Here is a 72,089-nt window from a genome sequence, read left to right on the forward strand (position 1 = left end):
GCGGAATTCTAGTTAACAAACATTGAAAAGAAACAATCACATCACATATATATATATATATATATATCTAATTTCTCATCGATCTGGAGACATTATCGAAAATCATAAATGAATTACCTTTTGGATTGAAGCGAAAGAGAGATCTGGAAATAGAAGCAAAAAATCTGAGAAAACAACAAGTAGAAAATCACGAGACGTTGGATACAAAATTGAAGAAGGATATACATACCTGGGGGAGATATGGAGAATTATCGCCAAGCAAAGTGAATAGAAGTAGTAACGATAGAGGAAGTGTGGTTTTAGAGAAGATACCTGCTGGTGGTGGTGGCGTGTTTCTTGTGTAGAGGGAAAAATGAAAGTGTAAATTAAAATTGTTCAAATTGAAATTACAAAAACTAAAATAAAAAAAGACATGTAGTTTACCCATTATTTTTTATTATTAAATTATCATAATTCTACACCTATTTAACCATTATTTCTTCTATTAAATTCAAGTGCTCCCATTATTGTTATAGTGATAACATTACATGATTTTTTCATTTTACATTCTTATTAGTAGCAATGACAATATGTGAGTAATAGTATGGGTGAAGGACCCTACTCCACTCCCATCTCACCCCCTAGTCTATTTAGCTTTACAAGTTAACATTTTTAGCAATAAATTCCAATAATTCGGTTTTATATGTAGCCCAATTGAGTAGAGAGAGAACGAAAATGAAAAATAGAAATATATATATATATATATATAAAAGATTACATCCTAAACTGCAAGATCTAACAAATATTTGAGAGAGAGAGAGATCTAAAAATGTTTACGGCATTGAAATGCATTGCACAAGGGAAAGAAAAAAGAGGGGATTTACACAGAGGTATAAAGATTACATACAAGAAAGGATTTACCAACTAAAAACACTTAACGTGCAAACACCAAGACCTAAGATGTAAATCTTGATGGATCGAAAGGATTTTGGGTTTTTGAGACTCCATTTTCATGTGAATTGCAGGGAAGCGGCTCATAAAAAAATAAATACATAAAACAGAGAAAATGATGGTTCTGATTACTTTCGACTTGCTTATGTATTTTTCGTGGGCAAGAAATAATGAGCAATACTAGACCCATGTTTGCCAATATTAGCTACCCGCTTCTAAGGTCGGAGCCACACTTGTAACTCTTCCTGGATTTCAGGCGGTAACTCATTAACCACAGTAGGGTCAATCTCATTAATCTTGTAATCCCACGCATCCCTTCTCATATCATCTCGATCTAAAATTGACATGCCACTATGTGTTCCTGTCTGTGTAAGCAGGTTCTCTTTGCGTAGCTCAGCTTCAATCAGTTCAGAACTGCCAATTACTGACTGAAAGCCTGCACCAAAATCAAACATGAGAGAGAGAGAGAGAGAGAGAGAGAGAGAGACTTGGCATGAATTTGGAGGTAGATCTAAGAATGACTTAAGGATGAAGATACTTTAGTTTCATCAATAGTTCTAACATGCTCTTGCTTAGGAGAAGAGGAAGAGTTGTTGCAACTCTGAAAAAATCTCAAGATTGTAGATGATCCCTGCCACAAGGGGCAGTTTAGAAAATGAATCATAGGTAACAAGGATAAGTCACAAATTGTCGTTGAGGCTTTTTTTTTTTTCATTTGTGAACAGATAAATACAGATCCTAATAGAAGAAAACATATAAAACTGTGAAACAAAAAGGGAAGATTTTATTCAAACCTTGTCTTTCACCATCTTTCTTTTGTGATCATGTGGTCTCATACCATGCGTTAAATTCTTGATCCCAATTTCCTACCTACGAAATTCTCTGTATGGCTCAACTGGATTCAATGCCAAACAGCTTTCAGTCCCTGTGAGGTGGGTTTTAAAAAATGAACATGCCAAACAGCTGCATTTATTTTTTCAGTTTAAACAGAACTGACAGGAATCTTTTAATCCAACATATTTAATTCAAATTAGTCTAAGTTATTTAAACAATTTGAAGAGATAGGATTTACGAGGAATCCCAAACCCAGGAAAAAACCAGAGACGCAAACAACTATTAGTAATCAGTATCGAGTACGAGTTTCACCAAAATCAGACACATAGATCCTACTTACTAAACACCAAGGGTAGTTTCATAGTCCAATCTGCTTCTACGTATGTCCAATTTCACTTGTACCTTCAAGTCTCCACTAGTCACGTCAATCTAAACGAAGGCAATAAGCTACATACGTCGATCAATGTACGTGCCCTAAATCCATATAAATGCAGAGCTACCCAAGGAACCAATTCCAACACGCACTCACAAGTTTTAGATTCAACACAAAGATCTCCAAGACCTTTGCACACTCAAAAATCACTAAAAAACTTGAAGAAGGAATATGGACTATATGAAAAGCTCTCTCAAGTTCTCCCAATGATCAATGAATACTCAACTCTTTGTTACCCTAACAAATAAGTCAAGGCATGTATATATAGAAAGAAAAAAAAATGAAAAACTAAGGGAACAAGTACTTAGAAGTTACCAAAACTCCGTTCCGCATATGGAAGGAAACGCATACAATATTGCCATACAAGTGGCATATATGTCCGAACAAAAGGCACTGCATCTAAATGAACCACCTTGTATTCGAACTGTGATCACTTTAGTATCCAGTTACATAGCATCAACTCGTTCTCGTTCGAACAGAAGACCTTTGTGTTGAAATGCACAAAGCTCCACTGTGAAGTGCACATAACGTGACTATCCAGAAGCACAAGTCCAATAAGTCTATGGATTTTAAAAGTCTAACCAAATAACTAATCTAGCAAATAGTCCAAAACTAAACTAACCCAAAAGACTAACGCAGATAAAACTGACCATATGATATGCTAATGCAAGTCTATGAGCTAATAATGCAAAAGGAAGATAAAACGAAAACAAAAGAAAGAACAACAAAGAAGGTAGAAAGAAAAGAATGGCCGGATCAAAGCCAAGGAGCAAATCACTACCTGATGATGACAATGCTGAAGTTTCTTGGATGAAAGCATCACGTGCCTGCTTGGACAAAGAACAAGATATCACCTGGTCATCAGTGGATTGCATGGTTTCACATGTATCCTACAAAGACAAAACCATTTGCCAATAATACAATCAGATATGATGCATCAGAGCTACTGTTGAAGGTCATGCAGCTATAATGTCATGTGATCAAGTGAAACCAATTATTACTTCCACAGCTTACTGAAGGGGTATGATGATATAAATAACAAGTTACACTGCTTTCTAACAGGTTAAGCTTCTAGAGCGGTTGGTTGTTAAAACCTTAGACTGACAGATGTAAAAGCATCGTAACTGCCTTAGCTTTCTTGTAACAATATATTGGTACCCATTAAAACAATTAATCAATAAACTAAATTTAAGCCAACATAAATGCAAACCTCTCTCGTAGATACTTCTCCCTTGTTTTCCAGTTGATCCAGACTTGGCATAGCATACCTAATCCTTGTTTCTTCCTCACGGAATTCTATGGGTAGTTCAGTTGTATACAACTCTGGATATCTTTCAGTTCTTGAAAGAATGCCATACTTTGCCAAAATTGCAAAACTAATGGTAAAACTAAAGTAAAAAGAAACAAAAAGCAGCATATAGTATGAGAACAGTCCCGGAGGGTGACAATGGTGCAGCCTCTGCGACAAATCTGTCATTCACTTGCCTGGACATACAGTTGGACTAATCTTAGCCATGAAAGTATTTCATGATTGAACATGTCCTCTGTCAAAAGTATTCAAAAGCCAGTATTGAATATAATAATAAAAGAAGAACAAATTATGTTTACTTAGAAAATATGAGGAAGAAGAACTCCGAAAATATGAGGAAGAAGGAATATATTTCTGTTATATTCAAAACTTCTTATTTTACAAGACCAAATGACACTCCTTATATAGGAGATATTACAAACATCATTATAACCCATTATATGCCACTTACATATTATATATTACCACTATCTACCACTATCATATTATATACATGCCACTATCTACCACCAACACCACTATCATATTCTATACATGCCACTATCTACCACCAACACCACTATCATATTCTATACATGCCACTATCTACCACCAACACCACTATCATATTCTATGCATTAACACAAATTTTCAGCACTCCCCCTCAAGCTGGTTTGAAGATATCTTCCATAGCCAGCTTGCTAGTCAGCTTATCAAATTGCTTCTTGTGTAGTCCCTTCGTTAGCACATCAGCTAATTGTTCACCTGTTGGAAGGTAGGTCATACAGATTATGCCAGCATTGATTTTCTCCTTGATGAAATGTTTATCCACTTCTATATGTTTTGTGCGATCATGTAGAACTGGATTATGAGCTATAGATATAGCTGCTTTGTTGTCACAATAGACCTTCATAGGTGTCGGGTGAGAAAGTTTTAATTCTTCAAGAATTCTTTTAATCCACATTACTTCACAGATTCCATGGGCAACAGCTCTGAACTCTGCTTCTGCACTACTTCTAGCTACCACATTCTGTTTTTTACTCCGCCATGTAACTAGGTTCCCACCTACAAAGGAGCAGTATCCGGATGTTGATCTTCTGTCTGTAACACTTCCTGCCCAGTCTGCATCTGTGTATACTTCAACTTGAAGATGTCCATGTTTCTTGAACAGTAAGCCTCTCCCTGGAGTTCCTTTCAAATATCTTAAGATCTTATAAACGGCCTCAAAGTGCTCTGCCCCTGGTGAGTGCATGAACTGACTTACCATGCTGACTGCAAAGGCAATATCAGGCCGCGTATGAGACAAGTAAATCAATTTCCCGACAAGTCGCTGATATTGTTCCCTCTCTTTGACTTCTTCAGCCTTAGCAGCTTGTAACTTCAAGTTAGGCTCGATCGGAGTCTCCACCATCTTACAACCAAGCATACCTGTTTCTCCAAGGAGATCAAGAACATATTTTCTCTGATTAACGAATATACCTTCCTTGGATCTTGCAAATTCCATTCCGAGGAAATACTTGAGAGCTCCCAGATCCTTAATGTGAAATTCTTTTGCGAGTTTCTCTTTGAGGGCTGCTAACTCTGCTTCATCATTACCAGTTAAAATGATGTCATCAACATAAACAATCAAAATTGCAATTTTACTGTTTTTTGAATGTTTATAAAATATTGTGTGATCTGCTTGACTCTGCGAGAAGCCACAACTGATAACTGCCTTCCCAAAGCGTTCAAACCACGCTCTTGGTGATTGTTTGAGTCCGTATAATGACTTGTTCAATCTGCATACTCTGTCGCTTCCAAGTCTCTGCTCAAATCCCGGCGGTAGGCTCATGAACACCTCCTCTTCAAGATCACCATTGAGAAATGCATTTTTAATGTCAAGTTGATGTAGAGGCCAATCTGAATTTACTGCAAGAGATAACAGTACTCTGATGGAATTTATTTTAGCAACAGGAGCAAACGTCTCCTGATAGTCGATCCCATAAGTTTGAGTGAAGCCTTTAGCCACCAGTCTCGCCTTGTATCTCTCAACGCTTCCATCTGCGTTACATTTTATCGTAAACACCCATTTACACCCAACTGTTTTCTTGTCTTTGGGTAGATCAACTATCTCCCAAGTACCACTTCTCCTTAAAGCATTCATCTCCTCCATGACTGCTAATTTCCAATTCGGATCATCCAATGCTTCCTGTATATTTCTTGGAACAAACAAGTGTGAAATCCTAGATGTGAAAGCTCTATGGTTTTTAGACAGTCTTTGATAGGAGAGGTAATTTGCAATAGGATGTTTAATGCAATTTCGGACACCTTTCCTAATTGCTATAGGAACATCAAGGTCGGAAATAGAAGGAATAGGATTACCTAAAATTTCGATGCCAGAACTCGGGTGGACATTCGGGTCATTAGGATGGACATTCAGGTCATTATTCTTCAGATGAAATCGCTTCCTAGTATAAACCTGAAGCTCAGGATTTAGATCATTTTGTAGTACTTCTCCCCCTAAACAAGAATCTTCTTGACTAGGCACCATAGAACTTGGTTCTCCTAAGTGATCATTATCAGACAGATGTGGTTTTTGTGTAGGATAAATGACATTGGGGAGCGGGATAGAAATATCCCAAAAACGGTCTTCTACTCCACTTGTCTCCCCCTGAAGAGAAGTGTTGGGGAAATAGGATTTTGTTTCCACAAATGACACATCCATACTCACATGAAATTTCTTGGTTTGAGGATCGAAACACTTATACCCCTTTTTGTTTGAGGAATAACCCAAAAAAACACATTTTATAGCACGGGGGTCAAGTTTTGAACGAAATTGACTAGGAACATGAACATAGGCAGTACATCCAAAAACTTTGGCGGGTAAATCAGAAAACAACCTCGTGTCAGGAAAAAAAGCTTTGAGACAATCGAAAGGTGTTTTGTATGTTAACACCTTTGTAGGCATTCTGTTTATCAAATAAGAGGCTGTTAAAATTGCTTCACCCCATAAATATTTAGGAACATGCATGTAAAACATTATAGCACGTGCAACTTCAAGTAGATGTTTATTTTTTCGTTCTGCAATGCCATTTTGTTGAGAGGTATCCCGACATGTAGATTGATGAAAAATTCCCTTTTTTTCTAAAAACTCACCCAACTGCTCATTGAAATATTCTGTTCCATTATCAGAATGTAAAATACCAATTTTGGTTTGAAATTGGTTTTCAATCATATTGTAAAAATTTGTGAATAAATTTTTCACGTCAGATTTTTTATTCATCAAATAAATCCAACATAAGCGGGTATGGTCATCAATAAATGTAACAAACCATCTTTTACCAGAAAGAGTAGTGATTTTAGAAGGGCCCCAAACATCACTATGAATCAAATAAAAAGGTTTGGAAGTCTGGTAAGGTTTTGGCAAATAAGTAGAGCGATGAAATTTTACAAAAATGCAACTTTCACAATGAAAAGAAGAACAATCAATCCCTTGAAATAATTCTGGAAATAAATGTTTCAGATAAAGAAAACTAGGATGTCCTAGCCTATAGTGCCATAGCATTATTTTTTCTCGAACAGAGATTGAACTAGTACTATTAAAGCTCTGAGCTTTTTTATTACTAACAGGTACTTCATCAAAGTAGTAAAGACCTTCAAGCATCCTAGCACGCCCAATCATCATCCCCGAGTTCTGGTCCTGAAATTCACAATGGGATTCAAAAAATGTAACACGACAATTAGAATCCTTAGATAGTTTACTGACAGACAAAAGGTTACAGGCTAAGTTGGGGACGTGAAGAACAGCATTGAGATTAATTTTCTCAGTTAGTTTAATAAATCCTTTTCCTGCAATAGGTGAAAAACTACCATCGGCTATTCTGATTTTGTCATGACCAGAACAAGGGAAATAGGTACTAAATAAATGGGAAAAACTAGTCATGTGATCGGAGGCACCGGAATCTATGATCTACGGAGAGAAGTTTAGGCAAGAGAAGGCTTTAGGATTTCTACCTGTTTGTGCCAACAAAACACTAGGAGTACCGGATGAGGAGTTGGATTTTATCAGCTTTAAGAGTTGATCAATCTGCTCTTTGTTGAAGGGACCTGAATCGGCTTCATTAGCGGTAGGAAAGCCACGATTCTTCTCTCCTTGTTTGCTGCTTTTCCAGTTGACAGGTTTGCCATGGATCTTCCAACACGTTTCTCGTGTATGGCGAGGCTTGTTGCAAAAATCACACCAGACCCGTGGCTTATCATCAAACCTGCGCTGGTAATTTGCAGCCTTGTTGGCCGCAGCATCGCTAATTAAAGCAGAAATTTCAATTGATTCACCAGTACCTTTTTTCTTAAGCATGACGCTCCTTCGGCTCTCTTCCCTTCTGACTTCGGCAAATACTTCGCCAATGGATGGGAGAGGAGGTCTGCCAATAATTCTTCCTCGCACTTCATCGAACTCAATGTTGAGGCCGGCAAGAAACTTGTAAATACGGCTGTCTTCCACAGTTTTCTTGTGGTGGTTGCAGTCGTCAACCGATTTCCATTCGTATGTGTTGAAGATGTCAAGATCCTGCCACAACCTTTTCAACGAATTGAAATATTTGGTGACGGAATCATCTCCTTGACGAATCTCTCCCAACTTCAAAGTTAATTCGAAAACTTGAGATTGATTTCCTAGGTCAGAATACATCTGACTAACATTATCCCACAATTCTTGTGCAGTAGGATAGCACATGTAATTAGAGCTTATATCCTCCTCCATAGAATTGACCAACCATGTCATAACCATGGAGTTTTCAGCGTCCCAACTGTCGAACAGCGGATCATTAACAGCAGGAGCCTTCTTGTCACCAGTGATGTAACCGATCTTTCCTTGCCCACGGATATACATCCGGACAGATTGTGACCAGCGGAGAAAATTATCACCATTTAGGCGGATGGTGGTGATTTGGACAGAGTGAGAGTTGGACGTTTTCACCGGAATGGCAGCGGCAGGGGTTGAAGTGGTTTCGGACGTGACTTCCGACATGGCTATGACGGTTTTAGGGCTGCTGCGTTTTTTGTTGCTCTGATACCAACTTAGAAAATATGAGGAAGAAGAACTCCGAAAATATGAGGAAGAAGGAATATATTTCTGTTATATTCAAAACTTCTTATTTTACAAGACCAAATGACACTCCTTATATAGGAGATATTACAAACATCATTATAACCCATTATATGCCACTTACATATTATATATTACCACTATCTACCACTATCATATTATATACATGCCACTATCTACCACCAACACCACTATCATATTCTATACATGCCACTATCTACCACCAACACCACTATCATATTCTATACATGCCACTATCTACCACCAACACCACTATCATATTCTATGCATTAACACAAATTTCCAGCATGTTTCAATATTTAAATGAGTGGGAAACAAGATAATTTGAAGGCACTACATGAACTGCAATATGCTCATCTCATGAAAGTTTTTGTTAGAAGAATGGTCTTAGATCGCAGTATCAGTATCAGCCAGCACAACGGTTTTGAGAGTATCGAACAAATATGATTGAAGGAATATATTAAAGGACAATTTTGGAATCAATTGGATGAACTAATGCAAGAAATATCTGTTGGAGAGAAGATAATTATAGTTGGAGATTTCAACGGTAATGTAGAAAAAGATAACTAAGGGTATCAGAGAATACATGATGGATATAGTTTTTGGAGACCGAAATGAGGCTGGAGAAGAACACTAAATAACCTTTAAAAGTAGGTCAAATAAGAGTCAAATAAATGGTTTTCTTGTAAGAAGAGCATGTTGCTTAATATGTAAAGATTGCAAGGTTATTTCAGAGAGTTTAATGCCTCAACATAGGCTATCATTATTTGAAATATACAATAAAGGGCAATATCAAACCCGGAAAGATATTAAAAACCCAAGAACTAAATGTTGAAATCTAAAAGGTGAGAAAGCATTAGTATATAAGTACAAAATATTTACCCCATCCATCAATCAAAACCAAACTGATCATCCCCAATTTTTAAATTATTGAGCCGATTGAACTAAGTCCCATACGGAATGAAACCAAACTAACCAATTTAAGTCTGCTTGGTCCAATTCATAAGTTAAAACTGTTCAAAGTTGCATAGCCTATGTCATACCAAACTTAGCTCCACTTGTCACCAACCCAACTTCAATTCCTGTCAGTAAAAGCTCACTTAAGCAATGTTCATTGGACATCCACAAAAGTACAGAGCAAATGTGATGCAACAGTAAGGTGTCAATAGTTTTTTCAAGGTCTCTAAAGCTTCTTCTTGTTTTTTTTTGTTGTTGATAAATGAGGTCTCTGAAGCTTTTTTAACCCAGGTTAAATAGTATGATCCTTGCAGAGTTGTTAGGTTTGGGCTTAATAACATCATAACATGTTAATGGCAAGGCAAACTCCTACTACTAAAAATTACATATCCAAACAAGTATAAATATGTTGTTCAAAAATGGACATTGCAAGATAATAAAATATGAGACAACAAAAAAATTTGAACTTACAAATGGAATAGCAACTATTTTGCTGGCCGTAACAGAAAGAGAAGTTATTCCCCATCCATTGTAGTGACTTCCCTGAGCCTTGATTCTGTGTGAGCCAAGGTATTCACGTAACCCCACTTGAAATAAGTTCAGGGCATCTACTTTGATCTTGGCAGAGCCATACCTCAATGGACATGACTTGGAAGGAAAATTTTTCTGCGACTCAGAGTCACTGGACTGCAGGATGACAGAATCAACAGAACTAGGTGTTGGAGTCAAGGTATTCAAAATATTTGCAAACATTTGGATTGCCCAGAGACGGAAAGCTTATCTAAGATGTGAAAGAGAGAATCAGAAGAAAAGGTAACTACCTTGAAAGCTTTGGCATGCAAAGTGAGTGTATGTGCAATTCGCTTATTCTGCTCTAGGTCAGAATGAAGACGTTCACTCAGTTCTTCACAAAGTTCATTAAGCCAGTGTTCAACCTGAAACAGAGTAACAGACAGTGAATGACCAAACCATCATCATAAGATATCTCCAAAGAATTTTTTATGAATGAAGACATGGCATTACTGGCACTTCGAGATAAACAAATCAAATCCCAATAAAAGGTGATCGCCAAGGCATAATTTTGGACATGCACATGCCACAGTTATTTTGAATAATAAAACTATGAAAAATAAACATTTTTTACGAATAAAGATAAATATATATATATAAAAAAAGGCATCAAGAGTGTGCAGCCCGTATAAAAAACTACGAAAAATAAACATGATACATCTTAATAGGCTAATGTAGAGTTCTGATACAGTACTTTACTTACCAAATAAAAACTAGCTTTTTGAATGTTTGATGGCACTTGCAACCTAAGAAAAGAACAACCTAAAATTGATTACTTAGTGGCCTCATATCATGAATAGCTAGTAGGTTAGGGATCTAAAAGGCATAGTAAATGTGCTAAGAGTGATGGATAGAGAAGGGCTAGTAAGTGGCCAGACTTTGAAGGTGATACGGATGTAGGATACCTTAAGAAAACTTGTAATAATGCTCCTACAATTAATGTTGTGGAGGGTTTAGGGCAAGAACTTACAAGGTTGAGGTTTTAGAGAGTAGAAGACAACGTCTAGGTTTTCTAGCTAGAAATGGGTGATAATCATAGTTGGTTTGCTTTTCAATGTTGCAGGTCATAGGAATTTCAACAAATAGGTGCTGAAAGGCTCTAGAGAGCAATAATTTTATGGGCTTTTGGAGTTAAATCAAAGGTTAAAGGGTAGGGGAAAAGGTTTGGAACGACTTGGGCTTCATTGAGTAGAGTTAGGTGGCTGAATTGTGACTGTTATAGGACCATGAAAAGAGAAGTTATCACAAACAAACAAAAATCAGAGATCTGCAAAGATATCTATGTCCCTAGTGGATCTCACCTTGAAACTAAGCCCCTCTTTTTCCTTCCAAATTTCTCTCTGTTTAAATTTCCTTTTTCTCAGTCCTCTTCTTGTTTGCATCACTTTAACTTTGATAAACTAGATAAAATGGTTAAAAAGCCACATCTAGCATCAATCCCAAGTCTAAACTGACCACATCAAGTCAACATAAGAGAACCACAATATCATCAAGAAACTGCAGTGCTATGTGAATTAATGCAGAGAAAGGAAAATGAATTAATGAAGAAACTTCAACTACACAATTGATTATGTAGATTCACTAATACATTTAGATAAATATAATAAATATTAAAATGAATAAGAAGAACAGAAGCAGCATGATTCTGTAGAAAGTCTAATAGGTAACAAATACAAACTAAAACAATCTTTTTCAAAGCCCAAGGGCCAGGAAATGTCTTCCTAGAACCATGACTTTTGGAAAGAAGGCGACCCTCTACCTCTTCCCCGCTAATTCCCTTGGCAATGTTCCGTAACCAAGTTCTGAATTGCAAGAAAAAGATGGAATCAGAAGTAACATCCAAATAAGCATATAGCTTAAAACCATCATCCTTTAGAGTTCAAATAAACCTTATATGCTAAAAAATAATCCTATAAGAGTTTTGACCACGTCAAAGAAAGGTCACATAAAATTGTGCGGTCAAATCCTGTCATGATCAGTGAGCCAAAAATTAAAAGGAAAAATGTATAGCTACCGATATCATTTTGAAATCTAGGAATAATCGCACTTAGAAAAATGAAACTCAGGAAAAATGGATAAATCCAATGAAAATTTTGGAAAGAGAGGTGACATGAGCTGGCCAAAATTTGGCCAAGATTTGAAAGAAGTTAAAAAGGAGAATCAAACCAAGAAAGAAATCATGTCGGTTAAAATGGAGTTGGACTAATTTAAAATTATTTAAAGGGCAAGATAATAGTGATTTGTTTTTGAAAAATCCAGTTAGATTTGTTCGAATGAATTTTGCTAACAATCTGGGAACTGCAAACATTCTAACACTGTGCTTAGAGATAGATAAGGACCCGGTATTTACGCCATAACGTTCTTGTAGCTTCTCTTCTGAGAATTGCAATAGCTCCCCAACAGTATTCACACCAAGGTCAATTTGTAAGGAACTCCCAAGCTTTCCCCCAAGCTGCTTCCTGCAAATAAATTTTTTGTCAAAGCATATTCACTGCTGCATTGGTTTTTAGGAGGCCGTACTAGCTTGCCACTTCATCCACTGTAAAAAGAAATGCTAAAAATACTGCTAAAACAAAGAGCAAAAGTAATTATTTCTTTAACAAATAAAAAGAAATAGGGTAAATTACACTGACCTACCCTGAGGTTTACCTTAACTACAGGGACCTCCCCTGCAGTTTCAAAAATTACACAGACCTCTATTCCTTTTGAAATTAATATACAGATACCCCCTTCCCGTCAAAAGAGCATTAACGACGTTAACTTGATAATGAAATTGACTATAATACCCTTCAACCCATTGTCTTCCCCAAAGACCTAACCCACTCTGTATCATTAGCATCTTCCTCCCTCTACTATCCATTTTTGCCATTGTCTTCCTCACACTCTCTTCCCAAACCTCTCTAATCAAAAACCCAAAACCCAAACCAACAATAACCCGATCAAACACACACTGTTATTTCGACAATTGATCAAACATACTGTTGTTTCGACAATTCAAGGGTTTAAGCAAGGAATCAAGGGTTCAAGACACACATTGTTATTTCAAAAATTGATCAAACACAGATAATTCGGCACACACACTCTCAATCAAACACAGATAACCCGATCAAACACACACTCTCTTCCCAAATTGGCAGTGCATACATAGATAATTCTAGTTCGGCTCCGAGTGTGGTTTTGATTGAGAGAATGCATCCCATTGTTATTTCGTCACCTCCACCGATGATCAAATCCATGGCTCTCTCTCTCCAACTATTATTTCATCGCCTCCACCGATGATCAAATCCATGGCTCTCTCTCTCTCTCTCGCTCTGTGTTTACTCAATCACAATTGTTCTGTGCTTGGCAAGAACATGTCCAACCCAAGTCAAATCAGGTGTAAAGGTTCAAGACTAACAAACCGAGATTGAAGTTCCAATTGACATGAGATCTGTTCGTAATCCAACTGAGAACTCCACCGCTCTCTCGCCTCCTTGAGCCTCACATCTTCTCCTCATCGCATCGCCACCATCGCACTCAACCACCACTACGATCTCTCTATTTTTCTCTCACTCTTTCTACAAATATTACAATCGCCATGATCGTCATCGCGATCTACCATCACTGCAACCCTCGCGATCAGATCGCGACCACAGCGACACCAAGCTCCTAAGATCTAGGGTTTTTGGTAGTGGTGGTGGCGGCGGAGATAGATGAGCTAAGAGAAACAGAGAAAGAGAGAGAGAAAGAGAGAGAGGAGTTCAGTATAGTGGTGGCGGCATTGGGCGAAGGTTTTGGAAGGGGAGGCATCGGGGCAGCAGAGGACGACAGGGGGAGAGAGGCAAAGTAGAGAGAGAGAGAGTGAGAGAGAGAGAGAGAGAGAGTTAGTGAGTACAGTGATATACATGTATATAAGATATATGTTTTTATATATATATGGGCATATATATATGTATATATATATGGACATATATATATGTATGGGGGAGGTAAGAGCAGTATTGGAATTTGAACAATAATTTTGGATGAAATCAGCCAAATTTGTTTGAATTTGGACGGGCGGGTAACAAAAGGGGGTATCTATATATTAGTTTCAAAAGTACGGGAGGTTTGTGTAATTTTTGAAACTACAAGGGAGGTTAGGGTAATTTACCCAAAGAAATAAGTAATATGACAACAATACATAGCATTTCAACAGAAAATTGAAGTTTAAGAATTGAAATAACAAGTAATATGACTATCTGAAGCAAAATCTTACATTTTCTTTATAGGTAAATGTTCAAGCAATCCTTTAACAGATGTGAAGGGCACAACAGTTTGTTGTGCCGGTTTATTCATACCACTTACGAGTTTGGCCAGCATCTGCAAATGAAGATAGTTGCCCTTCCAAAAGATGGTGCAATATAAAAGACAAACAACGAAATTGCACACTGGATCCCACCTTGTTATGAGCGATTCTGGCAGAACATGTGAACTCAGTTTCCTTCAAAACTTGCATCCTAAGGTCTGCAACAATAAGGGCCCCACAAGCTAACAACTTATCAAGGTGAACGGCATCACTCCTGTGGATCCACTCCCTCACATTGTCTTTGTGATCACTTCCATCCTAGATCCAACACCAATATTAGAATAGCAGCTGTTGGAAATGCAAAATGAACACGCATGGAATTAAGTCATTCAAGAAAAGAACTTCTTCAATTATTCCCTCACCAATTAGTTTCTTGGTAGAGAGATTTACATTAATTATTTGAAAATATTCTGATACAATAGAATCTAATCCAATGTGATTACATGCTATAAATTAATTATTTAAAAATATTGATTATCTGTTATCTCAATTTTTCAGATGAAAGGTTCAATGTGTCATCGACCATTTGGTATACATTCCTCAACAAAGAACAATTCTAACGTATGTATAGCAATAGCCAAAACTGAAATCCAATAACATTGCAGATACTTTATAAACCAATGCAATGTTTCTTTGATTATCTAATTAATATTACAAAAAAAAATATAAAATAAAATTCTCGGATTTGTAACGTACTAAATAGCATGAAAATCACCAACCTAGAACGCCAAAAGAACTTCAACTGCCAGATAAAGCCTATCATATGCTTAAAACTTAAAAGAATGAACCTTCTTGAACTTCCAACCCGCAAATATGGTACTCATTCGACATCAATTGACAATTTCACGTCATACTCCAACTTAAATGTCCCAGAGAAAGCCTACCAAAAAAATTTTTGGTGTATGTGTGCTCCTTGACTATAAAAAATAAAAAATAAAAAAATAAAGAAGTGAAAAACCAAAATTTGTCAAATTATTTAAATTTCACTTTTGTGTCTTCTAAGTTATTTCCGAACTATTGCGTTTTATGCATAAAAACATACAAAAACCTCAAAAATAGTAGAACATTCAACTGATATTAATATCTTTGCGATTTGGTGGACCAAAGGGAGCAAATTGCAGACAATTTAGAAGAATTTCTTTATCAAACATCCTATCTTGCATTTCTGTTGACTTGCCCTGAAATACATTACTTAAACATGATATAATGATTAATATCTTTAGCATCAACAGTTTCAAAATCTTCTCAAACTCTGAACATTCATGTTTTGAGCAGTGTTGTTTGTCAAGGAAGCCCCATTAATTACCTCATTAAGACTCAAGATATGAGATTTTAGAGCTTCTTCATCAATTTTTTCCAAGCTCTCTAGAGGAGTTTCTGCTAACATTGCTTCAGCAACATCAGTGAGATCAAGATACACTTCATCAATTGAAGCACGCACACATCTACCCTTCCTTGCAAGAATAGAAACCACCTGCAAGTTTAAGCTTACTCAACCATGAGTTCCTTTTCAAAGTGAATTTCTACATATAACAATCTTAGAACTGTGAAGATCACCTATGAATTCTTTAAACCTCTGAACCCGCATTTCGGTATATGCTCAAGTCAGCTTTACCACGAGCAACTGGGACTTGGACAAGTTGGATTTGTGGGCAAACTTGCTTCGCTTCATCACCTCGCATTGAACTTAAAAAACCCACATAATAGATTTCACCAGTCCAAGAAAGTCATACATGAAGTACTCAAAAAATATAAGTAACGAATACTTACTGCTTCACCCCATATTTACGGGCCTCATAGCTGACAGCAATCAAACCCCCACCTTTCCAGGTGTTGTACTGTACCACAGCAGTGGGCTGACCCCTTAAATGGGGCTGTTTACGTTGCTCCACTACATAGGCAAAACAAATACCAATTAGCCTGACCAAATCAAGGATCCCATATCACAACATAAGAAAGTCCACAACGAAAATTATGTTATTCTCTCTTTTGTGAGCCTTTGGCCATCATTATTTAAAGAAAACTGAAAACAATGAAATGGAAGCTCTGCGAGAATGGTGTTCTTGCACTCAACTGCAGTGTGACATGCAAACAAAAATAGGGAAAACATATGATAATTGGCAAGGGTTTGCAAAATCATATTTGATTTCAGTTAATGATAAAAAGATTGTCTCTTCATCTAAACTAAACTATATTCCATATATGATGTAACGAAACCGAAGTCAATTTCTGTTTGATATGCATTTTTAACCCACGTGTATTATTTACAATTAAAATCATGATGCAAAATTGGGTTTTATGGTTTCAAATGTTACATGCTTGTGAAATTGCTTAATTGGATTAAAATGCAAGAGTTTGATAATGAACAACAGCAATCAGTTAAATAATAATTTGAAGAAATAAACAAAAATAGCATCATGAACTGCACAGCCTGCTCCGAAGCATACATGTTTTAGTTCCACAAGAATCCAAGGTAATGTTCGGTTCACTGGAATGGAATGATCATTCCATCAAAATATCCATTTCCATGCATGTTTGGTTGACCAAAAAACAAAAAATTAAAAACTACACTACAAATAGAATCATCATTTACCAATGTAACGGAATGAGCATTCTATTATATTCCAATTTCCATCTCACTTTCCAGTGAACCAATAGAGCATAACAGTGTCAAGAATTAAAGACAATGGTCATGTATAACATCTTTATAAAATTGCAGAATTGGGTTCTTATGGTTTTGCATGTTGCATGCTTGTAAAATTGCTTAATTGGGTTATAATATGAAAAATAGTTTGATTATGAATAACAGTGATCAGGTACTTAATAATTTCAATAAATAAACAGAAAACCAAAATGAAGCAGTATGTTTGTAACCCAATAAATGTAGAAAATCAAAGGGAAAATGTTGGGTTTCGCCATTGAATTCGTTGAAACAGAACACTTCATTCTAAGTGCCCTAAAAACCCCGACAATTAATTAAAACAGAGAGAGAGAGAGAGAGAGAGAGAGAGGAAACCTTGAACGTAGAAACAGTCCATGTCGAGGTGAGCGATGACCTTTGCACCAGATGATTCGGGTCGTGCCACTGGCATCTTCTCTCTCTCTCTCCCTCTCTCTCCCTCCCTCCCTCCCTCCAATTTCAGGTGACACAATCGTTGTGAGACAAGAAGGGATGGCATGACATTTTCTCTGTGTTTTTTTTTTTTTTTTGAATATTCAGAATTTATTTTTATTTTTTAAATTTAAATTGGTAAAAATAAATAAATACTCATTATTTTTATATAACTTTTTTAATAAAGAATGATTTTTAGTGTTTCTTTTTTTTAGATATAAAAAAAATAAGTTCTTAGAATTAGTATTAGCAATCGTAGAAAAAAAAAATGACAAATTACAAACACACTCCATAAGATTTACTTAAATTACAAATTATCTCTGTGATTTTAAAAATTACATTATGTCTCCTAAAGTTTCTAATTTTATAACAAATAAGTACTTTTATTAATAATTTATCAAGTTAATTAACAATTTTTAATAATATTAAAATTTTATTTCAATTAATAATTTAAATAATTTTATTATTGTATAGGTGAACAGTTAGAAATTTTACTTTTTTAATTAATTCTGTTAAATAAAAAATTCTACAGTGAGGTATTTAAAATTTTCTAAATCACATGGGTCAATTCGTATTTTAAACAAATCTCAATAGATGTATTTATAATTTATCCTTAAAAAAAAAAAAAGAAGAAGAGAAGATAATATATATATAGATTTAAAAGTAAAAAATGTTCCCCTTTTTACTACTTACACACACATTTTTTCTCTTATGAGTACACTTACCATTTTAAAAACAGATATATACATATTTATCAGTAGTTCATGAATCGTTTAGATAAAAAGACGATGTTGTCATCTATTTTCTACTAAAATGCATATTTATCTATGTTTATTTTAATATTTATCCAATATCTGCATTAGTTTTAATTACTTCAACTTTATTAAAAAAGAGATTAGTGTAATTATGTCAAACTTGTGGGACTAATTGTATTTTTCTCAAATCTCGAGAGAGGTGAGTGTAATTTACTCTAAAATTATGTTTGGTTTATGGATTCAAAACAGAATTTGGAAAGAAAAAGAAAACCGGTATGTGAAATATAAGTGACTTAGTTATATTTAGGGGTGGGCGCGGGTTGGTTGCGGCCATGAAACCTCCAATCCGTCATCCGTCCGCCAGATTGGCGGATTGGAGAAAATCGATCCGCATCCGTCCGCTAATCCGGCGGATGTGAATTGAGCGGATTGGCGGTTTGGCGGATGGATGCGAATTGGTTTGGCGGTTTGAAATTTTATAAATTTTCAACATAATTCAACTTGTGCATTTCTTGAAAAAAAGAAAAAAAAAAGTATTACGGTCAATGACTTAAAAAAGTATTACAATTACTGCATGCATCATCCAAAGAAAGAAAGTTTGAAACTTTAGAATATTACAATCACTGCATGTCTCATCCACATATTACAATCACAGTATGTCTCATCCACATAAATTATTGCAATCTGTAGTTCTTAAAATATAAAAATAATTCAAACCACCAAAACCATAAACAGAGCAATAGTAGAGATTGTGTATGTCTCTGTATTGTTACATTTATATATGTTTTTGAAAACAAAAACCAACCAATACATATCATATTTTTTATTTATTACTTTTAGAATTTGATTTAAAAACAAAAAAAAATATAGATAAATAATACCTTTATTTTTTTCAATTCAAAAAATATATTCAAGTTGAAAACTTTTTTTCAACAGAATATTTGAACTCTTTTTCAATTGAAAATACAAACAAAACATTTAAATAAATTGAAAATACAAAATCTTATAAATTACTAAGGGTGCTCGCGGTTTGGCGGTTCGGCGGTTCGGCGGTTCGGTTGCGGCCAAAGGAACCTCAAATCTGCTATCTGTCCGCCAAATTGGCGGATTGGAAAAAATCAATCCGCAACCGTCCGCTCGTCATCACGCATCCGTCCAAAATGCGGCGGATCGATTCGGTTCGGTCGGTTTTGGCGGATCGATATATCCGCTGCTCACCCCTAGTTATATTTTACCTACCTTTTCTTTCTTTTTTCTTTTTTTCCTTCTATTTTCAAATCTCTACATTATCCATGAATAAAACAAATTTTTATATGAACACCTCTCAATCACAAGAAAGTGAAAAAAATTTGTGGAGAAAGTTACAAATTTTTACAATGTTAGTGATAAATTTTGGTTAATTTATTTCAATCTAATAGCTGTAATGATGATTGGCATGCAACTTATTTAAGTAGTGATATTTTGTATTTTAGTTTTCTTAGGCCTAGTTTGGCATACCAGGAAAAATTTAAAAAGTCAAAAAATTACTAAAAAAGTAATAAAATTATCACTATTCACAAATTAAAAATATAAAAAAAATTAATTTACACAATATTTTAATACAAAAACCAACGAGTTGACAGGTACTGAATTTATGTCAAAAAGTAGTCTGTCAAAGAACAAAAAAGAAAATTACATATATATATATTCATTAAGTTGGAGGGTAAGGTTGGGCCCGTGGGGGCCTACCACGGGTCCTTGTTAAAAATCTGAACCGTTCAATATGTAGAACTCGTCGAGTACTATATATGCCTGTAAAAAATCACGCTGATCGGATATCGCTAACTACATGATCAAATCAGTTTTGTATAAAAAATGGATGGTGTTATAGTAGATGGTTGAAAAAAAACTAATCCGATCAGATAGCTATTGATGTCCGATCAATGTGATTTTTAACAAACATATAGTACTCGACGAGTTCTACACATTCAACGGTTTTTATTAACAAAACGGGACCCGTGGTGGGCCCTCACAGGCCGAACAACACCTCCAATTCAATGCCTGAAAAGCATGGAACCATCTCCTAGCCTATACATATCCCACGTTGTCCCTTAATTCATCCAACTGTACAACCTATTCTATCCCAATCTTATCCTATACACTAATTTATTCAATTTTAAAAAGTCAAAAAGTTATCCCAAATAACTATTTTTTTCCCTCAACTTTTTAATCTAAAAAGCCAAAAAATACACTTATTTAAGATGCCCCAAACAACCCCTTAATATTATCAAGCCAAATCATCACTATAAATAAATAAAATAAACATCTCAATTTTTTATATAATTAAAAAAATTATTCTCAAAATATTTACCTTTTTTTTTCATCTAACAAAAAAAATCAAAAAATTACTAAAAAAAGTTAATTCTTAAATGAGGTCCTAAGCTCCTTGGAGTTTTGATATGTGGAGTCACCATTGGTATTTAGAGTTGGAAAATGTTTGGTGGCCTAAATTTCTATGGCTCGAATGACTCGAATGTGTCAAAATGACGTCGTTTTACATCCAAAACGACGTCGTTTTTGGTGTTTCGAGCCATTCGAGCCATATTTTTTCGTGCCACCTATCATTGTTGTTTAGAGTTAGGCTACGTCCCATTATGAAGAATTTTGTGTGAAAATTTTGTTCAAAAGAAAAAGGTACTAAAGCGAAGTAAAGTAAAAGAAGTGTATTGTTGAGATTTTTGTAAAATCTTGTATATATTTTTTTGGTAAGATATTCCTAAGATAGAGCCTAAGAATCTGTCGGAACTTGCTTTTTTAAGAATTTGCTTTCCTTTCCCTGGTGTACCCCTTGTGGGATGAATTGTTTTAGTCCCAGCTCCCAGATGAGAAGAAGGAAACCCAAGAACTTCCTATTTTTTAAATTTCTTCACCGGGCTTGTGAAAGTCGTGGAGTGCATAAGCCCATGACAAGAGGGGCGACTGAACGGAAGACTCTTCCCATGGCGGAGTCACCATTGACTCTATTTATTATTATGGTAAATCGGTGTATCAAGATGTCAATTTGAGATCTTATTTTGGTAAGATATGTTTTAAAAGAAAACTTGTCTTGATGAAAAAGTAATTGGCTTATGTATCTGTTAGTAGACATTTTTTAAGTAATTGATTTGTCCAATTAATCTAGATTGAAAACTTAGGCTAAAGAATATGTAAAATATTGTTTGCTTTTTAGCACATTAAAAATTCAGTACAAGTTAAAAAATGACTCGCATAATGTCTAGAAAAATGAAGCATAACTTGATTTTTAAGCAAAAATTCTCAAAATCATTGAAAGACAAAGCATGTCAACAGAAGAATTGGCCCAAACAGATAATCCAAGAAAGCTGCAAATAAACCATAAAGGGTTTCAATACATGAATAAGAAAAGTTCGCTACTTCAAACATAAAAATAACAATTGTATCAGATCAACACAACACATCATGTCTTTGTAAGATCTCAAACTAGTCTAGAAACATAGGTCTGAATCAAGATAACAGTAATTCATGCCGCCTCCGCGGTGGGTTGGGTCAACCCAAAGCTCACCAACAACTTACTAAGAGATTCGGGAGAGCTAACCTGGTACTTCACTTCCCCCGAAGAGAGGAAAACCTCAACCAGTTCAAGCTTATCCGAAGTAAGACTGGTGTTGTCCATAGTCTTACTGAGCACCTTTAGCACAAGCTGTACCGCCTCTTCTTTTGTGATATCATTCTTGTAATCCTGCTTAAGCATCGACTGCGCAGCCTGGCTGTTAGCACCGATTGCCGTAGCCTTCCAACCACCATAGTTTCCACTTGGGTCACTCATGCAAAGGTGAAACCCGTAGTTCTTATCCCATCCCGCAAACAAAAATGATACACCAAATGGTAGAAGCCCACCGAATTGTGTGTATCCTTGTTTGGTGTCACATAGAGATTGAACCAACTATTCAACTGGCATTGGTTCTTGGTAAGCATACGTGTAGCGCTGAGCTTGGACCTGGGCTGTGTTGATGAGGATGTTGGCGTCGGACATGATTCCAGCCACGACACATGCAACATGGTCATCAATCTTGTACATTTTCTCGGTGGATGTTGAGGTCTGTAGGAGTTTGGAAGTGACTTTCTTTTCTCCAACCAGTACGACCCTATCTTTTGATAGTATCCCTATGGCAGTCCCAACATTTCCAATTGCTTCCATTGCATATTCAACCTGGTACAGACGACCTTCTGGAGAGAAGATTGTTGTACGGCTGTCATACCTTCGAGACATCTAACATATAATACAAGAGTGGAATCTCAATAGATTAGTCTGACAGAAAGAAAAAAAACGGTGTCATTGAAGATTTATTTTACAGATGCAGGATAAAATGGATTCCATGTACTGAATTCCATAGCAACCAAGCAGAAATGAAGGATGGGAAGAACTATCATTTAAAATGTTTTGAGAGTGTATCTAATATATTCTTATAGCGATCCCGGTTATCCCTTTATTGTTCTGTTGTTTTCCGGATGCGGTTCCGTGGAGTTGGTAGTTGTACCTATCGTGTTGTCAACCTTTAAACTCTTTTGTTTGAGTTTTAGAATGTGTTGGGCTTGGTTGTTTCAGGTTGGTAGAGCTTTAGCTCCCATTGTTGTTGCCCAGTTTTTGAATGGTCCGCTCGAGCAGGTCTTCTTGCGCTCGAGCGGGGTTTTCATAGTTTTAGTATTTCGTGCCTCTGCAAAACTTCTGCAGATGTGTTTTTTACGCTCGAGCTGGTTTCTTGTGCTCGAGCGGGTCGCGCTCGAGCGGGCTTGTTAGCGCTCGAGCGGGTGGTACTTTTTGGTGTAAGTTTTAGGAGGGAGAAATCTACGCTCGAGCGGACTGGTTTTCGCGCTCGAGCGGATGTACTTTATTCTTGTGTCTTGGCGCTCGAGCGGGCCTTCTTGCGCTCGAGCGTACCTAGCTTTTTGTCCTTGACGCTCGAGCGTTGTGTTCTCCGCTCGACCGGGAGAGTCGTATATCAGTTGGCAGCTAGGCTATTTTAAATCACTTTTTACATTTCCTTTCTCTCTCTTACTTTCCCAAAACCGATTTTTGAGAGCTCCTCACTCTAAAACCTAACTTCTCTCTAGGGTTTGATCTAGTAGGAGTGTTTTCCTCACCTTGAGCCTTTGTAAGAAGTGTGTTGATCATTGAGGGCTATATTTTTATCCGAGAAATTTGGTGTTTGGAGCACTTCCGAGTTTAGCTCTTCTTCTCCTTGGGTTCTACATTTGAGATAGGGATTTCCTTATTCTTTTTCAATACTTCGTCTATAGATAGACATGTGGTAATTTTGTATTGCATGAAAATCATATCCATGTTGGATTTGTTTAAAATCATGAGAAGGAACCTAGGGTTAGGTGTTTGAAAAATGGTTATGTTATCATTGATGGTTGTTTTGGGCTAATTGGAGTGTAAATTAGCATGTTGTAGTTTATAGAAGAAAAAGCCCTAAATTATATTTTGATTGATAAGTTAAAATGGATGATAGTTAACCTATGTTGGAAATCTCTATTATTATTGTGAGTTGGGTGAAGGTGTTAATGCCTAAGGGATTAACCATGGTTGTGGAATGGGTTTGAAATGAAGATAATGGACTAATATGAGTTATGACTTTATTATCCACGGATTTGGTTTTGCGACAACAAAAGGGACGGAGTTGGTTTTGTGAAACAAAAGGAAACGAAACTTGTTTTGTAAAATGGGAAAAGTATTTTTGAAATACGAATGAAAATTGGATTGTTGTTTCTTGAGTGTTGAACACACACATGTAAAGGATTGTAGCTTTAACTACCATGTTAATGTTGTTGTTGGGTTTGTGGTCTCATAATAATTGAGTCTTTAATAGATGTACTAAATATTTGCATCTAGAGGTTGTGTCCTTGGTCATCGGTGGAGGATGACACGGTTGTGTTGAATTGTCGTGTATGCATTATACCATTGTTGATGGAACATCGTATGTGATGAAGTGTTGAGATATATTATATATGTATGCTTGCTCAGGAGAAGATAGTTATGTGTTCATATACTTTAACACATTGCTTGTATCTTGATGGTTTGTGTATATGTGTTATACATGTTGATTGTGTCTTGTTGTGTTGGGTTGGTGATGTTATACCTTGCGCTAAAAATCAAAGGTACCGTGACCTTCCAGCTAGCGCCTGGAGAACTGGCTGCGCTGAGAATCGAGGCACTATACCCTTCCAGCTAGCGCCTGGTAAACTGGCATGTTGTTGTGAGAGGTGTATCTTTGGCTTACTACGCACATAGCTAGTAGAGCAAAGTTTTGTTATTGATGTTTCAGTGTGTCTGGGAATATCATGGATTGTGTTGATTACGGTTTTGGAGGACCGAGTTGCCTCATTGGTTTGTCTTATGCATGTTGGTGAGTTGTTATCTCCCTTTTATAACGGTGCATGTATAGATTTGATTGTATCGGGAAGAAGCCAAAATGTCTTTTTTTGTCTTTTGGAAAGTATGAAGGAGAGTGGATATTTTAAAAAGATATATGTTTTAAAAAGGTATATCTGTGTATGTTTGGAAAATGGAAGAGAGTAGTGGGCTTAGTGCATTTATTTCCTAAGGTAGTGTTAATGTTATGAAAGATTGTGAACGGGGATTAATGAAAAGAAAAGAAAATTGAATCGCCTATGGCGTTGATTGAAATGGTTGTTTTCAAGAAAAGTTCATACTTATGTATATTTTGTATAAACTGTCACATTACTATTCTAGTATGAGATTGGGTATTCATGACATAGCTATCTGTATGTTGTTATTATTGAGGGCCATGTTGAGATCCCTACTGGACTATATGTTCATCCCACGTTGTTGAATCTTTTTCAGGTGTTGAGCTGAATGTGCTGCAAGATTTGGGTCTTCTGATTTGTTGGCCACGGGGCCTCTCTTATATGGGCGGAATGCCATATGTGTAAAAGGGTTGCACCCTTCTTCTTGATTCGTTGTTAATGATGTAAGTCCAAAGGCAATTTATTTATTATACTCATGTTGTATTTACTTGCATACGAATGAGAGCAATGTTATTCACTTCTATGAGTTGAATATACGAGTTTATTTCCGCATGTTATCTCTGAAATGGAATTAAGTAAATGAAATTGGTAATACTCCGAGTAATAAAAAGTGGGGCGTGACAACTTGGTATCAGAACGAGCCGGGTTTGAATACTTTGGGCTCGTGGGAAGTGGTTTTTACCACAGTGGGTTTACTACGTATAGTGAGGACGTTGCATATAGATATCATGAAAGTTAGGACTTGTGTGTTGCATTTATGTGAGCATGGGATTCAGTCTCTCGGATAGTATTCATAGCCGGTAGACTTGCTTTGAGGTCCTTTCGGAAACAAGCCTGATCAACGTGGTTTCTGATAGGAATTCCTTGAGAGTTCCGGGATGAGTGGCTATCTTTGTGGACTTGATTCGATTATGTGTTTACATGTTTAGATGATTATATGCAATACTGATGTATATCTTGTGACTTAGTAGTAGAGTGTGCCTCGAAGAAGGCTATTGTGTTGTGCACTAAGCGTGGTATTTGCTTTTGTGCTTTATAGGATGTCTACACGAGGAAGTAGAGGACAGTTGAGTAGTAGGGGTATCGGTAGGGGCACAGCAGTTCCTTTAGCACCCGCCATTGCAGCATCGGCTGTCGGCGAGGATGTCGCCCGTGAGATTGTGAGAGCAGTGCAAGACGCCCTAGCTCGCACTGAGGGCAGCAACGGGCATACTCTCAAGCTTACTAAGGAGTTTTTCCGCTCCGACCCACCAGAGTTCGTGGGGGAGGCTAAACCGTTGGAGGCAGAGAGTTGGTTGGAACAGATTACCAAGACTCTTGATATGCTCAGAGTCGAAGAGGAGGAGTTGAGGGTTTCTTTGGCGACTTTTCAATTGAAGGGCGATGCAAGTTATTGGTGGAAGTATGCTAAGAATACCGTAGGTAGCACGTAGGTTGCTTTTACCGTGACCTTTTGGGCCAAGTATTTCCCTCATTCTGCTCGGGAAAGGTTGAGGGATCAGTTTTTTGAGTTGCGTCAGGATGATACTCCTGTGGCACAATTTGAGATACGGTTTACTAGTTTGTCGAGGTTTGCTCCAGAGTTGGTGGCAACAGAGGAGCGTCGTTGTTACGAGTTTGAAAGGCGGTTGTGTTTCAATATTCGGGAGAAGGTAGCTGGATCCTTTTGGAAGGATTATTATAATTTAGTCGAGGCAGCGGCCCATGTAGAGGCCATGGTTGTGAGTGATGGTCGGGATGAGGAAGAGACCATCTCAGTAAGTCCTACGGTTCCTAAGCGCTCTAGGCTCAGTAAGGGGTGGAGGCGGAAACATGCTCAGTCAGGGCTAATTTCTTTCCTTCGCCTGGGGTTTCGGACTCTTCTGTTGGGGGGTCCGGGGAGATGCAGATTTCAGACCAGTCTCAGAGTAGGGGGTCTGGTGGTTGTTTTGTTTGTGGTCAGCTGTGCCATGGTAGACGTTTTTGTCCTTTGCGTGTAAATTCTTCGGATGTTTCAAAACCCAGTCAGACTCAGTTGTACCCGTCCAGTCAAGGGCATTGTCGGTACCAGAAACGGGCAGGCCAGGCTTCTAGAGCCTCGCGAGGGGCGACTTATTAGTTAGTCCTATGGTATTACCCTGGAGGGGATTTTTGTGTTATTGACCGGTGATGTATTATGTGAATCATTTCGTTGTTGACCGGTGTACTATTGGATGTTGAGGCACCATGTTTATGTATCGCTTATGTATGCATATTGTTGTTTGTTTAACCCTCATGTATTGGGAAGTATGTATGGAATCTCGAATCCTCTTTCTTCTATTGAGAAGTTGTTAAAGGGGTCAATGATCCTAACGTTGTTGCTTGCTTGGTACCTGTATGTTGATTAGTGTTTTGGGCTTTGCTAGTTTATGAGTCCGTGGTGACCCCATCGGTTGTGTAGGTGTAGTGTTCGTATTGTGATTGGCTATCAATTGTTGGTTATGGTTTGTGAGTGGATTCTAGCAGCGTTCTTGAGAGGAAGAACAGGTTGTGTTCTAGGGTGACGAGAATAGCGTCGGTCAAATTGTCCTTCGTGATTGGGTTGTTGTAATTGAGGTTTACCATGTCGGTCTTCGGTCGAGGAGATGAGCAGGCTTGCTAAGTAGCCATGAGAGAGGGGGGATAGTAATTTCCTTAGACACAGTGTGATGTGGTTTGATTTTAGGAGATCCGTTGAGATTCCAAAATTTGGGGTTTGTGTGGGGAACTCCGTATTTGGGATTAGTGGCACTTCAGTGTGTGGTTTACTGAGAGTGGTTGTTTGTTGAGTTGATTAGTCAGCTTTTGGTATGGGGTTTTGGGTTGGCATCTGTCACCTTGAGGTTAGTCTCATTCATTGTAGACTTGTATGTTGCTTAGGGAAAACTGAAACTAATCGAACATGTTATGTCAATGCATCTGACGGTTGGAATAATACATCAAGTTTTGTATTGATTGATTGAACTTGTATATGATAATTGCTTATATACATTGTATTGTGTGGGAGGAGATGGGGGATGTACGCCACGGTTTATTGGAAGATGGGGGATGGACCTCTAAACTGGATTTGTTTGATTTGATATAGCACTAAAATGTATATCGTTATCAATTGTGAAGTATAGAAGTGTTTCTATGTTATATTGATACAGCACCAAAATGTGTATCATTTGTGTATTAAGGAGGTATTATTGATGTGAGATATGATCTCTTTTGAATTGTTGGCCAGGTTCTGAGCCATGTTTATGATTTTAAATTGATTAAGTGAAGGAAGGTGGAATGAAATTGTAAAATCATGAATTTCTTATGCCTTGTGTGTTGATAGCACAATTGTTATTTCTATTAACTATCATTATAGAAATGTTATGTTTTGTGTTGGCTTGGCCTCACTGTATGAGTGATGATTGTTGATAGTGTTTTTCTTTGGAAAGAAATGGAAAACAAATTTTTCTAGTGATTGGGCCATCTAAAGGCATTGTTGAGAAATTGATTTAATTCAAGGATTTTGAGGAATTCCAAATGAATCTTTTTGGCAAATAAACTGTGGATGGTTATGTGTTTTTGGATAACACCGTATTTGTGAAAAATGTTTACAAAACTTTTGAGTTTTGCATTGAAAATGCAAGGTTTATTTTGAAATGTCTCATGAGCAAGAAAATGTTTTCCTTATATTAATGTAAAAGATTTGTAGTGATTATCCTTTTATTGGAAATTATGGTTGTTGAGTAGTGACTTAGCTTGAAGCGCTGGTCAGTTATTGGTAAACTGTCTCGGAAGGGTTGGTTTTGTTGTAGCTTTTGTGCCTATAGTGTTGTCGTTTGGAACGTGTTCCCTTGGTTAGTCTCTTCCTTGGTAAGAGTGAATCGAAGGTTTGTAGGGAGAATAGTTCCTCTCCTAGTACTCGGGTGTTGGTGTTGTGCGATCAGTTGGCCTTGTGTTTTGGCATATCCTTAATTTCAGGGACGAAATTCTTTAAGGGGGGGAGGTTATAGCGATCCTAGTTATCCCTTTACTGTTCTGTTGTTTTCCGGACGCGGTTCCGTGGAGTTGGTAGTTGTACCTATCGTGTTGTCAACCTTTAAACTCTTTTGTTTGATTTTTAGAATGTGTTGGGCTTGGTTGTTTCAGGTTGGTAGAGCTTTAGCTTCCATTGTTGTTGCCCAGTTTTTGAATGGTCCGCTCGAGCGGGTCTTCTTGCGCTCGAGCGGGGTTTTCACAGTTTCAGTATTTCGTGCCTCTGCAAAACTTCTGCAGATGTGTTTTCTACGCTCGAGCGCGGGCTTGTTAGCGCTCGAGCGGGTGGTACTTTTTGGTGTAAGTTTTGGGAGGGAGAAATCTACGCTCGAGCGGACTGGTTTTCGCGCTCGAGCGGATGTACTTTATTCTTGTGTCTTGGCGCTAGAGATGGCAATTTAAACCCGGCCCGATGGGGACCCGATCCCCCGACCCCGATTAACACGGTGTTTCCCCGAAAAATACTCCCGACGGGCCGGGGATGGTATTAAAAAAAAAATCCCCGCTTATTTTCGGGCCGGGGACGATGATAAGTGATTCGGCCCCGGCCCCGGCCCCGGCCCCGTTCCCCGTTGTTTCTCCCTGCCTCCCTCTCCCTCTCTCATTTCAACTCTAATATAATACACTGATCTAATATAATATAATATTATATTATATCTATCCTCTGCGTTGGCTAGAACCAACTAGTCAACATAAAAAATAATAAACCTAATATAATATAATATTATATATGTACTCATATAATATATACTCTCCTCTCTCTCTCTCTTTCTATTATCTCAGAAGTCATCTCACAATCTGAAAACCAGAACACACCTCTCATCTCCCTCATCTCCCTCATTTCAGACCTCTCTCTCTCCCATCTCAGATCCTCTCTCCCCTCACACACAGCTTCATTTCGCGTGAGAAAAATGAGGAGAGAGAGAGAAGAGCCGATCTCACAGCGCCTCTCCTCCGCCGATCTGACAGCGCCGCTCCTCCACCGCCGATCTCACAGCGCCGCTTCTCCACCGCCCTCCTCTGCCGTCATGCCGATCTCCTTCGCTGCCTTCCTCCGCGATCTCCTCCGCCGCCCGACCTTTCCGCCTCTCTTTCTCTGTGTTATATATACACACACATATATATATATTAGATTGCAGCTAGATCTATCTCTCTCTCTACTTAGATCTACCTCTCTTTACTCAGATTTGTGTGTTGTTGATGTTGTTTGATGATATTGTTGTTGATGATCTTGTTTGAATAGTTGTTGTTGTTTTTTTTTTTTTTTTTTTTTGTGATCCGGGGAATTTTCGGGGTCGGGGAAACCCGATCCCCGTTAGGGGACGGGGATGGGGATGGTAATAGGTTCCCCGTCGGGGATCGGGGCCGGGGTCGGGGACTTTCTTATCATCGGGGATCGGGGACGGGGAGGGTGATCCCCGGCCCCGCCCCGCCCTGTTGCCATTCCTACTTGGCGCTCGAGCGGGCCTTCTTGCGCTCGAGCGTACCTAGCTTTTTGTCCTTGACACTCGAGCGTTGTGTTCTCCGCTCGACCGGGAGAGTCATATATCAGTTGGCAGCTAGGCTATTTTAAATCACTTTTTACATTTCCTTTCTCTCTCTTACTTTCCTAAAACCGATTTTTGAGAGCTCCTCACTCTAAAACCTAACTTCTCTCTAGGGTTTGATCTAGTAGAAATGTTTTCCTCGCCTTGAGCCTTTGTAAGAAGTGTGTTGATCATTGAGGGCTACATTTTGATCCGAGAAATTTGGTGTTTGGAGCACTTCTGAGTTTAGCTCTTCTTCTCCTTGGGTTCTACATTTGAGGTAGGGATTTCCTTGTTCTTTTTCAATACTTCGTCTATAGATAGACATGTGGTAATTTTGTATTGCATGAAAATCATATCCATGTTGGATTTGTTTGAAATCATGAGAAGGAACCTAGGGTTAGGTGTTTGAAAAATGGTTATGTTATCATTGATGGTTGTTTTGGACTAATTGGAGTGTAAATTAGCATGTTGTAGTTGATAGAAGAAAAAACCTTAAATTATATTTTGATTGATAAGTTAAAATAGATGATAGTTAACCTATGTTGGAAATCTCTATTATTATTGTGAGTTGGGTGAAGGTGTTAATGCCTAAGGGATTAACCATGGTTGTGGAATGGGTTTGAAATGAAGATAATGGACTAATATGAGTTATGACTTTATTATCCACGGATTTGGTTTTGCGACAACAACAGGGACGGAGTTGGTTTTGTGAAAACAAAAGGAAACGGAACTTGTTTTGTAAAATGGGAAAAGTATTTTTGAAATACGAATGAAAATTGGATTGTTGTTTCTTGAGTGTTGAACACACACATGTAAAGGATTGTAGCTTTAACTACCATGTTAATGTTGTTGTTGGGTTTGTGGTCTCATAATAATTGAGTCTTTAATAGATGTACTAAATATTTGCATCTAGAGGTTGTGTCCTTGGTCATCGGTGGAGGATGACACGATTGTGTTGAATTGTCGTGTATGCATTATACCATTGTTGATGGAACATTGTATGTGATGAAGTGTTGAGATACATTATATATGTATGCTTGCTCGGGAGGAGGTAGTTATGTGTTCATATACTTTAACACATTGCTTGTATCTTGATGGTTTGTGTATATGTGTTATACATGTTGATTGTGTCTTGTTGTGTTGGGTTGGTGATGTTATACCTTGCGCTAAAAATCAAAGGTACCGTGACCTTCCAGCTAGCGCCTGGAGAACTGACTGCACTGAGAATCGAGGCACCATACCCTTCCAGCTAGCGCCTGGTAAACTGGCATGTTGTTGTGAGAGGTGTATCTTTGGCTTACTACGCACATAGCTAGTAGAGCAAAGTTTTGTTGTTGATGTTTCAGTGTGTCTGGGAATATCATGGATTGTGTTGATTACGGTTTTAGAGGACCGAGTTGCCTCATTGGTTTGTCTTATGCATGTTGGTGAGTTGTTATCTCCCTTTTATAACGGTGCATGTATAGATTTGATTGTATCGGGAAGAAGCCAAAATGTCTTTTTTTGTCTTTTGGAAAGTATGAAGGAGAGTGGATATTTTAAAAAGATATATGTTTTAAAAAGGTATATCTGTGTATGTTTGGAAAATGGAAGAGAGTAGTGGGCTTAGTGCATTTATTTCCTAAGGTAGTGTTAATGTTATGAAAGATTGGGAACGGGGATTAATGAAAAGAAAAGAAAATTGAATCGCCTATGGCGTTGATTGAAATGGTTGTTTTCAAGAAAAGTTCATACTTATGTATATTTTGTATAAACTGTCACATTACTATTGTAGTATGAGATTGGGTATTCATGACATAGCTATCTGTATGTTGTTATTGTTGAGGGCCATGTTGAAATCCCTACTGGACTATATGTTCATCCCACGTTGTTGAATCTTTTTCAGGTGTTGAGCTGAATATGCTACAAGATTTGGGTCTTCTGATTTGTTGGCCACGAGGCCTCTCTTATATGGGCGGAATGCCATATGTGTAAAAGGGTTGCACCCTTCTTCTTGATTCGTTGTTAATGATGTAAGCCCAAGGGCAATTTATTTATTATACTCATGTTGTATTTACTTGCATACGAATGAGAGCAATGTTATTCACTTCTATGAGTTGAATATACGAGTTTATTTCCGCATGTCATCTCTGAAATGGAATTAAGTAAATGAAATTGGTAATACTCCGAGTAATAAAAAGTGGGGTGTGACAATTCTTTTCTTTATGATGAGAGTGCCCTTTTCTAGAGAAAATATTAGATTATCCTCTTTCAATGGAAAATTAAAATGCTTAATAAGACTATTGTATTGACCATTGAAAGTAATTAAGTTTAAATTAAAGGAGGGCCTATTTGATCAAGTTGAAATTTTTTAGCATTGAATTTCTAGTTCTGAAATACTAAAAGTAATGAATTTTTTGATTTGAAAATTTTAAGATAAATGTCAGTTCGGAAGTTGCAAAATTTTGCAAAACATGACTATAAACATTATACTTATCAGAATTCATGGAAGTTATGCGACTATATCTTCCAGAGACCGATATCGCTCACAACCTTATATGAAGTGACATATCAGGAACTAAGAGAAAAACCCCTATCATATTTTAATACTCAGACACAATATGTATAAACCTACAGAATGACATAGAAGTTCAACTGCAAGTTCTAATGAATATATGAGTACTAACTCCCAAACTCTGCAACTTTAGTCACCAGAATCACCCCATCATCAAAATTATGATAAACAATTAGACAATGTTTTATTGTTTCCTTTGGGTGTAAAACAATTTACTAGGCATTCCACTATGGGGGATCAAAACCCTATATCACCTTTTTCCCAACAAACTATGATGCACGGACACAAGACACGACATAGACACAGACACAACACGGACACGGAAATTTTTAAAAAATGGAGGATACAACATGCTGGGGACACATTTAATATATATAACTTTATTTATTTATTATATATCTAAAATTTAAAGAAAAAAAACATTGGTTCCTATAAAATTACAATAATAATAAAATTAATAAACACATTACCTAAATTTTTTAATAAAATTAATTTTTTTTAAATAAAAATAATTTGTTTTATAAATTTTAGGTTCAACAAAAACATGGATATAAAAAAAAATAAAATAAAATAATAAAAGAAAATAAAGAGACGGAAAGAGATATCAGTAAAAAAAAAAAACCGAAAGAGAGGAGAGAGAGACTGAATCAGAAGAGAGAGGAGGAGGAGGAGGAGGAGAAAACAAAGAGAAGAAGAAGAAGACAGAAGACGAAGAGAAGAAGAACAGAGAAGACCAAGCGCAAAACAGGTTAGGGTTTCTGTTTATCTCTTTCCCTCGATCTGTCTCTCTCTTTCCCTTGATTTATCTCTCTCTTTCTCTCGATCTCTTCCCTCAATCCGTCTCTTTTTCCCTCGATCTGTCTCTCTCTTTCTCTCAATCTCTTCTCTTGATCTCTCTTTCTTCCCTCGATTTGTCTCTCTTTCTGTCTCTCTCCTCTCCAACAGGTTTGCTTCTTCGATCCACCTCATGTGTCTAAAACGTGTCATCACGTGTCCATCACGTGTCCGACTGGAAAATTCCAAAAAAAAAAAACAAGGGGACACGTAAGGAGAGTGTCAGACACGTGTCCATAGCGTGTCCGTGTCCAACACTCGTACGCAGGCCTCGAGGAGCTGTCCGTGCTTCATAGCTAACAAGCTTCATAATTTTGGAACTAAAATTAAGGCATATTTTAAAAAATAATAAGAAAGTATCCACTAACAAACTTAAAGGGAAAAAATGAACATCTATGAGATGATGCACTCGTATTTTCATCAACTACAAGAATATAGGCAAACACAAACTAGGTTATGCACAAAAACCAACCTAAGATGTGACAGGCAACCAGCATCCAGCATGTTATGCAATATTGAAAAAAAAGTTATGTCAAATTTTATTTAGCATTAAAATTCTACATGAATATCATCAGTTTTCCTTTTGTCCTTGCCAAGCTAAAGATTATAGAGACATGGTCCACAACATATTTCAAAAAATGAAAAAGAATTTAGCAAACATGTTGTTGTTTGTTGTATCACAAATGGCATGGAATCTGTTAAAACCTATCACCTACTCCACCTACTACACCTACCACCACTTACTCCACTACACCTACATCTCCTATATAAGGAGCCCCTCACATTTGTAATTCACAACATATATCAATCAATAATACATCAATTTTAACATGGTATCAGAGTAAGGTTAAGCACTTAGTATTTTTCACTTCACCGGCGGGCGGCAACCTCGCCTTGGCCGTCCGCCGGACCTCAACCTAGTTCGCTAGAATTTTCTACACATACCTTGAAATTTCTTCGAGTCCACCACCTTCACGCCCAACTCCTTCGAGTCGCTGTCCTTGACTCACCTAGTCAACCCATCACTACCAATTTTCTTCCTTGAAGCTTCCTCTGTTCTCGTCCCATCTCAATCTCTCTCTGTCTCCCTGATGGGGGAGAGAATAAAGAACAAGAAGAGAGTGTGCTGGATACACACAGAGGGGGCTCAATCTGTGTCACACAGAACACACACACACACACACACGATTTTTGAGCTGCACACATACACAAAAGGAAGAACCCAACTCTAAAACAGGTATCTCTCTCGGGTTGGCCACTGGTTCTAAGCTTGATGGTGCTATGTGTTGTGGGTTTGTTGTACTGCACCGGCAATGCATTATGGGTTGAGTCGTCTTCATCGTTACCGCTAGTGGCTCGCCAGCATTAAAGTTTGGTGCTGTTCGGAGTGCAAGTTCTGGTTGTTAGTACTCCTAAATCCTGAGGTGCAGTGGGCAGCCTCGGCGGAGTTGACGACCTGTTTCCATGATGGTCTTGAGTTTTGGGTTACGTGGCAGATCGAAGATGTTATGTGTGTGTGTGCTGTGTATGGGTTGTGTGTGTGTGCGTGGCAGTGTGTGTTGTGTATGAAGCTCTGTGTCTATGTGTGTGTGCCCAATTTCTTTTTTTCAAAATACAACCAAAGAGAGAACCCATCCTGGCAAGAGAGAGCACATGCATATGTGTGTTGTTTTTCTCTCTCCCATGTGACCCACTCTCCAACCTATACTTTTTCTTTTTTATTCTTTCTCCACACTCCTGTTTCCCACGATGCTCAGATTCTCCAACCTATATTTTTTTCTTTTTCATTACACTCCTGTTCCCCACTCCACTTTCTTTTCTTTTTTTTTTATATTTATTTTACTCCATCTTTTGTCAACCTATACTTTTTCTTTTTTTTTTTATATTTATTTTACCCCCGACCTGCACTCTCCTTCCTTGACATTCCATCATCATTTTCTTTTATTTTCTTTTCTTTTATTTTAACCCCTCTTTATATCTTTTATATGCAACTCCCACCAGCGCATATGCTTTCTCCATTAATATATTATTATTATTATTATTATTCAAAAAAAAAAAAAACCAAACAAAAAAAAAAAAAACAAACAAAAACATTTCCCAACACCATTGCTGTTTTTCACAAATCCGTCCAGAACCACTCTTTCGTTTTGATTTCAAATATATTCTTATTCTTTCTTTCTTTATTTTTCTTTCACATTTTTTTTTATTCTTTTTCAAAATTTCATTCATACCATATAGATTTACATTCTACAACCTTGTCCTTTTATTCATCTCAGGGATCAACCTCGATCACAATTACACAAAAAAAAAAAAAAAAAAAACAGCAAAGACCACCATCACAACAACAAAGGATTTTTTTCCTTATCCCTTCTCTACTCTGCCGCAGGTCTCTTCTTTTTGCCTCTGTCCTGGGCGGTCCTTGACGGTGTTGCCTCCGTGTTTCCCATGCCACCGAGCACATTCAATCCCCCTTGCTCCTCCACTGCAGCATATGGCGGACCTCCAAATCGGAACATCACGGTGGCCTTCCGCTTCAGCTCCTTATTTTCCGCCTTTAGCACACTTATCTCTGCTCGCGCATCCTTATACATGCGCTGGAGCAGAGCCAGTTGGGCGTTTAACTGCTGCACCTCATTTGTCCTACTCTGCAGCCGGTGCGACAAGTTTGTGACCGCCGTCATGGTCTCCACACATGACTTCAAAGTATACTGATTGGCCTCAATATCAATTTGCACCGCCATTTTTTGCTCCACAGACCGCATCGGAAAGTTCAACGGAGCAAAACCAGAGGTGTTTGGTTGAGGTTCACTAGCCACCGCACCAGTTATCTCTCTTGTTGACTCGTTGAGGTCGGGAAAGAGAGTGAGCAAACCACGGGAAGACGAAGCCATTTTCTGGGCAACAGAGTGTTACAGAGTATCTTTCTCCGAACACGAAGAGTTTTTCAGAGGTTGTTTCGTCGGTTTTTGTCTCAGCCTCTGCCTCAGCCTCCGTCTTGGTTAAATAGCCAAGGCAGACACGCGCATCATGCGCCGCTCGGTGCTCAACGCCAACATGGGCGCGCCTTTTGATGGCACGCCTTTTGATGGCATGCCTTTTATGGATTGGGCACGCCTTTTGAAAGATTGGGCACACCTTTTGAGGGTGCGACTTTTACAACGGTCCGACATGACCCCATAAACTGTCCCGACATTTTATTTCGGTTAGCTTTTCCAACGGTCCGACATGACCCCATAAACTGTCCCGACATTTTATTCCGGTTAGCTTTTCCAACGGTCCGACATGACCCCATAAACTGTCCCGACATTGATTCCGGTTAGTTTTTACAACGGTCCGACATGACCCCATAAACTGTCCTGACATTGATTCCGGTTAGCTTTTACAACGGTCCGACATGACCCCATAAACTGTCCCGACATTTGATTCCGGTTAGCTTCTCTATCGATCCGGTGTGACCTCGTCACCTGTCCAGACTTTATCTGTTACAACGGTCTGCCACAACCATACAGTGTCCTCTACAACGTTATGACACCACCATACAGTGTCCTCTACAACGTTATGACACCACCATACAGTGCCTTCACCAACGGTCTGACACGATCATACAGTGTCTCCTATCTTCTTTTCTTTTTATGTATTTTCTTGTTTTGTTACTCTCTCCAAACTCAAGTTGGTTAGTTCCTATCCCCCTTGAGTTTGCGGGGGGCTGTTAAAACCTATCACCTACTCCACCTACTACACCTACCACCAAACCTACCATCACCTACTCCACCTACTACACCTACCACCACCTACTCCACTACACCTACATCTCTTATATAAGGAGCCCCTCACATTTGTAATTCACAACATCTATCAATCAATAATACATCAATTTTAACAGAATCTATCCCCAAGAGAGAAAGTCTTGTCTCATATTTACTTTATTTGAGTGACCGAATTCTAGTGAATTAGCCACTCAATAATTAGAGTTCTGGTTTTTTGTGGAGAAAGAAAACAACTTTTGATGGTAGAGAACACCGAACTTCTAAACTAAAACATATTTTTGTCTCTTTTGTATAGTTGGTTGTAAGAGTTGGTTTCTCCATCCTTAGACCGAATTTTGGATTTTGAATAGGTTTTTGATGTATAGCTTGTGATATATTTTATTTTGTAAACAATTGACATTCCTTTTGTCCTATACATATCACCTTTATTTATCCCAAAAAAAAAAGCCACTCAATGAGTAGAAACATTCTCACCAGAATTCATTTCTCCAAAGTAAATGAAATTCCTCCAAATATATAAAATCTTTTGTAACTAGCCTACTATTTCATTTTGAGGCCAACAAGTTTCTCACATAAAAGGGCATAATCCATTTTCTCAAACCAACCAGTCTTACCCTACTGATCAAAGGAAAAAAACACAAATCTTTAGCTTATCATTACAATCCATGATTCCCACTTGTTGTCTCATCAAAAAGAATACTCAAGCTGCCATTATGGACATTTTTTATGTCATCTTGCTCTCTGTAGAGTCCATCTTTTTAAGTCTACCAACAGTAGGGGAGGATGAAAGTTGGAAAGCGAGTTTATAACCAAAAACAAAGAAGTACACAAACAAGAAAGGCGTACCTTCCATTACAAGAGAATGAAAAACTCCACAATCATTAAATCTAAGAGTTAATACTCAAAAACCACCAGCAGCAGGTATCTTCTCTAAGACCACACTTCCTCCATCGTCACTACTTCTATTCACTTTGCTTGGCGTTAATTCTCCATATCTCCCCCAGGTATGTATATCCTTCTCTTTCTCTCTCTCTCTCTCTCTTTCTTTCTAATATGCGATTGTATCTTCAATTTTGTATCCAACGTCTCGTGACTTTCTACTTGTTGTTTTCTCAGATTCTCTGCTTCGATTTCCAGATCTCTCTTTCGCTTCAATCCAAAAGGTAATTCATTTATGATTTTCGATAATGTCTCTAGATCGATGAGAAATTAGATATATATATATATATATATATGTGATGTGATTGTTTCTTTTCAATGTTTGTTAACTAGAATTCCGCATGATTATGGAAACTAGGGTTTTTTATTTTTTATTGTTCCCGAAAAAAATGAAACAAAAATCCTAATGCTTTTATGGGAATTTTGTTGATTTCTCGACCCCCCATTTTGTTGATTTCCCATAAACATGAACTATAATGTAGTTTTGGGCAAATTTCTTTACCCATTGTGCTTTACTCCACTCTATAAGCAGATAACACTTTGGAGTTTATGCACTAAAGAGCACACCAATAGGCATTTCGTCCTAGTTAACGCACGTGTAAATGCCAGGACTTGAAAGGAATTATGTGTTCATTTCCAAATGTCTGGATAAACACCACACATGAAGTAAAGTGAATTTTGCCTCTTAAAAAATAACAAAAATGTCTCTGGTTTATATAATGAAGCTACTTATCTACAAGGGTATTTTAGTTATTTTTCTTAAGCCATTAACGGACTTAACAATGGACCTTAGTTTACAAATTACACAGGATTATGTGTTTATTTACAAATGACAACAGTTATGTGCACATGGGCCAAACCACAAGGGAGTAACTAAAGTAAAATTTGCCCTATAGTTTTTTTTTTTTTTTTTGGTTTAAAACCCTTTTGAGATCTCTTAAATTTGTTGAAAATTGACTATGATTGGCACGACCACGTAGTCAAGAGTTTTTTTTTTTTTTTTTTTTTGGGTAGTGTTGGGTAAAGATCATTGCTAGAGGATAGTGTTGTAATTTTCTTCTTTTTATAATAAATAAATAAATTTGTTAAGATTACATGATGTAAAATTATTATTTCTAAAAAATTGTCACTTGTTTCTGTTTGTGTCCACAAAATAAATAAATAGATAAAGAAATGTGCTTAAAAGAACCAAACTTTCAAATACTAGATCAGGATTTTCATTCCTATCGGAACATATCTTAAGGTAATCAGTTCTCCTGTCGAACAGTCCTAAATTGGCTAATGATATTAAGTTCTATTAGCCATTAGCTTCAATTGAGGTCTAAAAGTTTGCTTTATGAGTTTAATCATTATAAACAGATATACAAAGTGACATTCCCAATCAGAGTGACATTCTTTTTCTAAACAGATATACAAAGTGTCATTCCCAATCAGATATACAGATCAACAATAAACAAATATACATTAATTATCTGTTTTGTAAACAGATAAACACAAAAATAACAGATCAATAATAAAATTGCCATTACAGATAAATAAATAAGCAGATATACATTCCCAATCAGAGTGACATTCTGCTTCATGATAAATAATAGATCTATTATTTATCAACAGATCAAAAGATATATTAATGATTTGCTTGAATAATATATAAAATAAACAGATCTATAAAATGAATATTAACGATCTGTTTATGAATATTAACGATCTATAAAATAAAATAATAAATCAGTTTATATTAATGATCTGTTTATATTATATATAAATAATGATTTGTTTATAAATATATTATATATATATATATATAAATAATGATCTGTTTCAAATTCATAATAAATAAATATATTATATATATAAAATAATGATCTGTTTATATTAATGATCTGCTTCATTTTTGTTTCATTTCTGTTTATAAAAATAATCCTTCAAATTCATAATAAATAAATATATAAACAAATATATTATATATATATATAATAAATAAATATATATATATACATATATATACATATATGTAAACCCTAGATCCAAATCCCTAAAGAGAAAGAGAGAGATACCTAAACAGAGAGAGCAGCGACGGAGGAGCGGCGGTGAGGGAGAGAGAGCAGCAGCCCCGTCGTGTGTGTATGTGTGAGAGAGAGAGAGAGAGAGAGAGAGCGAGAGAGAGAGAGAGAGGGGAAGGTGAAACAGTAAACGGTAGAGGCGGTAAGAGAGGATCGGTGGTGACGGAGGATCGCCGGTGAGGGAGGTGCGGCGGTGAGAGAAAGAGATAGAGGGAGACCAAACCAGTGGCGAGCGAGAGAGAGAGAGGAGTGGAGTTGAGTAGCGCCGTGTGTGAGTGAGTGTGAGAGGCTGAGTGTGTGTGTGTCAAACCCTAAACAAACACAAGCATATATATACCCAGGGGCAAAATGGTAATTTTACCTGGGGGACTAAACGGGGCTGGGCGAGGTCGGGGCTTAAACATCTATCCTCGTCCCCAACCTGGATATCATCGAGGATGAACTTTGGAATACCATCCCCGGCCCGTCAGGGATATTTTTCGATGAATAACCACTGAATTTGGAGTGGGGGGGTCAGGTTCAAATTGCCATCCCAATCTATGTATGTTTATTCGCCCGGAGTGGTTCAATCCGGCCTAATATGTTTTTTTTCTTGGGTTACGTGGTAAGAGATCCGATCCAACTTACGTCCATCTCAATTAATTTTTTTCCCGAATTCATGCTAGGATTAGAAAATTCATAAAAAATTATTTTCACATAGTTTGGTTCTAAGAGTTAAATTCCAAGTAATTATAGCCTCCGTTTGAGAAGTGGGCTGGCTTTTTGGTTTTTTTGATTATTTTAGCTTGGGCTAAAAAACTTAGTTTGGGAAGAACTTTTTAGCTTTTTTGACTTTTTTTTGTGAGAAAAGAGTGTAATGATTATGGATTGATGTGATGTTTTATTTGTTATGGCTAAAATAGCCTATTTTGTCTTTTGTGACTAAAATAACCACAAAAACTCTTGCCAAACGGAGCCATGTGGACAGTATACCTACCAATTTGGTTAGGTCCCTACAATCTAATTTTTATTAAAGCAAAAATATCTGAGAAAAATATATATATTAAAACTTTTTTGAAAATCTTAGATTTTAATTAAAAAGTAATTACAAGTTATCAAATAAATTTTTTTTTTTTTTTTTTTAAACTTTTATGCACATTCTTCTTAAAAATTAAAAGAACATTACTAGAAAACTCAAATCCCAAACACCTCCAATGTAATAGTAACACCACATAACTTCAGAACAAGATTGCTAGAGTTGTGGGATGGCAGGCCCCTAAACTTCTTAAAATTAGTTAATTAATCCTGCATTTATAAATTATTTTATATTACACATAGAATGACTTCCTAAATTTTTAAAAATTTCTCTATTAATAACTCCTATATTGCATAAGTATTCTTGCAATGCACATAAGATGGCTCTAAACTGTTTGTTACAGTTACATTACAACAAAAATAAAAGTGTAAATTAAAATTGTTCAAATTGAAATTACAAAAACTAAAATAAAAAAAGACATGTAATTTACCTATTATTTTTTATTATTAAATTATCATAATTCTACACCTATTTAATCATCATTTCTTCTATTAAATTAAAGTGCTCCCATTATTGTTATAGTGATAACATTACATGATTTTTTCATTTTACATTTATATAAGTAGCAATGACAATAAGTGAGTAATAGTATGGGTCAAGGACCCTACTCCACTCCCATCTCACCCCCCGGTCTATTTAGCTTTACAAGTTGACATTTTTCGCATTAAATTCCAATAATTTAGTTTTATATGTAGCCCAATTGAGTAGAGAGAGAACGAAAATGAAAAACAGAAATATATATAAAAAAAATAAAAAAGATTACATCCTAAACTGCAAGTTCTAACAAATATTTGAGAGAGAGAGAGATCTGAAAATGTTTACAGGCATTGAAATGCATTGCACAAGGGAAAGAAAAAAGAGGGGATTTACACAGAGGTATAAAGATTACATACAAGAAAGGATTTACCAACTAAAAACACTTAACGTGCAAACACCAAGACCTAAGATGTAAATCTTGATGGATCGAAAGGATTTTGGGTTTTCGAGACTCCATTTTCATGTGAATTACAGGGAAGCGGCTCATAAAAAAATAAATACATAAAACAGAGAAAATGATGGTTCTGATTACTTTTGACTTGCTTATGTATTTTTCGTGGGCAAGAAATAATGAGCAATACTAGACCCACGTTTTCCAATATTAGCTACCCGCTTCTGAGGACGGAGCCACACTTGCAACTCTTCCTGGATTTCAGGTGGTAACTCATTAACCACAGTAGGGTCAATCTCATCAATCTTGTAATCCCACGCATCCCTTCTCATATCATCTCGATCTAAAATTGACATGCCACTATGTGTTCCCGTCTGTGTAAGCAGGTTCTTTTTGCGTAGCTCAGCTTCAATCAATTTAGAACTGCCAATTATTGACTCAAAGCCTGCACCAAAATCAAACATGAGAGAGAGAGAGAGAGAGAGAGAGAGAGAGAGAGAGAGACAAAGTGAGACTTGGCATGAACTTGGATTTAAAGGTAGATCTAAGAATTACTTGAGGATGAAGATGCTTTAGTTTCATCAATAGTTCTAACATGCTCTTGCTTGGGGGAAGAGGAAGAGTTGTTGCAACTCTGAAAAAATCTCAAGATTGTAGATGATCCCTGCCACAAGGGGCAGTTTAGAAAATGAATCATAGGTAACAAGGATAAGTCACAAATTGTCGTTGAGGCTTTTTTTTTTTTTTTTTTCATTTGTGAACAGATAAATACAGATCCTAATAGAAGAAAACATATAAAACTGTGAAACAAAAAGGGAAGATTTTATTCAAACCTTGTCTTTCACCATCTTTCTTTTGTGATCATGTGGTCTCATACCATGCGTTAAATTCTTGATCCCAATTTCCTCCCTACGAAATTCTCTGTATGGCTCAACTGGATTCAGTGCCAAACAGCTTTCAGTCCCTGTGAGGTGGGTTTTAAAAAATGAACATGCCAAACAGCTGCATTTATTTTTTCAGTTTAAACAGAACTGACAGGAATCTTTTAATCCAACATATTTAATTCAAATTAGTCTAAGTTATTTAAACAATTTGAAGAGATAGGATTTACGAGGAATCCCAAACCCAGGAAAAAACCAGAGACGCAAACAACTATTAGTAATCAATATCGAGTACGAGTTTCACCAAAATCAGACACATAGATCCTACTTACTAAACACCAAGGGTAGTTTCATAGTCCAATCTGCTTCTATGTATGTCCAATTTCACTTGTACCTTCAAGTCTCCACTAGTTACGTCAATCTAAACGAAGGCAATAAGCTACATACGTCGATCAATGTACGTGCCCTAAATCCATATAAATGCAGAGCTACCCAAGGAACCAATTCCAACACGCACTCACAAGTTTTAGATTCAACACAAAGATCTCCAAGACCTTTGCACACTCAAAAATCACTAAAAAACTTGAAGAAGGAATATGGACTATATGAAAAGCTCTCTCAAGTTCTCCCAATGATCAATGAATACTCAACTCTTTGTTACCCTAACAAATAAGTCAAGGCATGTATATATAGAAAGAAAAAAAAATGAAAAACTAAGGGAACAAGTACTTAGAAGTTACCAAAACTCCGTTCCGCATATGCAAGGAAACACTTAAAATATTGCCATACAAGTGGCATATATGTCCAAACAAAAGGCACTGCATTTAAATGAACCACCTTGTATTCGAACAGTGATCACTTTAGTATCTAGTTACATAGCATCAACTCGTTCTAGTTTGAACAGAAGACCTTTGTGTTGAAATGCACAAAGCTCTGCTGTGATGTGCACATAATGTGACTATCCCGAAGCACAAGTCCAATAAATCTATGAACTTTAAAAGTCTAACCAAATAACTAATCTAGCCAATAGTCCAAAACTAAACTAACTATGATCATAATCTCAATAAGAAACAAACCCAAAAGACTAACGCAAATAAAACTGACCACATGATATGCTAATGCAAATCCATGAGCTAATAATGCAAAAGGAAGATAAAACGAAAACAAAAGAAATTAACAACAAAGAAGGTAGAAAGAAAAGAATGACCAGATCAATGCCAAGGAGCAAGATCACTACCTGAGGATGACAATGCTGAAGTTTCTTGGATGAAAGCATCATGTGCTTGCTTGGACAAAGAACAAGAAATCACCTGGTCATCAGTGGATTGCATGGTTTCACATGTGTCCTACAAAGACAAAACCATTTGCAAATAATACAATCAGATATGATGCATCAGAGCTACTGTTGAAGGTCATGCAGCTATAATGTCATGTGATCAAGTGAAACCAATTATTACTTCCACAGCTTACTGAAGGGGTATGATGATATAAATAAGAAGTTACACTGCTTTCTAACAGGTTAAGCTTCTAGAGCGGTTGGTTGTTAAAACCTTAGACTGACAGGTGTAAAAGCATCGTAACTGCCTTAGCTTTCTTGTAACAATATATTGGTACCCATTAAAACAATTAATCAATAAACTAAATTTAAGCCAACATAAATGCAAACCTCTCTCGTAGATACTTCTACCTTGTTTTCGTGTTGATCCAGACTTGGCATGGCATACCTAATCCTTGTTTCTTCCTCACGAAATTCTATGGGCAGTTCAGTTGTATGCAATCTGGATATCTTTCAGTTCCTGAAAGAATGCCATACTTTACCAAAATTGCAAAACTAATGGTAAAACTAACGTAAAAAGAAACAAAAAGCAGCATACAGTATGAGAACAGTACCAGAGGGTGACAATGGTGCAGCCTCTGCGACAAATCTGTCATTCACTTGCCTAGACGAACAGTTGGACTGATCTTGGCCATGAAAGTATTTCATGATTGAACATGTCCACTGTCAAAAGTATTCAAGAGCCAGTATTGAATATAATAATAAAAGAAGAACAAATTATGTTTCAATATTTAAATGAGTGGGAAACAATAAGGCACTACATGAACTGCAATATGCTCATCTCATGAAAGTTTTCGTTAGAAGAATGGTCTTAGATCGCAGAATCAGTATCAGCCAGCACAACGGTTTTGAGAGTATCGAACAAATATGATTGGAGGAATATATTAAAAGACAATTTTGGAATCAATTGGATGAACTACTGCAAGAAGTATCTGTTGGAGAGAAGATAATTATAGTTGAAGATTTCAATGGTAATGTAGAAAAAGATAACTAAGGGTATGAGAGAATACATGGTGGATATAGTTTTCGGAGGCTGAAATGAGGCTGGAGAAGACCACTAAATAACCTTTAAAAGTAGGTCAATAAGAGTCAAATAGATGATTTTCTTGTAAGAAGAGCGTGTTGCTTAATATGTAAAGATTGCAAGGTTATTTCAAAGAGATTAATGCCTCAACATAGGCTATCATTATCAGAAATATACAATAAAGGGCAATATCAAACCAGGAAAGGTATTAAAAACCCAAGAACTAAATGGTGAAATCTAAAATGTGAGAAAGCATTAGTATATAAGGACAAAATATTTACCCCATCCATCAATCAAAACCAAACTGATCATCCCCAATTTTTAAATTATTGAGCTGACTGAACTAAGTCCCCAAACTAACCAATTTAAGTCTGCTTGGTCCAATTCTTAAGTTAAAACTGTTCAAAGTTGCATAGCCTATGTCATACCAATCTTAGCTCCACTTGTCACCAACCCAACTTCAATTCCTGTCAGTAAAAGCTCACTTAAGCAATGCTCATTGGACATCCACAAAAGTACAGAGCAAATGTGATGCAACAGTAAGAAGGTGTCAATAGTTTTATCAAGGTCTCTGAAGCTTCTTCTCTTTTTTTTTGTTGATAAATAAGGTCTCTGAAGCTTCTTTAACCCAGGTTAAATAGTATGATCCTTGCAGAGTTGTTAGGTTTGGGCTTAAAAACATCATAACATGTTAATGGCAAGGCAAACTCCTACTACTAAAAATTACATATCCAAACAAGTATAAATATGTTGTTCAAAAATGGACATTGTATGATAATAAAATATGAGACAACAAAAAAATTTGAACTTACAGATGGAATAGCAACTATTTTGCTGGCCGTAACAAAAAGAGAAGTTATTCCCCATCCATTGTAGTGACTTCCCTGAGCCTTGATTCTGTGTGAGCCAAGGTATTCACGTAACCCCACTTGAAATAGGTTCAGGGCATCTTCTTTGATCTTGGCAGAGCCATACCTCAATGGACATGACTTGGAAGGAAAAATTTTCTGCGACTCAGAGTCACTGGACTGCATGATGACATAATCAACAGAACTAGGTGTTGAAGTCGAGGTATTCAAAATATTTGCAAACATTTGGATTTCCCAGAGACGGAAAGCTTATCTAAGATGTGAAAGAGAGAATTTGAAGAAAAACTAACTACCTTGAAAGCTCTGGCATGCAAAGTGAGTGTATGCGCAATTCGCTTATTCTGCTCCAGGTCAGAATGAAGACGTTCACTCAGTTCTTCACAAAGTTCATTAAGCCAGTGTTCAACCTGAAACAGAGTAACAGACAGTGAATGACCAAACCATCATCATAAGATATCTCCAAAGAATTTTTTATGAATGAAGACATGGCATTACTGGCACTTCGAGATAAACAAATCAAATCCCAATAAAAGGTGATCGCCAAGGCATAATTTTGGACATGCACATGCCACAGTTATTTTGAATAATAAAACTATGAAAAATAAACATTTTTTACGAATAAAGATAAATATATATATAAAAAAAAAGGCATCAAGAGTGTGCAGCCCGTATAAAAAACTACGAAAAATAAACATGATACATCTTAATAGGCTAATGTAGAGTTCTGATACAGTACTTTACTTACCAAATAAAAACTAGCTTTTTGAATGTTTGATGGCACTTGCAACCTAAGAAAAGAACAACCTAAAATTGATTACATAGTGGCCTCGTATCATGAATAGCTAGTAGGTTAGGGATCTAAAAGGCATAGTAAATGTGCTAAGAGCGATGGATGGAGAAGGGCTAGTAAGTGGCCAGACTTTGAAGGTGATACGAATGTAGGATACCTTAAGAAAACTTGTAATAATGCTCCTACAATTAATGTTGTGGAGGGTTTAGGGCAATAACTTACAAGGTTGAGGTTTTAGAGAGTAGAAGACAACGTCTAGGTTTTCTAGCTAGAAATGGGTGATAATCATAGTTGGTTTGCTTTTCAATGGTGCAGGTCATAGGAATTTCAACAAATAGGTGCTGAAAGGCTCTAGAGAGCAATAATTTTATGGGTTTTTGGAGTTAAATCAAAGGTTAAAGGGTAGGGGAAAAGGTTTGGAACGACTTGGGCTTCATTGAGTAGAGTTAGGTGGCTGAATTGTGACTGTTATAGGACCATAAAAAGAGAAGTTATCACAAACAAACAAAAATCAGAGATCTGCAAAGATATCTATGTCCCTAGTGGATCTCACCTTGAAACTAAGCCCCCCTTTTTCCTTCCAAATTTCTCTCTGTTTAAATTTCCTTTTTCTCAGTCCTCTCTTTGTTTGCATCACTTTAACTTTGATAAACTAGATAAAATGGTTAAAAAGCCACATCTAGCATCAATCCCAAGTCTAAACTGACCACATCAAGTCAACATAAGAGAACCACAATATCATCAAGAAACTGCAGTGCTATGTGAATTAATGCAGAGAAAGGAAAATGAATTAATGAAGAAACTTCAACTACACAATTTGTTAGAATTTACCACTCACCTACTACCTTCACCTACCTACTCCTCACCTACTACCTTCACCTACCCTCCACCTACTCCTCACCTACTCTCAAATCCTCTCCTATATAATAGGAATCCTTGTACTTGTAATATACACAACTATCAAATTCAATCAATAATACATATATTTTTACATGGTATCAGAGCGAGGTTAAGCACTTAATATTTTTCGCTTCACCGGCGGGCGGCAACCTCGCCTTGGCCGCCCGCCGGACCTCAACCTATTCCGCTGACATCTCTATCAATACATAAATATACATACCTAATTGTCAGATCGCTGATCGTCCCCAAGGGAAGAGCGTCGATGACGAAATCGTAGTCGGACACCGGGATCTGATTTTCCTCGCGGATCATTTCACCGTCCTCGTCTTCTTCATCGTCCTCTTTCCAACCACCCTTCAGAATAGATCTGGGAGATCCACAGTCAACAATCTTGACAAACTTCTGATACACAATTGAACCACCCATTCCAAGCTCTTCGTAGCTCACATCTTCGAGGCAGTAGCCCTTCACACCAAGCAAACACGTCTGCTCCACTAGTGACTTCATCCCAACATCAGCATGCACAGCTACAGAGAATTCACTTGGAAGAAAACATGCCAATGCTCTCTCCACCAGATGGTCGAGTTTCACAACTTTCAGATCATATCCAACCGTTTCAAAGCTTGCATAACTGAAACCATCCTCCGGTGTAACATGAATGGTTGAAATTGCAGCTCCTTCAATGGAATTCATGGAATAACCGCAGGGATCAAAATCAAAATCGCATATTTGAGAATCGGGCAAACCCCGCCACCGTGACGGACACAAATATCAAGTCCGACCCCGTGCACTCTTTGTGCACTCTGGCACAGCACACCTCTTCCCACCCCCGTGCGCCACACAGACTAATGTCCCCCATGCACGCTCTTCGGGCAAACCCCACCACCCTGGAATGAACACCTTTTCCCTCCACCGTCTCTCCACTATGCACCCACTTTCATTATATTCATTATTCCCCACTTGTTCCCCACTCTCTCCGTATATATATATATATATATATAAACCCATCATACACTGTGTGTGTGCGTGGGCCAACCTTCTCCACTCCTTTATTATTATTTTGTCCAAACCCATTCCCATTCCCCTTTGGTGTTTTGATCTCAGTGGACACCACTATCATCCTATTTTATTTTATTTCATTTCCACCCACCCATGCCTTCTTTTGGTTTTTTTTTAATCATCCCATTCCGTCTGCTTTTTCCTTTCTTTTATTTTCTATATATCTGTTTATATCTTTTCCTTTCTTTTATTTATTTATTTATTTATTTTTTAAAAAAAATAAATAAATAAATCAATACATAAATCACTAAAAAAAAAAAAAAAAAAAAAAACAACAACAACAATTTACAAATTTGCACAACACCCATATTTTATTCCTCTCCGGGAACCCCGATCACCATTTTACACCACAACCAAAAAAAAAAAACAAAACAAAAAAAACAAACAACCACACCCACAGTGGGATTTTCTTTTCCCTTCTCTACTCTATTGCAGGTCTCTTCTTCTTGCCTCCGTCCTGGGCGGCCCTTGACGGTGTTGCCTCCGTGCTTCCTAGTCCACCGAGCACGTTCACTCCCCCATACTCCTCCACTGCAGCATATGGCGGACCTCCGAATCGAAACATCACGGTGGCCTTCCGCTTCAGTTCCTTGTTTTCTGCCTTTAGCACGCTTATCTCTGCTCGCGCATCCTTATACATGCGTTGGAGCAGAGCCAGCTGGGAGTTTAAATGCTGCACCTCATTTGTCCTACTCTGCAGCCGGTTCGACAAATTTGTAACCGCCGTCATGCTTTCCACACATGCCTTCAGAGTATACTGATTGGCCTCCACATCCGACTGCACTGCCATTCTTTGCTCCACCGACCGCATCGGAAAGTTCAACGGAGCAAACTCCGGGGCGCTTGGATGCGTTTCCAGTGCCACCGCACCAGTTCTCTCTCTCGTTGACTCATTGAGGTCGGGAAAGAGGGTGAGCAGCCCGCGGGAAGACGATGAAGCCATTTTCTAGGCAACAGAGTGTTATACAGAATCTCTCTCAGAAATCTCTCTCAGAATATCTCTCGCAGGTGTTTTTGCCTCAGCCTCAGCCTCTGTCTTATAGCCGAGGCAGCCACGCGCATCGCGCGCCTCTTGACGCCCGACAAACTGGCACGCCTTTTCATGGCACATCCTTTGATAAAGTGGGCACGCCTTTTGAAAAATTGGGCACACCTTTTGAGGGTGCAGCTTTTGCAACGGTCCGACATGACCCTATAAACTGTCCCGACATTTGATTCCGGTTAGCTTTTCCAACGGTCCGACATGACCCTATAAACTGTCCCGACATTGATTCCGGTTAGCATACAGTGTCCTCTACAACGTTATGACACACCCCTCCAGTGTCCTCTACCACGTTATGACACCCCTATACAGTGTCCTCTACACCGTTATGACACCACCATACAGTGTCCTCTACAACATTATGACACCACCATCCAGTGTCCTCTACCACGTTATGACACCACCTTTCAGTATTTTCACCAATGGTCTGACACGACCATACAGTGTCTCCTATCTTTTTTTTTTATTTATTTTATTTTTATGTATTTTCTTGTTTTGTTCCTCTCTCCAAACTCAAGTTGGTTAGTTTCTATCCTCCTTGAGTTTGCGGGGGGCTGTTAGAATTTACCACTCACCTACTACCTTCACCTACCTACTCCTCACCTACTACCTTCACCTACCCTCCACCTACTCCTCACCTACTCTCAAATCCTCTCCTATATAATAGGAATCCTTGTACTTGTAATATACACAACTATCAAATTCAATCAATAATACATATATTTTTACACAATTGATTATGTAGATTCACTAATACATTTAGATAAATATAATAAATATTAAAATGAATAAGAAGAACAGAAGCAGCATGATTCTGTAGAAAGTCTAATAGGCAACAAATACAAACTGAAGCAATCTTTGTCACAGCCCGAGGGCCAGGAAATGTCTTCCCAGAACCATGACTTTTGGGAAGAAGGCGGCCCTCTACCTCTTCCCCACTAATTCCCCTGGCAATGTTCCGTAACCAAGTTCTGAATTGCAAGAAAAAGATGGAATCAAAAGTAACATCCAAATAAGCATCTAGCTCAAAACCATCATCCTTTAGAGTTCAAATAAACCTTATATGCTAAACAATAATCCTATAAGAGTTTTGACCACGTCAAAGAAAGGTCGCATAAAATTGTGCGATCAAATCCTGTCATGATCAATGGGCCAAAAATTAAAAGGAAAAATGTATAGCTACCGATATCATTTTGAAATCTAGGAATAATCGCACTTAGAAAAATGAAACTCAGGAAAAATGGATAAATCCAATGAAAATTTTGGAAAGAGAGGTGACATGAACTGGCCAAAATTTGGCCAAGATTTGAAAGAAGTTAAAAAGAAGAATCAAACCGGGAAAGAAATCATGTCAGTTAAAGTGGAGTTGGACTAATTTAAAATTATTTAAAGGGCAAGATAATAGTGATTTTTTTTGAAAAATCCAGTTAGATTTGTTCAAATGAATTTTGCTAACAATCTGGGAACTGCAAACATTCTAACACTGTGCTTAGAGATAGATAAGGACCCGGTATTTACGCCATAACGTTCTTGTAGCTTCTCTTCTGAGAACTGTAATAGCTCCCCAACAGTATTCACACCAAGGTCAATTTGTAAGGAACTCCCAAGCTTTCCCCCAAGCTGCTTCCTGCAAATAAATTTTGTGTCAAAGCATATTCACTGCTGCATTGGTTTTTAGGAGGCCGTACTAGCTCGCCACTTCATCCACTGTAAAAAGAAATGCTAAAAATACTACTAAAACAAAGAGAAAATGTAATTATTTCTTTAACAAATAAAAAGAAATAGGGTAAATTACACTGACCTCCCCTGAGGTTTACCTTAATTACAGGGACCTCCCCTGCAGTTTCAAAAATTACACAGACCTCCCTTCCTTTTGAAATTAATATGCAGATACCCCCTTCCCGTCAAAAGAGTATTAACAACGTTAACTTGATGGTGAAATTGACTATAATACCCTTCAACCCATTGTCTTCCCCAAAGACCTAACCCACTCTATATCATCAGTATCTTCCTCCCTATACTATCCATTTCTGTCATTGTCTTCCTCACACTCTCTTCCCAAGCCTCTCTAATCAAAATCTCAAAACCCAAACCAACAATAACCCGATCAAACACACACTGTTATTTCGACAATTGATCAGACACACTGTTATTTTGACAATTCAAGGGTTTAAGCAAGGAATCAAGGGTTCAAGACACACACTGTTATTTCAAAATTTGATCAAACACAGATAATTTGGCGCACACACTCTCAATCAAACACAGATAACCCAATCAAACACACACTCTCTTCCCAAATTGGCAGTGCATACATAGATAATTCAAGCTCGTCTCTGAGTGTGGTTTTGATTGAGAGATTGCATCCCACTGTTATTTCGTCGCCTCCACCGATGATCAAATCCGTGGCTCTTTCTCTCGCTCTGTGTTTACTCAATCACAATTGTTCTGTGCTTGGCAAGAACATGTCCAACCCAAGTCAAATCAGGTGCAAAGGTTCAAGACTATAACAAATCGAGATTGAAGTTCCAATTGACATGAGATCTATTCATAATCCAGTCGAGAACTCCGCCGCCCTCTCGCCTCCTTGAGCCTCACATCTTCTTCTCATCGCATCGCCACCATCGCACTCAACTACCACTGTGATCTCTCTATTTTTCTCTCACTCTTTCTGTAACTGCTGCAATCGCCATGATCGTTATCACGATCTACCATCATTACAACCCTCGTGATCAGATCGCGACCACTACGACACCAAGCTCCTCAGATCTAAGGTGTTTGGTGGTGGTGGCGGAGATGGATGAGCAGAGAGAGAGAGAGAGAGAGAGAGAGAGAAGAGTCTATGCGGTGGTGGTGGCATTGGGCGGAGGTTTTGGAAGGGGAGGCATCGGGGTAGTAGAGGACGACAAAGGGAGAGAGGCAAAATGCAGAGAGAGAGAGAGTGAGAGGGAAGAGAGAGAGAGAGTGAGTACAGTGATATTTATAAGATATGTATGTTTATCTATATATATATATATGGGCATATATATGTATGGGGGAGGTAAGGGCAGTATTGGAATTTGAACAATAATTTTGGGTGAAATCAGCTAAATCTATTTGAATTTGGACGGGTGGGTAACAGAAGGGGGTATCAAAAGTAAGGGAGGTCTGTGTAATTTTTGAAACTGCAGGGGAGGTCAGGGTAATTTACCCAAAGAAATAAGTAATATGACAACAATACATAGCATTTCAACAGAAAATTGAAGTTTAAGAATTGAAATAACAAGTAATATTACTATCTAAAGCAAAATCTTACATTTTCTTTATAGGTAAATGTTCAAGCAATCCTTTAACAAATGTGAAGGGCACAACAGTTTGTTGTGCCGGTTTATTCATACCACTTTCGAGTTTGGCCAGCATCTGCAAATGAAGATAGTTGCCCTTCCATAAGATGATGCAATATAAAAGACAAATAACGAAATTGCACACTGGATCCCACCTTGTTATGCGCAATTCCGGCAGAACATGTGAATTCAGTTTCCTTCAAAACTTGCATCCTAAGTTCTGCAACAATAAGGGCCCCACAAGCTAACAACTTATCAAGGTGATCGGCATCACTCCTGTGGAGACACTCCCTTACATTGTCTTTGTGATCACTTCCATCCTAGATCCAACACCAATATTAGAATAGCAGCTGTTGGAAATGCAAAATGAACAGGCATGGAATTAAGTCATTCAAGAAAAGAACTTCTTCAATTATTCCCTCACCAATTAGTTTCTTGGTAGAGAGATTTACATTAATTATTTGAAAATATTCTGATACAATAGAATCTAATCCAATGTGATTACATGCTACAAATTAATTATATGAAAATATTGATTATCTGTTATCTCAATTTTTCAGATGAAAGGTTCAATATGTCATCGACCATTTGGTGCACATTCCTCAACAAAGAACAATTCTAACATATGTATAGCAATAGCCAAAACTGAAATCCAATAACATTTCATATACTTTATAAACCAATGCAATGTTTCTTTGATTATATAATTAATATTACAAAAAAATATAAAATAAAATTCTCGAATTTGTAATGTACTAAAAAGCATGAAAATCACCAACCTAGAACGCCAAAAGAACTTCAACTGCCAGATAAAGCCTATCATATGCTTAAAACTTAAAAGATTGAACCTTCTTGAACTTCCAACCCGCAAATATAGTACTCATTCAACATCAAATGACAATTCCACGTCATACTCCAACTTAAATGTCCCAGAGAAAGCCTACCCAAAAATTTTTTGGTGTATGTGTGCTCCTTGACTATAAAAAATAAAAAATAAAAAAATGAAGAAGTGAAAAACCAAAATTTGTCAAATTATTTATATTTCACTTTTGTGTTTTCTAAGTTATTTCCGAACTATTGAGTTTTATGCATAAAAACATATAAAAACCACAAAAATAGTAGAACATTCAAATGATATTAATATTTTTGCGATTTGGTGGGCCAAAGGGAGCAAATTGCAGACAATTTAGAAGAATTTCTTTATCAAACATCCTATCTTGCATTTCTGTTGACTTGCCCTGAAATACATTACTTAAACATGATATAATGATTAATATCTTTAACATCAACAGTTTCAAAATCTTCTCAAACTCTGAACATTCATGTTCTGAGCAGTGTTGTTTGTCAAGGAAGCCCCATTAATTACCTCATTAAGACTCAAGATATGAGATTTTAGAGCTTCTTCATCAATTTTTTCCAAGCTCTCTGGAGGAGTTTCTGCTAACATTGCTTCAGCAGCATCAGTGAGATCAAGATACACTTCATCAATTGAAGCACGCTCACATATACCCTTCCTTGCAAGAATAGAAACCACCTGCAAGTTTAAGCTTACTCAACCATGAGTTCCTTTTCAAAGTGAATTTCTACATATAACAATCTTAGAACTGTGAAGATCGCCTATGAATTCTTTAAACCTCTGAACCCGCATTTCGGTATATGCTCAAGTCAGCTTTACCACGAGCAACTGGGACTTGGACAAGTTGGATTTGTGGGCAAACTTGCTTCGCTTCATCACCTCGCATTGAACTTAAAAAACCCACATAATAGATTTCACCAATCCAAGAAGATCCAGTCATACATGAAGTACTCAAAAAATATAAGTAACGAATACTTACCGCTTCACCCCATATTTACGGGCCTCATAGCTGACAGCAATCAAACCCCCACCTTTCCAGGAGTTGTACTGTACCACAGCAGTGGGCTGACCCCTTAAATGGGGCTGTTTACGTTGCTCCACTACATAGGCAAAACAAATACCAATTAGCCTGACCAAATCAAGGATCCCATATCACAACATAAGAAAGTCCACAACGAAAATTATGTTATTCTCTCTTTTGGTAAGCCTTTGGCCATCATTATTTAAAGAAAACTGAAAACAATGAATGGAAGCTCTGCCAGAATGGTGTTCATGCACTCAACTACAGTGTGACATGCAAACAAAAATAGGGAAAACATATGATAGTTGGCAAGGGTTTGCAAAATCATATTTGATTTCAGTTAATGATAAAAAGATTGTCTCTTCATCTAAACTAAACTATATTCCATATATGATGTAACGAAACCGAAGTCAATTTCTGTTTGATATGCATTTTTAACCCACGTGTATTATTACAATTAAAATCATGATGCAAAATTGGGTTTTATGGTTTCAAATGTTACATGCTTGTGAAATTTCTTAATTGGATTATAATGCAAGAGTTTGATAATGAATAACAGCGATCAGTTAAATAATAATTTGAAGAAATGAACAAAAATAGCATCATGAACTGCACAGCCTGCTCCGAAGCACACATGTTTTAGTTCCACAAGAATCCAAGGTAATGTTCAGTTCACTGGAATGGAATGATCATTCCATCAAAATATCCATTTCCATGCATGTTTGGTTGACCCAAAAAAAAATTAAAAATTGCACTACAAATAGAATCATCATTTACCAATGCAACGGAATGATAATTCTATTATATTCCAATTTCCATCTCACTTTCCAGTGAACCAATAGAGCATAACAGTGTCAAGAATTAAAGACAATGGTCATGTATAACATCTTTACAAAATTGCAGAATTGGGTTCTTATGGTTTTGCATGTTACATGCTTGTAAAATTGCTTAATTGGGTTATAATATGAAAAATAGTTTGATTATGAATAACAGTGATCAGGTACATAATAATTTCAATAAATAAACAGAAAACAAAAATGAAGCAGTATGTTTGTAACCCAATAAATGTAGAAAATTCAAAGGGAAAATGTTGGGTTTCACCATTGAATTCGTTGAAACAGAACACTTCATTCTAAGTGCCCTAAAAACCCCGACAATTAATTAAAACAGAGAGAGAGAGAGAGAGAGAGAGAGAGAGGAAACCTTGAACGTAGAAACAGTCCATGTCGAGGTGAGCGATGACTCTTGCACCAGATGATTCGGGTCGTGCCACCTTGAATGTAGAAACAGTCCATGTCGAGGTGAACGATGACCCTTGCACCAGATGATTCGGGTCGTGCCACTGGCATCTTCTCTCTCTCTCTCTCTCTCTCTCTCTCCCTCCCTCCCTCCCTCCAATCTCAGGTGATAAGAAGGAATGGCATGACATTTTCTGTGTTTTTTTTTTTTTTTTTTGAATTTTCAGAATTTATTTTTATTTTTTAAATTTAAATTGGTAAAAATAAATAAATACTCATTATTTTTATATAATTTTTTTTAATAAATAATGATTTTTAAAATATTTAAAATATGATTTTTAGTGTTTCTTTTTTTTAGATATAAAAAAAAAAGTTCTTAGAATTAGTGGTAGCAATCGTAGAAAAAAAAATGACAAATTACAAATACACTTCATAAGGTTTACTTAAATTACAAATTATTTCTGTGATTTTAAAAATTACATTATGTCTCTTAAGGTTTCTAATTTCATAACAAATAATTACTTTTATTAATAATTTATCAAGTTAATTAACAATTTTTAATAATATTAAAATTTTATTTCAATTAATAATTTAAATAATTTTATTATTGTATAGGTGAACAGTTAAAAGTTTTACTTTTTTAATTAATTCTATTAAATGAAAAATTCTGACAATGAGGTATTTATAATTTTCTAAATCACATGGGATAATTCGTATTTTAAGCAAATCTCAAGGATGTATTTGTAATTTATCCTTAAAAAAAAAAGAAGAAGAATAAGAAGAAGAAGAGAAGATAATATATATAGATTTAAAAGTAAAAAATGTTCCCCTTTTTACTACTTGCACACACACATTTTTTCTCTTATGAGTACACTTACCATTTTAAAAACAAATATATATACATATATATATATATATATAGATATATTTTGATTTTTTACCTTTAAAATTATCATTTACAACAAAATGAATGATAATTATATGTGAGGATAAAATGATAGTAATAAAATTCTTGATTACCAATTGGGCTCCTTCAAAAATTGGGCCAGCTTGGCCTACCCATTTCCAAATTCCTAAGCCCTTCCCCTAAGCCCAAATATTCAAGGACCATGGGCCTGAGATTGGGCTTTAGGCTTGAACCTGAGGGCTTTTTCTTTTTCTCCTTTTTTAAAAATTTTCAAATTTTAGTGTAAATTATAAATTCATAATATAAAAAAAAAATTATGTTAATTTTCTTTACTTTCTAGTTACTTATTTATTAATTTTAGTGCTACTTATTATGTTAATTTTAGTGTCATTACCACCCCTACCACCACTACACAATCATCACCACCGATATAGAAGGTCACAGGTCAGATTTTAGACGGGTTTATAGAAATCCGTGCTCGCCCGTATCATATCGAGAGCGGGGTAAATCGAGAAGTAACGGAAGGGATGGATGCTAGAAAAGAAGCAGGTTAATTTTGTAAATTGAAAAATAAAAACATTAGTATATTACAAATAATAATACTTAATAAGAATTGTATTATATAAAATAGAAAATAAATGAATAAAAATTAATATTAAGTATAATTTAATGTTTTAACTTTATTATAATGAAAAATAAATAACTAATATATATTATATACATATAAATATATTTAATAAATATAATCGGCGTAGGGTTCGGGTGGAACGGGGCGGGGCGGAGGAAGCAAAACCCGTCCTACCTGTCACGACCCAAACGCGCCCCTGTAGGTTTAGTACCGTAACCGGCCAGTAATCCGTGGATTACCAAAGGGCTCTGAACAGATTAGCAAATAATAAGGGGCTGCGGAAGCAATAATACAAAATAGACAAGGTCCAATGAGCTGTGATAACGTGCATGAGACGAAACATTTCAAAACTTATATATATACATAAGTATGCCAATCAAAGGACACCAATATTTATAAAGTATTACATCCCAAGACCTGTCTTTACAAAACACATACAGAGACTAGCATGAATACAAAAACAGCCATAGCATTAGACTTCGACCGGAACCTCCTCAGGAGGCGCAACAGTTGGCTGACAAAACAGAACAGAAGGCCGTCAACTCTGGCCCTGGTCACACGCCGGCTCACCTACATACATAATATAAACTGTGAGTGAAAGCCTAGTGAATAATAAGAGAGTAAAGGGTTTCAATGAATGAGTTCGTACAGATTCAGAAATCATAATTCAGTTCATATCAAAATCATAGTTTGTCCAGATCATATACAGACAGAAATCATAAGTCATGATTAAGTTTACGTGATACATCCATTAGCACAAACAGAACAAAACAGAACAGAACGTATACACGAGAGGTTGCGAATAACCAGTTCCATAAAGGAACCTCCGGATCTGGGTAACAGAACAGAACAGATATCACATGATGCTAAGGATGTCACGAATAGATATCAGAAATTGGACAATCATTCATTGTACAGAACATATCATTTCAGAAAATAGATCTCATTTTGTTACACAGAAAATAAGTACAGTTGAAACTTTACTAAGTTATTACTCACAGTTGGCCTTGAAACAGACAGACGGAGCAGATTGATCACACGACACGCGGCACGTGACCTACATAACACATAACAGACACACACATTCTAATTGCACAAAACTTACGTCGTTGGTTCTTAGTGTGTTTCTAACCTTAAATCCTCACTATAGAGTCTTAAACATGGCCTAGGAATGTCTAGGATGGAATAAGGATGCAAAGATGCCTTGAAAAATATTTATCAAATTTTGCTGAAGATAAGGTCCACGCTCGAGCGTGGCTTTTCCCTGCTCGAGTGGACATGCAGAAAAAGAAGCCCCGCTCGAGCGTGGACTTCCCCGCTCGAGCGAACTGCAAACTTAAGAAAAAGTGCTGGATACAGGAAATTCACGCTCAACCGGCGCTCGTCCCCCGCTCGAGCGTGTGACACAGACCCTCACTCGAGCGTGGCTTTCCCCGCTCGAGCGGACTACAAAACACACAAACTTCTGGGCATACGCATTTCACACTCGAGCGTGACTCTCGCTGCTCGAGCGGAAGTGCATGTACTCAGGCTTCACGCTCGAGCGTGAAAGTCCCCGCTCGAGTGTGAGTCAAATTTTTGGAAAATCCAGATTGACCTCCAAACATGAAATTCAACATTCAACCATCCAAAACTCATTTCCCTGGGCCAAAACTTTGAAAACCACTTGGTAGCCCATAAAACAACATGTTTAAAGCTTCAATTCTGTGACACTCCGAACGTTTAGTCAAGTCCATATAAATATTTATATTTATATATAATTATGGTTGCACGTAATTATGGTTGCACGTGATGATAGATGAATAAATGTATAAATCTAAAATGGCATTGGGTTATTAATTAGGGATTATTATTTGAGGCTAAATATAAAATTTATAATACAAATTAAATTAAAAAAAAAGAAAAAAAAAGGGGAATAAATAATAATATAAATAATAATAATGGGTATGGTAATAAAATAAATAAGTAATTTTCTGTTGGTATGTGCTAATATGTAATTTAATTAAAAATTAATTTACTTATATAATTATATTAAAATATTGGGTCAAATGTAATTATCTTAATTATTATCTCAATTAATTCTTAAGATAGATATGAATCTCGGGTGAATCAGAAACAATCTGGGAAGGGATTTGAATCGGCCACGTGTCGACTAATTGGTGGACTCATCTCACTATAAATAGTGAGAAGTTGCTCAATCTGTGGAAGAGAGAAACAGAAAAGAAGAAAGGAAAAGAAAGAAAGAAGAAAGAAAGAAAAGAGAGTGGGAGAGGTACGTAAATAAGTTGGGTTAGTGGAGTAAGGCTAAGGGTCACTATTAAGGTGAGTTATATTATACATTGAGTTACCAAAATGTATTTTATTTATGTTTTGACTTACCAAAATCTATTTTATACAAGTTATATTTTATTAGTATATTAATAAAAGTTATGTTTTATAAAGATTTCAGTTACGTGGTTTTATTTCTGAACCCTATTTGCTTAAAAGGAAACTCATGGATATGTTTGTTTTTATTTTAAAGAATATTTGGCTCTAACCTTATGTGAAAATATGTTTTGTGAATACCACCACGGGAGTCCCATGCCTTGGGGGACTTAAATAACCATTGGCTTAGTGATTGACCACTTTGTGGCCCAGTGTTTGTCATGGATCTATTGACCAGTGTAGTGCTAGTCACTTAGTGATGTACCGTGGTTATAGTGATTATTTCAGTTTCTGGCACTTAATTAAATTATGTATTCAATTCAACTCAATTTATAATGTTTTTAGCTTAAATAAATATCCATGGCTATTTTGTGCCCTCATAGTATAATATTTCTCACTCTGCTATGTGCTTATAGCTGTTACCCCTTTCAGGTGACGAGGTTTAGCGGGATCAAGATGGAAAGTGAATCGCTATGTTATTTTGTTTTCTTTTTTTTTTAGATTTTTGTCTTCTATTATTAAACTATTGTAATACTATGAAGCTCCAATGACTATGTTTATTACCTTTAAAATAAACAGTTGATACCCAATTACTTATTCTAATTTATTTAAATTATCCGTTTGCGCTGTAAAATTTTCCGAATTTCCTTATTTTATTTCATTTATCTTGTTACGACATTAAACCCTTGGGGTACCGGGTTTGGGTCGTGACAAATTCCAGAAATCATGGCCCAAGAGTAAACCAATTTGTGCAAAATCAACATGAACTTTATGAACATGCTATTAATTCAACATGTAAGAACCTCTTTGAATTCAAACCTTCCAAAACATAACCAAACTTAATAATTTGATGGAAAATAAGTTGAATGGCTATAATATGAGTGAAATTGACACATGCATGGAAGAAATCTTAGAATTCCAACTCAAAACATGGAAATTTGTGCATGCATGCATGGATTCCTTAGAAGGACAACTCAAGTGCTATGAAATATACATGCATGTATGTATTGAGCTTCAATTCACCAATCTTAGCTTAAACCTAACATGAGTCCCTTTAATTCACTAGAATTCTTATATTAACAAATCAATTCCATAATTAGTAGGGTGAATGCCTACCTCAAGTCTTGAATTCCTCAAAGTGAAGGCTCTAATATGCAAATCCTTCTATTCCTCCTAAACTTCAAGCAAATCACTTGTTGAATCCAACTTCCCTTCAACTCTCTCTCTCTCTCTCTCTCTCTCTCTCTCTCTCTCGTTTTGCATCAGAGGAATAGAGGAATGAAATGAAAATGTGAGCTAGTGGAGTCTAAAATGGTTCAAAAGTGGTAATGATCAAAAAGTAAATAAATAGCATTATTTTAATCTAGTTTAATCGTTCCGAACCGAATTTTAATTAAATATGACATAAAATTCTATAAATTCTAACTAACACATATATCAAGGCAATTTCGAAATCGGGCGCCGATAAAGCTTTCAATTCGCAGTTCAAAGTCTAAACATGAACATATTATTTTATGGCAAACAGATAGAAACACTAAAATAATGCAACACATATGCAATTTAATTTCTGGATTCCTTCTAAATTACTGTTAGGCATAATTAATCATGGTTTAGCATTAATCGGAGGTCAGGGTTATTACACTGCCCCACTTCTTAATCAAGCAGGGAAAATTCGTGCAGGATGAGGCAAGGGATGTAGGTGTGGAGCAGGACAAAGGATGTAGTACATAGTAGGGTAGGGGAAAATGACCATCAAAAACCGCCGCCATTAGACCATTACCTTTGCCTTCACCAAGTCTATCCTACCTCACATAAGTAACACCACGACTATCTTCCCACTACACAACCATTATCGTCACTATCATCACCCACACTCCACCACATCACCACCATCACAATGTGTCCGTCAAACCATCATTACATATATAAAAATATAAGAAAAAAACTAAAAAGTTGATAAATTTGAAAATTTTGTTTTTTTAATCAAATAACTTGATTAAATTTCAATAAATAGATTTTTAAATTTTAAATTTTAATTATTCAATTTTCAATACTCAATTTTTCACATTTTATATTTTAGTTTTGTCAAACATAATTCAAATCCCTTTTCCATAATTTATTTGAAATAGTTAAAAACTGACATGATACGTTTGGATTTACTTTTATTAGCTAGTCTCAAGGGGCCACATAGGCAAAAGTGCATTACTTCTAAAGGATATTACCATATATAGTGAAGGATACTTACAAGAGGGGAGGGGCAATAATAGAAGTTAAAAATTTTGAAACAAAATTCATTTTAATAATACAATAGAATTCATTTTAAGAGAGTCATCTCAACATGTATTTTCTTAATTACATATAGAGTTTTATACAAAGTCAAACCTAATTTAAATTATACTAATTTTACCTATTTTATATGGATTCTATCTTACAAATATTTCTTTTTCATATATTTTTCATGGCAAATTGAGATAATTTACAAACCCAATACCAATTTTGCGTTTCACGTTTTTCTTCTTAATTCTTTCAAAGGTATTAGGATTTTTTTTTTAATGCTAAATTACTTCCCTTTTTTCTTCTTCTTATTTTTCCATGCATTATTCTATACCCAATACTAATTCTATAGTATTATATATTATGAATTTGTTGTTTAAATTGTATAGTGATTCTATATATGAAATTATACTTCATTTCCTATATATTATTTTATATAATCACAATTCAGAGGAGGAAAAACCTTAATAATAATGATACTCTCGAGAAACTTCTAAAATTTAGATTTACTGCTTGAGTTACTTTTTCAATTGTTGAACGGTAAATTATTTTATGTTTTAGCATCATATTATAGATGATTAATCACCTTTACACTAAAAATATATCAATCGTTTAGATGTTTTCTTTATTTTTTCTTTTTGAGTTTAGATACTGTTATGTGATTCTTTCTTAATTAGTCATTGTTGAATTTCTTTTATATAATTTACATTTTAATTTAATTAAAAGTGTTTATTTACAATCTTATAATTTAATATATATATATATATATATCATATAAATTCATTATATGATAATCCAACTACAAAATATTTATATTTAAGTGTTTTAATAAACTTTATATATTTTTTATTTCTGCATATTTTTATTTTCCAAATGAATATAAAAGAAAATTAAATAATTAGAATAACTTTTAATTTCATGTTGCTAATTCTTCTTCTAATTTAACTATTATTTTTAATATCAAAATGAGTATTTATTTTACTATTTTATAATTTAATATATGTCATACAAAATTATTATATGATAATTACACTTTTATAATACAATAGAACTAAAAATATCAAAGTACACAAATAATTTAACTAAAATTAATATATATATATATATAAGTATTCAAGTAACAATTTTATAGAACAATAGCGTCAATATTATTAAAATAAATAATTAAAATCCTACTTTAATTTTAATTTGAAATTAAAATTAAAATGATTATTTTATAATACACATTATACCATCAACTGCTTATAATGCTATTATAATTATTATATTTATGTATCACATTTTGTTTGTGAAATTGTGTGTCATAGTAATGTTGATTATGCCCGTGTTACTAGGAAAAAGGCTATCTATCATACATGCCCCTGAAAAAAAATATGTAGTATGTTCTTTTATAATCACATTACAAAAATGTGTAGCATGAATCATAAAATGGTATAATTTTTATCGTCACAAAAAATATATATATAATTTTTTACTTATTACAAAAAAAAATGATAATAATAAAAATCACAATATAAATAATATTATGTTAAAAAGTGATAACTAGGAGTTTTTTACCACAACGATTTATCACTAACATTGTAAAAATTTGTAACTTCTCCACAATTTTTTTTTCACTTTCTTGTGATTGGGAGGTGTTCTATAAAAATTTGTTTTATTCATGGATTATGCAGAGATTTGAAAATAGAAGGAAAAAAAGAAAAAAGAAAGAAAAGGTAGGTAAAATATAACTAAGTCACTTATATTTCACACACTGTTTTTTTTTTTTTCTTTCCAAATTCTTTTTTGAATCCATAAACCAAACTTAATTTTAGAGTAAATTACACTCACCTCTCTCGAGATTTGAGAAAAATACAGTTAGTCCCACAAGTTTGACATAATTACACTAATATCTTTTTTAATAAGGTTGAAGTAATTAAAACTAATGCAGATATTGGATAAATATTAAAATAAACATAGATAAATATGCATTTTAGTAGAAAATAGATGACAACATCATCTTATTATCTAAACGATTCACGAACTACTGATAAAAAATGACCTGAGTGCTATTTGAGTTAAATCTTTAACCGTTTATTTGGAGTTATAGGGAGGGGATTGAGATTGATAGTGAGGTGGGCTGCTATATGGAGTGTTTGTTTTGAGAGATGGGGAGGAGACTCCTAATTCCTTTGTATTAGTAAAGGCCTTGGAAGGGGGATTGGGAAAGAGGAGGTAGAGATGGTATGAGAAAAATAGTGAGGGAATTAGAAATTTTTTTATTTTTTATATTTTTTATATATTGAGAATTTTTTTTAAAAATATTAATGTTTAATTTTTTATATTTTTTTATTATTTATATAAAAATAATTTAACAATTTTTACACTAACAACTATCATCAAAATAAACACAATTTTACTTAATCCCCTCACTATCAATCCCCTCACTATGAATCCTCTCCATTCTATCTCTGAAAATAAACGGGACCTAAGAGATGCTTTGATAATTATGACAAAAATGTGAAATTACCTGTATTATTATTTTTTTAAATTTCAAGAGAGGTACATATAATTTATCCTCTTCCTTATTACTAATTTAATAGTTTCACATGATATGAGCAATTTATGAATAAACTCAGTTAGATTATAGCTATGTACGTCAAAATATGCGAGAATAATTTTAAATGTATAGAATTTGTAATTCAATATGTACAAATAAAATCAAAAAATTACAATTCAATGAAACAGATGCACATGCCGAGGCACATAGCGTGGGAAAATTATTTGGTTGTGGTCTCAAGGCAAATACACGTGTTGCAGTAGCAAAATTTTGATTAGTTAAAACAACGGTAAATTATACTTACATTTTTTAAAATTTAAATTTAATACATATCACTTATTGACTTTTGAAAATTTATATTAACTCCTCTGCTATTGTAATTATTTAAAACGAAATGAAAACATTAAATTCATGAGTTCTCTTTTTTTACTTTACTTTACTTTTCTTATTTTTTTCCTTTCTTTTGCTTTATTTTTTTTTAAATGTAATTTTTTTTTATTTTTTTACTAGAAGTTGTGAGTAAGAGAGTTTGTAAGATGTGACTATTAATCACATAAGTGAGAATATAATTTCTAAAAAGTTAAGAGATGAGATGTAATTAAACTAAACTTTGAGAGCAATATAATTTATTCTTAAAATAATAAAAACTTGATATTTTTTTAATTTTAAAAAATAATTTAACAAGTGCGATATAGCGAATCAAGTTTTTGACTCATTGCCACGTTTTGGTTAATTTATTTCAATCTAACAACTGTAATGATGATTGGCATGCAGCTTATTTAATTAGTGATATTTTGTATTTTGGTTTTCTTAGGCCTAGTTTTGTATACCAAGAAAAATTTAAAAAGTCAAAAAATTAAAAAGTTATCACTATTCATAAATTAAAAATATAAAAAAATTAATTTATACAATATTTTAAACAAAAACCAACGAGTTGACAGGTAATGAATTTATGTAAAAAGTAGTCTGTCAAATAACAAAAAAAAAAATACATATATATATATATATATTCATTAAGTTGGAGGGTAATGGTGGGCCCGTGGGGGCCTACCACGAGTCTCTCTTTAATAATCCGAACTGTTCAATGTGTAGAACTCGTCGAGTACTAGATATGCCTGTAAAAAATCACGTTGATCGGATATCGCTAACTACATGATCAAATCAGTTTTGTATAAAAAATAGATGGTGTTATAGTGAACGGTTGAAAAAAAACTAATCCGATCAGATAGCTATTGATGTCCGATCATTGTGATTTTATACAAGCATATAGTATTCGACGAGTTCTACACATTAAACAGTTTTGATTAGCGAAATGGGACCCGTGGTAGCCTCCACAAGCCGAACAACACCTCCAATTCAATGCCCGAATAGCATGGAACCATCTCTTAGCCTATACACGCTGTTCCTTAATTCATTCAACCGTACAACCTATTCTATCTCAATCTTCTTCTATACACTAATTTATTTAATTTTAAAAAGTTAAAAAATTATTCCAAACAATTATTTTTTTCTCAATTTTTTAATTTAAAAAATTAAAAAATATACTTATTTAAAACATCTCAAATAACCCTATAATATTATCAAGCCAGCTACTAACATACGTAATGTTTATTAATGATATTTGTTTGTTGTTTTCGTCCTTAAAAAAAACAAAAAATGATGCGAAACGTGGATAGAAGACCCAACTTCTTTTTCCTTGGGATTTGGGATCAACTTGAGCCTGCAGTATTGTTTTGGGAAGATGAGCCTTTAATTATTTTGAAAAGATGGATAAAAATTAATTTGGTTTTTGATTTTTTTAATAAATATATAAAAAAATATGAGTGATATAACTTAAAATGAATTAAAAATTAAAAAAATCACTTTTAACAGTTTTTTCAAAATAGTTTTAATTTGGGTAAATTATAAATATATCTCTTAAAATTTGTTTAAAATATAAATTATTTCTTATAGTTTAAAAAATTACAAATATCTCTCTGTCAAAATTTTTTATTTAATAGAATTAATTGGAAAAGTAAAATTTCTAACTGTTCACCTATACAATAATAAAATTATATTAATTGAAATAAAATTTTAATATTATTAAAAACTGTTAATTAACTTGATAATTTATTAATAAAGGACCTATTTGTTATAAAATTAAAAACCTTAAGGGGTATAATATAATTTTTAAAGTCATAGGGGGTAATTTATACTTTAAGTAAATCTCTGGAAGTGTGTTTGTAATTTACCTTTTTAATTTTAATCATTACATATGCTTTTGGGTCCACAATGAAATTAGCAATCTGTGGTAAAAGTTGACTATTTTAGTAGGTTACTTTAGCTTTTGATTATTTTAGTAAGTTAAAATATTTATATTTAGAAAGATAGTTGAATTTTTTTGTAATTATATGTAATATTTATGAGAAAAAAAGTGAAATGATTATAAATCTGATGTGATATTTTGTTTTATTAATTATTTTAATATATTTTATCTTTTTATGAATTTTAACTCAAAAAAGAAGAAGAAGAAGAAGAAGAAGAATGTCACGACCCAAACCCGTCCCTATAGGTTTAACATCGTAACCGGGCAGTAATCCTTGGATTACCGAAGGCCTCTGAATAGACTAACAAGATTAAGGGGCTAGCGGAAACAAGTACATGAATATAGTTGTCCAATGAGCTGTACTGACTTATATGAAACGAAATATTTAAAAACTTTATATACATAGTCAAAAGTCAATCATATATTATACTCACACACATTAAAGTATCTGAAGTACAGCCAACAAAATTACATCAAGTCATAAATATACGCAGAACTAACAGAACTTGAACACAGGACATTTCGGGAACCTCCACGTGAGGCACAAAGGTTGGCTGACAACAGGACACAGATCCAGACAAAAGCCTTCAGGCTCAATCTACAGAATGCTCACCTATAAAAATATATATACAAACAGTGAGCTAAAACCTAGTGAATAACATTAAGGTAAAGAGGTTAGTGAACGAAATCCGAACATATCATAAGCAGAAAACAGATCATAGCATAATCATTCTCATATCAGAACATAATAATGGTGCATCCCATAGAACACATTACAGAACGTCTTCTGACTAGAGTAACCGGTTCCGGATACCGATTAAACACATATCACCACAATGAAGTGGCTAACGAGATTGTATGTCATGGACTCGCATTTTCATGCCATTCCCCATGACTCGGGACTATCTATGGATGCCATAATAGATTTCAAACTTGGGATGTTCGTTCACGTAAAACAAATATCATTTCAGAAATCATAGCTTATCACATTTCATTTGGAACATAATTTCATATAAACGTATCTTTATGATAACGTAACTCACAGTGGTTTTAGTAAGTAGTCAATCAATCCTCGAGTCTTAACCTGCAATCACAAAATACATAACACAAGCATGTCTTATCATTACACATTCAAGTGGCCATTAAGGCTTAGCTTTCATTACATTGGTTCTTATTCTTTCTTACCACATTGCCTAACACACGCACACTTGCAGTCTCACAACTTAGTACATTCATTCCTTAGTGTGTTTCTAATCCATAACCTTTTTAATATGGCTTAATTAAGGCTTAGGGATGCCTAAGATGCAATGAGGATGCCAAAACATTCTTGGAACACTTGGTAAAATTTTCTGAAAATAAGGTCCCCGCTCGAGCGTAGACTTCCTCGCTCGAGTGGACATGTAAAATGAGAGGGACCGCTCGAGCGTGACTTACTACGCTCGAGCGACCTGCAAACTTGGAAAAAGTACTGGTTGGTCGAAATCCACGCTCGAGCTACAACTCCCACGCTCGAGCGTATCAACAACATGCAAAGGGTTCGCTCGACCGTCCAAGTGGTCGCTCGAGCGGAGAGCTCAAGTCTGAGAAAAATACTGAGAGCTCGCATTCTCCGCTCGAGCGCAAGTTTCCTCGCTCGAGCGGACTGTAAAATTCTGGGTTTCCAAAAACAGAGTTTGAGCTTCAAAATGCGATTTCAATGGCTACACTCATGCATGGCTTGTTTTTAAAGCTCGAAAACTTTTCTAAAACATGAACACATGGTTGTTTACAAACTCTTTTGCTCAAAGCTCGTGAATTTACCAATTTTGAACTCAAAAGCTCTTGCATGAAGGATTTCCAAACTATTTTCTTGATTTCCTCAAAGCATGCAAATGGTTGTTATGAACTCATGAATTTCCAGAACATTATGCAAGGTATGAACTCACATGCTAGCAATGACTTCAAAACTCAAACTCAAAACGAAGGAACCAAAGGTTAATCTCCAAGAATGCACATGCAAGTCATCTACAACCTCAAAGACCCACTTCTCTTGCTAATTTTATGAAATTGGCTCAAAGATGAGTTGAAATCATGATGCATGGAAGTTAGCTGCAGAAAATATGCTCAAGACTCTTACCTAGAACTTTGATTTTCAGAAATGAGAGATGAATCTTCCTAGCCTCCTTCCTCTTCTTCAAACCCTGAGCTTTCTCACTCTCTCTGAGGCCAACTCTCTCTCTCTCCCTCTCTTGCTTGAATTCTCTCAGAATAAAGAATCAAATAAGTAAAATGTAAACATTCCCTCACTCAAGCTGAAAACACACGTACACACACCTCACTTCTCCTCAAAAATGCCCACGTGGTTATGCATGCAAGGCTCCAACACACACAAAGGTTGTGATCCCCTACACTCAACATCACCAAGGCCTTAGCACACCATACTCTTAATCACATCTTAGATTATTACTAGGATTAGATTAGGTACCAATCATGTATCAATTAAATCAAACCTAAGTAACCTTAATTTATTCAGGTTAGCACGAAAGTCAATTAATCCAAAATAGTTTCCATCAAGGCTCAATTTAATTACAAGCGATTTTTACTAAACTGAATCAATTTTTAATAAAATATGCCATAGCATTCTAAAAATTCCAAATAACATATTAGTGCTACTAATTCTGAATTCGGATGCCGATAAAACTTTTAATTTACATATTAAAGTGGAATTCTAAACAGATATTTCTACAAGTAACAGATAGAAAGCCAACTATTGTGCAAATTACATAATAAACCAAAATTTATTTTAATCCTCTCATTAACATCCTTAATTACCGATTAGTGGCTAATTGTGGATCGGGGTTATTACAAAGAAGAAGAAGAAAAAAACATTTGCTGAACATGACCGCACGAAAGATTATAGATAAGAGTGTAAAAATGACCCGCGATCCATAGGCGGCCTGAAATCCGTCAGCGGCTCGGGATGGACAGGGCCTGATTAGGCTCGGTTAGGCCTGGGCTCGAGGCAAGCCTGAGACCCTAGGCTTGGGCCATCATTTTGAAACCCAACTCGTGGGCTTGGGCCAACTCGTGACCTAGCTCATTGGCCCGCTCAAGGCTCGTCCTAAGGCCTGACTCGCGCGTGAGGCCCAATGTCATTTTTTGTGAAAAAAATAAAATTTTGGTAAAAAAATAAAAAAATTGTTTAAGCCTAGGCCTAGGCCTAGGCCCATAGGCCCACCGGTCAGCTGATACGCTAAAACCACATTTGAGAGGATTAAGTTTCAACTTAAACTTTCTCATTCTTTCAAAATCTGCTTCCAAGTGAAACAAATGTTCCTCCATGGATTGGGACTTTACTATAATATCATCAATGTAGCACTCTAAGTATCCTTCAATGAGATCATAAAAGATAGTATTCATAGCCCTTTGATATGCAGCCCTAGCATTCTTCAGACCAAAGGGCATTTTAACCCATTCGAAGGTGCCAATGTTCCCATGACATCGGAATGCTGTTTTATGGATATCCTCTTCTGCAATGCAGATTTGGTTATAACCAGAGTGCCTATCCATAATTGATAAAATTTGATGCCCCACTGAACTGTCCACCAATAAATCTATTATAGGCATAAGATATTCATCTTTTGGAGTTTCTAAATTCAGATTTCTAAAATCGATGCATACCCTCATTTTATCATTCTTCTTAACTACAGATACAATATTGGATAGCCATTTAACATACTTGGCTGTCCTAATAATGCCTGCCTTGAGGAGCTTAAGAATTTCTTCCTTGACCTTCTGAATCACTTCAGGACTCATCCTTCTTGGTTTTTGCTTATATGGCTTGAAATTAGGCCTTATAGGGAACCTGTGTTCTACTAATGATCTATCCAATCCTGGTAGTTCATTGTAAGACCATGCAAAACAATCTTTATATCTCTTCAAGACCACCAACAACTGGTCCCTGTCAAGAACATTCAACCACGCACTTATATAGGTGGGCTGCTGTATAGAACATTCCCCTAAGTTCACTTCTTCCAAAGGGTCTTGTATCTGAGGACTCACTGATGCTTCTTTTTTGACTTCTTTTATCTTCGAAGCAATCTCCTTGCTTTGTCCTGCTCTCAGTTTCTTTGATTCAACG

General features: G+C 36.0%; 3 protein-coding genes and 1 pseudogene across 32 annotated transcripts; all 4 read right to left on the bottom strand.

Annotated features, from left to right (window-relative positions):
• Nucleotides 1-801: 801 nt before the first annotated feature.
• Nucleotides 802-17,620, bottom strand: LOC114295239 (DNA polymerase eta-like). Of its 8 annotated transcripts, none has more exons than XR_014327891.1 (14): nucleotides 17,463-17,620; nucleotides 16,217-16,337; nucleotides 16,021-16,132; nucleotides 15,753-15,920; nucleotides 14,540-14,704; nucleotides 14,357-14,460; nucleotides 12,470-12,578; nucleotides 11,421-11,519; nucleotides 10,371-10,484; nucleotides 10,021-10,236; nucleotides 2,979-3,087; nucleotides 1,725-1,825; nucleotides 1,453-1,561; nucleotides 1,228-1,366 (listed from the first exon to the last, which is right to left on the bottom strand). XR_014327891.1 is itself a non-coding variant. In XM_082866872.1 (12 exons), exons 1-12 carry the CDS (start codon nucleotides 17,536-17,538, stop codon nucleotides 1,146-1,148), a joined length of 1,614 nt encoding a protein of 537 aa, XP_082722998.1. In that variant the 5' UTR covers nucleotides 17,539-17,620; the 3' UTR covers nucleotides 802-1,145. The 8 variants fall into 8 exon arrangements, 4 of the variants coding, with proteins under 4 accessions (XP_082722998.1, XP_082722999.1, XP_082723001.1 ...); XR_014327889.1 differs by having other exon boundaries at nucleotides 1,725-1,855; XR_014327890.1 differs by lacking the exon at nucleotides 1,453-1,561 and having other exon boundaries at nucleotides 802-1,366; nucleotides 1,725-1,855.
• Nucleotides 17,621-21,658: 4,038 nt separating this feature from the next.
• On the bottom strand, nucleotides 21,659-22,654 carry LOC114302864 (proteasome subunit alpha type-4-like; annotated as a pseudogene). The gene has a single exon (XR_014327893.1). The product of XR_014327893.1 is annotated as a proteasome subunit alpha type-4-like (transcript).
• A 19,696-nt stretch (nucleotides 22,655-42,350) lies between these two features.
• On the bottom strand, nucleotides 42,351-57,026 carry LOC114297173 (DNA polymerase eta). Of its 22 annotated transcripts, none has more exons than XM_082866886.1 (18): nucleotides 56,858-57,026; nucleotides 55,613-55,733; nucleotides 55,412-55,523; nucleotides 55,144-55,311; nucleotides 53,933-54,097; nucleotides 53,750-53,853; nucleotides 51,965-52,084; nucleotides 51,305-51,428; nucleotides 48,010-48,108; nucleotides 46,960-47,073; nucleotides 46,610-46,825; nucleotides 46,226-46,264; nucleotides 45,328-45,436; nucleotides 45,104-45,233; nucleotides 44,675-44,783; nucleotides 43,390-43,520; nucleotides 43,112-43,220; nucleotides 42,351-43,001 (listed from the first exon to the last, which is right to left on the bottom strand). In XM_082866886.1, the coding sequence occupies exons 1-12, from the start codon at nucleotides 56,877-56,879 to the stop codon at nucleotides 46,244-46,246; spliced, it is 1,386 nt and encodes a 461-aa protein (XP_082723012.1). In that variant the 5' UTR covers nucleotides 56,880-57,026; the 3' UTR covers nucleotides 42,351-43,001; nucleotides 43,112-43,220; nucleotides 43,390-43,520; nucleotides 44,675-44,783; nucleotides 45,104-45,233; nucleotides 45,328-45,436; nucleotides 46,226-46,243. The 22 variants fall into 22 exon arrangements, with proteins under 22 accessions (XP_082723012.1, XP_082723011.1, XP_082723022.1 ...); XM_082866885.1 differs by having other exon boundaries at nucleotides 46,159-46,264; XM_082866896.1 differs by lacking the exon at nucleotides 51,305-51,428 and having other exon boundaries at nucleotides 51,976-52,084.
• On the bottom strand, nucleotides 48,063-49,113 carry LOC145789674 (S-adenosylmethionine decarboxylase proenzyme-like). The gene has a single exon (XM_082866901.1). The coding sequence runs from the start codon at nucleotides 49,047-49,049 to the stop codon at nucleotides 48,531-48,533; it is 519 nt and encodes a 172-aa protein (XP_082723027.1). The 5' UTR covers nucleotides 49,050-49,113; the 3' UTR covers nucleotides 48,063-48,530.
• Nucleotides 57,027-72,089: the final 15,063 nt, after the last annotated feature.

The sequence above is a fragment of the Camellia sinensis genome, chromosome 4 (assembly GCF_055761805.1).
Source record: "Camellia sinensis isolate YWXY chromosome 4, ASM5576180v1, whole genome shotgun sequence".
Lineage (NCBI taxonomy): Eukaryota > Viridiplantae > Streptophyta > Magnoliopsida > Ericales > Theaceae > Camellia > Camellia sinensis.

Coding starts and splice junctions, on each gene's coding strand:
- LOC145789674 (XM_082866901.1), bottom strand. CDS start 49,049: ATGAATTCCATTGAAGGAGCTGCAATTTCAACCATTCATGTTACACCG.
- LOC114297173 (XM_082866879.1), bottom strand. CDS start 56,879: ATGGACTGTTTCTACGTTCAAG. Junction 51,429..51,964: donor CGTTATGGCGTAAATACCGG/GTCCTTATCTAT, acceptor CTTGCAATTCAG/AACTTGGTTACGGAACATTG. Junction 48,109..51,304: donor CTGTGACAAAGATTGCTTCA/GTTTGTATTTGT, acceptor CATTTTATCTAG/TTTATCAAAGTTAAAGTGAT.
- LOC114295239 (XM_082866875.1), bottom strand. CDS start 17,538: ATGCCAGTGGCACGACCCGAATCATCTGGTGCAAAGGTCATCGCTCAC. Junction 12,579..14,356: donor CATTTACCTATAAAGAAAAT/GTAAGATTTTGC, acceptor ATTTATTTGCAG/GAAGCAGCTTGGGGGAAAGC. Junction 10,237..10,370: donor TGCATGCCAAAGCTTTCAAG/GTAGTTACCTTT, acceptor GTCATCCTGCAG/TCCAGTGACTCTGAGTCGCA.